Source organism: Physella acuta, unplaced genomic scaffold, assembly GCF_028476545.2.
Source record: "Physella acuta isolate Inbredline_101_S28 unplaced genomic scaffold, ASM2847654v3 ptg000243l, whole genome shotgun sequence".
In the NCBI taxonomy this organism is placed as follows: Eukaryota; Metazoa; Mollusca; class Gastropoda; family Physidae; genus Physella; species Physella acuta.
Genome location: NW_026731762.1, coordinates 995,074 through 1,060,045, shown reverse-complemented (window position 1 = coordinate 1,060,045; position 64,972 = coordinate 995,074). Strand labels below are relative to the sequence as shown.

General features: G+C 35.9%; 5 protein-coding genes across 8 annotated transcripts; 4 read left to right on the top strand and 1 right to left on the bottom strand.

The window, feature by feature from the left end:
* Window positions 1–13,999: 13,999 nt before the first annotated feature.
* Window positions 14,000–25,280, top strand: LOC131938413 (trafficking protein particle complex subunit 10). The gene is made up of 24 exons (XM_059296427.1): window positions 14,000–14,165; window positions 15,297–15,378; window positions 15,507–15,639; window positions 16,145–16,338; window positions 16,579–16,774; window positions 16,973–17,084; window positions 17,382–17,629; window positions 17,789–17,935; window positions 18,038–18,152; window positions 18,282–18,358; window positions 18,595–18,686; window positions 18,874–19,014; window positions 19,165–19,268; window positions 19,553–19,701; window positions 19,902–20,036; window positions 20,241–20,480; window positions 20,857–20,998; window positions 21,481–21,716; window positions 22,046–22,146; window positions 22,450–22,576; window positions 22,685–22,849; window positions 23,119–23,305; window positions 23,637–23,753; window positions 24,038–25,280. The coding sequence occupies exons 1-24, from the start codon at window positions 14,138–14,140 to the stop codon at window positions 24,268–24,270; spliced, it is 3,501 nt and encodes a 1,166-aa protein (XP_059152410.1). The 5' UTR covers window positions 14,000–14,137; the 3' UTR covers window positions 24,271–25,280.
* Window positions 25,281–29,968: 4,688 nt separating this feature from the next.
* LOC131938388 (GSK3B-interacting protein) lies at window positions 29,969–33,084 on the bottom strand. Its single transcript, XM_059296387.1, has 2 exons — window positions 32,872–33,084; window positions 29,969–30,260 (listed from the first exon to the last, which is right to left on the bottom strand). The coding sequence occupies exons 1-2, from the start codon at window positions 33,082–33,084 to the stop codon at window positions 30,069–30,071; spliced, it is 405 nt and encodes a 134-aa protein (XP_059152370.1). The 3' UTR covers window positions 29,969–30,068.
* Window positions 33,085–41,656: 8,572 nt separating this feature from the next.
* LOC131938389 (uncharacterized) lies at window positions 41,657–42,850 on the top strand. Its single transcript, XM_059296388.1, has 2 exons — window positions 41,657–41,872; window positions 42,362–42,850. The coding sequence occupies exons 1-2, from the start codon at window positions 41,740–41,742 to the stop codon at window positions 42,781–42,783; spliced, it is 555 nt and encodes a 184-aa protein (XP_059152371.1). The 5' UTR covers window positions 41,657–41,739; the 3' UTR covers window positions 42,784–42,850.
* A 2,451-nt stretch (window positions 42,851–45,301) lies between these two features.
* Window positions 45,302–53,289, top strand: LOC131938420 (baculoviral IAP repeat-containing protein 7). Of its 4 annotated transcripts, none has more exons than XM_059296439.1 (7): window positions 45,302–45,339; window positions 48,368–49,499; window positions 50,032–50,201; window positions 50,522–50,576; window positions 51,675–51,803; window positions 52,018–52,176; window positions 52,318–53,289. In XM_059296439.1, the coding sequence occupies exons 2-7, from the start codon at window positions 48,374–48,376 to the stop codon at window positions 52,512–52,514; spliced, it is 1,836 nt and encodes a 611-aa protein (XP_059152422.1). In that variant the 5' UTR covers window positions 45,302–45,339; window positions 48,368–48,373; the 3' UTR covers window positions 52,515–53,289. The 4 variants fall into 4 exon arrangements, with proteins under 4 accessions (XP_059152422.1, XP_059152423.1, XP_059152421.1 ...); XM_059296440.1 differs by having other exon boundaries at window positions 45,317–45,327; XM_059296438.1 differs by lacking the exon at window positions 45,302–45,339 and adding an exon at window positions 45,349–45,467.
* Window positions 53,290–54,964: 1,675 nt separating this feature from the next.
* Window positions 54,965–64,415, top strand: LOC131938437 (BTB/POZ domain-containing protein 17). Its single transcript, XM_059296463.1, has 9 exons — window positions 54,965–55,053; window positions 58,582–58,717; window positions 59,424–59,670; window positions 60,139–60,240; window positions 60,779–60,937; window positions 61,419–61,602; window positions 62,354–62,525; window positions 62,716–62,918; window positions 63,321–64,415. Exons 2-9 carry the CDS (start codon window positions 58,714–58,716, stop codon window positions 63,768–63,770), a joined length of 1,521 nt encoding a protein of 506 aa, XP_059152446.1. The 5' UTR covers window positions 54,965–55,053; window positions 58,582–58,713; the 3' UTR covers window positions 63,771–64,415.
* The last annotated feature ends 557 nt before the right edge of the window (window positions 64,416–64,972 follow it).

Here is a 64,972-nt window from a genome sequence, read left to right as displayed (position 1 = left end):
TCATGTTCCACGCCTCATGTTCCACGCCTCATGTTCCACGCCTCATGTTCCACGCCTCATGTTCCACGCCTCATGTTCCACGCCTCATGTTCCACGCCTCATGTTCCACGCCTCATGTTCCACGCCTCATGTTCCACGCCTCATGTTCCACGCCTCATGTTCCACGCCTCATGTTCCACGCCTCATGTTCCACGCCTCATGTTCCACGCCTCATGTTCCACGCCTCATGTTCCACGCCTCATGTTCCACGCCTCATGTTCCACGCCTCATGTTCCACGCCTCATGTTCCACGCCTCATGTTCCACGCCTCATGTTCCACGCCTCATGTTCCACGCCTCATGTTCCACGCCTCATGTTCCACGCCTCATGTTCCACGCCTCATGTTCCACGCCTCATGTTCCACGCCTCATGTTCCACGCCTCATGTTCCACGCCTCATGTTCCACGCCTCATGTTCCACGCCTCATGTTCCACGCCTCATGTTCCACGCCTCATGTTCCACGCCTCATGTTCCACGCCTCATGTTCCACGCCTCATGTTCCACGCCTCATGTTCCACGCCTCATGTTCCACGCCTCATGTTCCACGCCTCATGTTCCACGCCTCATGTTCCACGCCTCATGTTCCACGCCTCATGTTCCACGCCTCATGTTCCACGCCTCATGTTCCACGCCTCATGTTCCACGCCTCATGTTCCACGCCTCATGTTCCACGCCTCATGTTCCACGCCTCATGTTCCACGCCTCATGTTCCACGCCTCATGTTCCACGCCTCATGTTCCACGCCTCATGTTCCACGCCTCATGTTCCACGCCTCATGTTCCACGCCTCATGTTCCACGCCTCATGTTCCACGCCTCATGTTCCACGCCTCATGTTCCACGCCTCATGTTCCACGCCTCATGTTCCACGCCTCATGTTCCACGCCTCATGTTCCACGCCTCATGTTCCACGCCTCATGTTCCACGCCTCATGTTCCACGCCTCATGTTCCACGCCTCATGTTCCACGCCTCATGTTCCACGCCTCATGTTCCACGCCTCATGTTCCACGCCTCATGTTCCACGCCTCATGTTCCACGCCTCATGTTCCACGCCTCATGTTCCACGCCTCATGTTCCACGCCTCATGTTCCACGCCTCATGTTCCACGCCTCATGTTCCACGCCTCATGTTCCACGCCTCATGTTCCACGCCTCATGTTCCACGCCTCATGTTCCACGCCTCATGTTCCACGCCTCATGTTCCACGCCTCATGTTCCACGCCTCATGTTCCACGCCTCATGTTCCACGCCTCATGTTCCACGCCTCATGTTCCACGCCTCATGTTCCACGCCTCATGTTCCACGCCTCATGTTCCACGCCTCATGTTCCACGCCTCATGTTCCACGCCTCATGTTCCACGCCTCATGTTCCACGCCTCATGTTCCACGCCTCATGTTCCACGCCTCATGTTCCACGCCTCATGTTCCACGCCTCATGTTCCACGCCTCATGTTCCACGCCTCATGTTCCACGCCTCATGTTCCACGCCTCATGTTCCACGCCTCATGTTCCACGCCTCATGTTCCACGCCTCATGTTCCACGCCTCATGTTCCACGCCTCATGTTCCACGCCTCATGTTCCACGCCTCATGTTCCACGCCTCATGTTCCACGCCTCATGTTCCACGCCTCATGTTCCACGCCTCATGTTCCACGCCTCATGTTCCACGCCTCATGTTCCACGCCTCATGTTCCACGCCTCATGTTCCACGCCTCATGTTCCACGCCTCATGTTCCACGCCTCATGTTCCACGCCTCATGTTCCACGCCTCATGTTCCACGCCTCATGTTCCACGCCTCATGTTCCACGCCTCATGTTCCACGCCTCATGTTCCACGCCTCATGTTCCACGCCTCATGTTCCACGCCTCATGTTCCACGCCTCATGTTCCACGCCTCATGTTCCACGCCTCATGTTCCACGCCTCATGTTCCACGCCTCATGTTCCACGCCTCATGTTCCACGCCTCATGTTCCACGCCTCATGTTCCACGCCTCATGTTCCACGCCTCATGTTCCACGCCTCATGTTCCACGCCTCATGTTCCACGCCTCATGTTCCACGCCTCATGTTCCACGCCTCATGTTCCACGCCTCATGTTCCACGCCTCATGTTCCACGCCTCATGTTCCACGCCTCATGTTCCACGCCTCATGTTCCACGCCTCATGTTCCACGCCTCATGTTCCACGCCTCATGTTCCACGCCTCATGTTCCACGCCTCATGTTCCACGCCTCATGTTCCACGCCTCATGTTCCACGCCTCATGTTCCACGCCTCATGTTCCACGCCTCATGTTCCACGCCTCATGTTCCACGCCTCATGTTCCACGCCTCATGTTCCACGCCTCATGTTCCACGCCTCATGTTCCACGCCTCATGTTCCACGCCTCATGTTCCACGCCTCATGTTCCACGCCTCATGTTCCACGCCTCATGTTCCACGCCTCATGTTCCACGCCTCATGTTCCACGCCTCATGTTCCACGCCTCATGTTCCACGCCTCATGTTCCACGCCTCATGTTCCACGCCTCATGTTCCACGCCTCATGTTCCACGCCTCATGTTCCACGCCTCATGTTCCACGCCTCATGTTCCACGCCTCATGTTCCACGCCTCATGTTCCACGCCTCATGTTCCACGCCTCATGTTCCACGCCTCATGTTCCACGCCTCATGTTCCACGCCTCATGTTCCACGCCTCATGTTCCACGCCTCATGTTCCACGCCTCATGTTCCACGCCTCATGTTCCACGCCTCATGTTCCACGCCTCATGTTCCACGCCTCATGTTCCACGCCTCATGTTCCACGCCTCATGTTCCACGCCTCATGTTCCACGCCTCATGTTCCACGCCTCATGTTCCACGCCTCATGTTCCACGCCTCATGTTCCACGCCTCATGTTCCACGCCTCATGTTCCACGCCTCATGTTCCACGCCTCATGTTCCACGCCTCATGTTCCACGCCTCATGTTCCACGCCTCATGTTCCACGCCTCATGTTCCACGCCTCATGTTCCACGCCTCATGTTCCACGCCTCATGTTCCACGCCTCATGTTCCACGCCTCATGTTCCACGCCTCATGTTCCACGCCTCATGTTCCACGCCTCATGTTCCACGCCTCATGTTCCACGCCTCATGTTCCACGCCTCATGTTCCACGCCTCATGTTCCACGCCTCATGTTCCACGCCTCATGTTCCACGCCTCATGTTCCACGCCTCATGTTCCACGCCTCATGTTCCACGCCTCATGTTCCACGCCTCATGTTCCACGCCTCATGTTCCACGCCTCATGTTCCACGCCTCATGTTCCACGCCTCATGTTCCACGCCTCATGTTCCACGCCTCATGTTCCACGCCTCATGTTCCACGCCTCATGTTCCACGCCTCATGTTCCACGCCTCATGTTCCACGCCTCATGTTCCACGCCTCATGTTCCACGCCTCATGTTCCACGCCTCATGTTCCACGCCTCATGTTCCACGCCTCATGTTCCACGCCTCATGTTCCACGCCTCATGTTCCACGCCTCATGTTCCACGCCTCATGTTCCACGCCTCATGTTCCACGCCTCATGTTCCACGCCTCATGTTCCACGCCTCATGTTCCACGCCTCATGTTCCACGCCTCATGTTCCACGCCTCATGTTCCACGCCTCATGTTCCACGCCTCATGTTCCACGCCTCATGTTCCACGCCTCATGTTCCACGCCTCATGTTCCACGCCTCATGTTCCACGCCTCATGTTCCACGCCTCATGTTCCACGCCTCATGTTCCACGCCTCATGTTCCACGCCTCATGTTCCACGCCTCATGTTCCACGCCTCATGTTCCACGCCTCATGTTCCACGCCTCATGTTCCACGCCTCATGTTCCACGCCTCATGTTCCACGCCTCATGTTCCACGCCTCATGTTCCACGCCTCATGTTCCACGCCTCATGTTCCACGCCTCATGTTCCACGCCTCATGTTCCACGCCTCATGTTCCACGCCTCATGTTCCACGCCTCATGTTCCACGCCTCATGTTCCACGCCTCATGTTCCACGCCTCATGTTCCACGCCTCATGTTCCACGCCTCATGTTCCACGCCTCATGTTCCACGCCTCATGTTCCACGCCTCATGTTCCACGCCTCATGTTCCACGCCTCATGTTCCACGCCTCATGTTCCACGCCTCATGTTCCACGCCTCATGTTCCACGCCTCATGTTCCACGCCTCATGTTCCACGCCTCATGTTCCACGCCTCATGTTCCACGCCTCATGTTCCACGCCTCATGTTCCACGCCTCATGTTCCACGCCTCATGTTCCACGCCTCATGTTCCACGCCTCATGTTCCACGCCTCATGTTCCACGCCTCATGTTCCACGCCTCATGTTCCACGCCTCATGTTCCACGCCTCATGTTCCACGCCTCATGTTCCACGCCTCATGTTCCACGCCTCATGTTCCACGCCTCATGTTCCACGCCTCATGTTCCACGCCTCATGTTCCACGCCTCATGTTCCACGCCCTCATGTTCCACGCCTCATGTTCCACGCCTCATGTTCCACGCCTCATGTTCCACGCCTCATGTTCCACGCCTCATGTTCCACGCCTCATGTTCCACGCCTCATGTTCCACGCCTCATGTTCCACGCCTCATGTTCCACGCCTCATGTTCCACGCCTCATGTTCCACGCCTCATGTTCCACGCCTCATGTTCCACGCCTCATGTTCCACGCCTCATGTTCCACGCCTCATGTTCCACGCCTCATGTTCCACGCCTCATGTTCCACGCCTCATGTTCCACGCCTCATGTTCCACGCCTCATGTTCCACGCCTCATGTTCCACGCCTCATGTTCCACGCCTCATGTTCCACGCCTCATGTTCCACGCCTCATGTTCCACGCCTCATGTTCCACGCCTCATGTTCCACGCCTCATGTTCCACGCCTCATGTTCCACGCCTCATGTTCCACGCCTCATGTTCCACGCCTCATGTTCCACGCCTCATGTTCCACGCCTCATGTTCCACGCCTCATGTTCCACGCCTCATGTTCCACGCCTCATGTTCCACGCCTCATGTTCCACGCCTCATGTTCCACGCCTCATGTTCCACGCCTCATGTTCCACGCCTCATGTTCCACGCCTCATGTTCCACGCCTCATGTTCCACGCCTCATGTTCCACGCCTCATGTTCCACGCCTCATGTTCCACGCCTCATGTTCCACGCCTCATGTTCCACGCCTCATGTTCCACGCCTCATGTTCCACGCCTCATGTTCCACGCCTCATGTTCCACGCCTCATGTTCCACGCCTCATGTTCCACGCCTCATGTTCCACGCCTCATGTTCCACGCCTCATGTTCCACGCCTCATGTTCCACGCCTCATGTTCCACGCCTCATGTTCCACGCCTCATGTTCCACGCCTCATGTTCCACGCCTCATGTTCCACGCCTCATGTTCCACGCCTCATGTTCCACGCCTCATGTTCCACGCCTCATGTTCCACGCCTCATGTTCCACGCCTCATGTTCCACGCCTCATGTTCCACGCCTCATGTTCCACGCCTCATGTTCCACGCCTCATGTTCCACGCCTCATGTTCCACGCCTCATGTTCCACGCCTCATGTTCCACGCCTCATGTTCCACGCCTCATGTTCCACGCCTCATGTTCCACGCCTCATGTTCCACGCCTCATGTTCCACGCCTCATGTTCCACGCCTCATGTTCCACGCCTCATGTTCCACGCCTCATGTTCCACGCCTCATGTTCCACGCCTCATGTTCCACGCCTCATGTTCCACGCCTCATGTTCCACGCCTCATGTTCCACGCCTCATGTTCCACGCCTCATGTTCCACGCCTCATGTTCCACGCCTCATGTTCCACGCCTCATGTTCCACGCCTCATGTTCCACGCCTCATGTTCCACGCCTCATGTTCCACGCCTCATGTTCCACGCCTCATGTTCCACGCCTCATGTTCCACGCCTCATGTTCCACGCCTCATGTTCCACGCCTCATGTTCCACGCCTCATGTTCCACGCCTCATGTTCCACGCCTCATGTTCCACGCCTCATGTTCCACGCCTCATGTTCCACGCCTCATGTTCCACGCCTCATGTTCCACGCCTCATGTTCCACGCCTCATGTTCCACGCCTCATGTTCCACGCCTCATGTTCCACGCCTCATGTTCCACGCCTCATGTTCCACGCCTCATGTTCCACGCCTCATGTTCCACGCCTCATGTTCCACGCCTCATGTTCCACGCCTCATGTTCCACGCCTCATGTTCCACGCCTCATGTTCCACGCCTCATGTTCCACGCCTCATGTTCCACGCCTCATGTTCCACGCCTCATGTTCCACGCCTCATGTTCCACGCCTCATGTTCCACGCCTCATGTTCCACGCCTCATGTTCCACGCCTCATGTTCCACGCCTCATGTTCCACGCCTCATGTTCCACGCAGAAGCGAAGAATGGCATTACAATAGGTGGACGGAAAGCTGGAAGCCTTACACAAGTTAGTACCCTTTTCAAATATTGTCAGAATTTTCAATTTTATGTTCCTTGCTACAGTGACAATTTATTTTGTAAACATATTTTAATTTTTAAAAATATTCCTCAATTTTCAGGCAAAGATGAACCTTCTCCAGAGGTATTATAAGAAGGCAGTTGCCAGTAAATGTGCAGATGTAGAAGAACTGAGGAAAAAATCTTCATGAGCTTCTACCATGCAGCTTCCTCTGACGAAGTGCCCAACCATGATGACTGTCCCACAGGAGTTGAGTCTTGGTGCTTTTGGAAGAAAGCCATGGCTCTCAAGCAAACACCCCCTTCACACACAGGTAAAAGCAGCTGCTTTCTGTCAGAGGTTGTGCTGGCTGAGAAGGTAAAGCCCATATATGAGAGGCTCACCTCCGACAGTTTGCTTGAACGCTGCTTATCTGGCATGACACAGAATGCTAATGAAAGCATCCACGCAAAGATTTGGGCAAGGATACCAAAACACATTTTTGTGTCGAAAAAAAGAGTGTCAATTGCTGAATTCAATTCAGGGAGTGTCGGTCTCCACCAATTCCTTGAGAACATTGCCTGCAAAGTTGGCGGTGTAACTTTGAAGAAAGGAAAAAAACGAGACATTCTTCGGGTTAGCAAAGCTGAAAAGAAGGAGGGAATAGAGGCAAAGAGAAGAAGAAAACAGATAGTAAATGCAAGGCTGATTGAATAGAAGCAGTTTTTTTAATTCTGAGGGGGGGGGGGGTAAAAGCTACAGTGCAGGAAATTTTTAGATTTTTTTTTTTTTTTTTTGGGTGTGTGGAGTGTCATTGCTGAATTTTTTTTTTTAACATTTATTTTCTAGGCTGCTTTGTTTTTTAATTATATTTTTTTTAAATTGGATTTTTTATCAATTGTTGCATTGATTTGGCTATAGATATATGTATTTAATAAAATATTTTGTCATTAAACTTTAATTTTGCCGTTTCTCTATTTTGTCAATTTTAAGGCAGTAGTGTCTTAGGAATGGATATAACTTAAGATGTGTCTGTCAGAATCACTTCAAATTTCCACAGTGTTTTCTTTATGTTTTTCTATTATGCCTTAGAACAATTTTGCTGACTTTAATATAACAAAAAAGTTATAATTTTTAAAAAGAATATCTCATCACGAAAAGCGTGAATAAACATAACATGAATTTTTTAAAATTCAATTAAAATTTATTTTTTAAGATATCACAATTTCGTTCTAACAACTAATTCATGGCAATGAGTTCTATGCATATACAAATTTGTTTTGCTTTGGCATTAGTAGGTAATGTGTTTTTTACATTCTACCGTATATGTAAAAATTGATCGTTTAGACCCTGATAACCTTCATCAAAGTACTAAAAGTCTTAAATTTGCTCCAATAAGTACATTTTTGTGATCTATTAGGTATTTGAAGTTGTTAATATATAATAAAACCATTTATTTCATCATTGAAAAAAAAATTTGATTTTAACTACTAGACCCCCCTTAATGGATTAGTTGTCGATAGTTGGTCATTTGTCGGTTAGTGGTGTTAATTGTGGTTCGTAGTTTCGTGGTCGATGGTTGGTTGGTTGTCTTTTATCGGTTAATGGTTGTAACGTATGTTTGTTGGTTTATGGTAGTTTTTTTGGTAATATGTTGTTTATGTTTACTGTGTAAATATACACGCAAGCTACGCACTTACTGATTTTTGTCGTGTCTGATCATCGTGTTGATGGGTCCTCTAGAAGAAGGGTCCTTTAGCTGATGGGTCCTCTAGCGGAAGGGTCCTTTAGCTGATGGGTCCTCTAGCTGATGGGTCCTCTAGCTGATGGGTCATCTAGCTGATGGGTCATCTAGCTGATGGGTCCTCTAGCTGATGGGTCCTCTAGCTGATGGGTCCTCTAGCTAATGGTTCCTCTAGTTGAACGGTCCTTTTATTAATGGAGCCTTGTTAATGTTTCCTCATGTTGTTGGGTTTTTTTCTTGCTGGGTCCTGGTGATTACATAAAGAAGATGTTAAGAAATAAAGTCCATGCTTATTCCAGGAACAAATCATAATCTAAAAACACAATCCACACACAGAAACCACACAATTTTACACAATTTAATTTGTGTATTAAAGAAGACTATTTATTTCTAATTAATCATTCATTTAACTGGAACAATCTATATATTTTCCAATTTTTTCCTTGGTGTCACCCCACAAAATGGTGTCACCTGGTGCGGTCAGCACCCCCATCACAACGCCCCTGCCTAGGGTATAATTCGGAAATCTTTCTCGTTACTTGTTTTAAAAATGTAATACTACATCACATAAATACAACGCGTTTCTATACGTATTCTTTTCTTTGCTATGTTTTAAAATGATGGTGACCCCCCATGCTTCTTAAACAACTCACAAAGAAAGAGATAACTAGTCTTTGAAACTTGTATTTTATTAGATAAATAAGATGCCTCTAATGAGAAAGCTTATTTTACAGTTGTTTTTTTTACCTCAGTCACCCCTCCCTCCCCCCCCCCACACACACACACCACTCGCCCCATCCATTTACCTTAGTGTGGGTGGACGATGATTAAATTATATATTTCATATTTGATTTTAATAGTGCGTTCTATATTGTCCGTGGAGGGGTGTGTGGGGGGGGGGGGGGGGGGAGGGGGGTTGCATGACACATATTCAAATATTATCCTCTATTAAGAGGAAGTAACTAAGCTTGGATGACGCTGTTGAAAGTATTAATAGAGTTGTCGCGCTTGACAAAGAAAATAAACATTTTTATTGCCCCTGTTAATTTTAAGACAGTAGGCTACGGCCCTAGCGGGATTAGCGAAAAGGGGAGGGGGTGGGGATCGAACAGTTATGAGTAGTGGTAGATGGTTCTAGTAGTGTGATGTTCCACTCTCGCATTTTAAAAAAATGTAGAATTGAATAAATAAAAATTTAACATGTTTTATTTTAAGTCGAAATAAAAGCAGATCTGTCTTACTCAATGTTGATCCTAATCAAAGACAAATTGATAGAAAGATAATTTCATTTTTAAAAAAAAATCCAATTCAAAATAAATATGAAAAGCTGTTTTGTGAGGTCTTACGGGGACATAGGGGCAGGCGGTATTAATGACGTCCTACTTGTATGCTGCAAGGTGTAATGACGTCCCATTTATATGCTGGAGTATGTAATGACATCCTAACTGTATGCTGGAATATTAATGATGTTCTTATTTTATGCTGGGATGTGTAATGACGTACTAATTGTATGCTAGAATGTTTAATGATCCGATATGTATGCGTGATTGTATAATGACGTCATATTTATATTATTAAATGTATAATGACGACCTAGTTGTATGCTGTAATGTGTGATGACGTCCTAATTGTATGCTTGAATATGTAATGGCGTTCTAATTGTATGAAGGAATATGTAATGTCGTCTTATTTATAAGCTGGGAGGTATAATGAAGTCCTAATTATATGGTAGAATGTTGATAACGTCCTAATTATATGCTGGGATGTGTAACATCTTTCTAATTGAATGCTGGAATGTTTAAAACCAAACATCTATTTGTATGCTAGGATGTGAAATGACGTCCTAATTGTATGCTGGGATGTGTAATATCTTTCTAATTGGATGCTGGAATGTTTAAAACCAAACATCTATTTGTATGCTAAGATGTACAATGACGTCCTAATTGTATGCTAAGATGTATAATGACGTCCATATTTAATGCTGGGATGTGAAACGACATCCTAATTGTATGCTGTAATGTGTGTAATGACGTGCTAATTGTATGCTGTAATGTGTAATGACGTGCTAATTGTATGCTGTAATGTGTAATGACGTGCTAATTGTATGCTGTAATGTGTAATGACGTGCTAATTGTATGCTGTAATGTGTAATGACGTGCTAATTGTATGCTGTAATGTGTAATGACGTGCTAATTGTATGCTGTAATGTGTAATGACGTGCTAATTGTATGCTGTAATGTGTAATGACGTGCTAATTGTATGCTGTAATGTGTAATGACGTGCTAAATGTATGGTGGGAGGTGCAAGGTTGACTTACATTTATGCTGGAGTGTGGAATGATGTCCTACTTGTAAGCTTGGAGGTGTAATTACGTCTTAATTGTATGCTGGGATATATAATGACGTCCTAATTATGTACTGGAATGTCTAATGACGTCCTACGTGTGTGCTGTAATGGGTGATGAGGTCCTAATTATATGCTAAAATGTGCAATGACGTCCCGATGGTTTGATGGAATGTGTAATGTCGTCCTAATAGTATGCTTGAATATGTAATGACGTCCTACATGTGTGCTGGGATTTGCAATGACGTCCTTCTTATATACTAAATGTGTAATGACGTCCTATTTGTAAGCTGGGAAGTGTAATGACGTTCTACTTGTAGGCTGGGGGTTTAATGACGTTCAAATGGTAAGCTGTGAGGTGTAATGACATCTTAATTGTATGCTGGGACGTCCTAATTATGTACTGGAATGTGTGATGACGCCCTACTTACATGCTTAATGTGTAATGATGTCCTACTTGTAGACTGGGAGGTATAATGACGTCCTAATTGTTTGTCATTTGAAAGTTAGTAATTTTGTGGTCTATGTTTGGTTGGTTGTCTGTTAATGGGTTAGTTGTTGTTCGTTGGTATGTTGTCAGTTAATGGTGGTAACTTATGTTCGTTGGTTTGTGGTAGTTTGTTTATAATATTTTGTTTTTGTTTACTGTATACATATACAAGCCCGCTACGCACTTACTGAGTTTCATTGTGTTTGATCATCTTGTTGATCTAGCTGATGGAGTCTCTAGCTGATGGGTACACTAGCTGATGGGTCCTCTAGCTTATTGTTCCTCTCGTTGATCGGGCCTTTTATTGATGGAGCCTTGTTGGTGTTTCCTCTGTTGTTGGTTTTTTTGGTGATGGGTCCTATTAATTACATAGAAGCAATGTCCAGAAATAAACAGTCCTTGCTGATCCCACGAACAAATCATAATCCCCACACAGAATCTACACACACAGAATGAACAACAGAATCCAGTCAACTTACACAATTTAATATGTCTACCAAAAACAGCAAAGCGATACAGTTAAGCTAGTTTATCTTGAGAAGTCTTTTCAATAGCCAACACACGTTAAGAAATTTCCCATATCAAAAATAAAAAGTAAAATAGCTGTTGAACACACCATGTCATAGGTTTTGACATGCGTGTTAAGTTTAATCTATTCTCCTTCACACCCCCCTCCCTCCATAGTCCGTGTCACCAGTTGTTTCCCTTTTCCCATCTCTCATTGTTCGTCCCCTGAACACTAGCTCAGCCACCCACATGTCAAAACACATGAGCACTTGTTAACCTTGCACTAGACACTGTCCTACACCCACCCATCGAACATACACGAATGTCAGACAATCTCACTACACATTGTTTACACGTAGCACTTTCACGTACACACAAAACTCCGTCATCACACAACCGATCTAACTGTAGTCACCAGACAACATACACATATATCAGTATATATTTGGTAACAAGCTTAGAACTTTTTAAAACTATGTTCTGTATCACTAAAGCATCGATCGACATTGTGAAGTACATAGGGTATAATTCTGAAATCTTTCTCGTAACTTGTTTTAAAAATGTAATACAACATCACATAACTTCCAGCGCGTTTCAATTTATGTATTATTTCTTTAATATGTTTTAAAAGGAAGGTAGAATTTTTTCCCATACGTTCAAACAATATTGAAAAAAGAGAACTAGTCTTTGAAACTTGATGTTATTTTATTAAATAAATAAGATGCCTCTAAGGAGGAAGCTTATTTTACCGATTGTTTTTACTTCATAGTCACCCCCCCCCTCCCCCCTCCACACACACCACTCACCCCATCCATTTACCTTAGTGTGGGTGGACGGTGATTAAATTATTTATTTCATATTTGATTTTAATATTGTGTTCTATATTGTCCGTGTAGGGAGAGGGGGGGGGGGGGGTGGCATGACATACCCTCACCACAAAGTCACATATTCAGATATTATAATCCTCTCTTAAGGGGAAGTAACCAAGCTTGGATGATGCTGTCGACAGTATAAAAGAGTTGTCGCGCTTAACAAAAAATAAACATACACGTTGCCCCAGTTAATTTTTATGACAGTAGGCCTACGCCTACAAGAGGAGGGAGTAAAAAAATTCATTAAAAAAACGTTTTAATAACAAGCTTTTATGTAATAATGCACTAAAAAGTAGAAAATAAATTATAGACTACTATTTAAATAACTATAAAGAAAAGCGTGGGTCACTTTAGCACTTTAGTACCTATTGGATACCTTTACTAATATTTGAGAAGAGACCCACGCTTTTCTTTATAGTAATTTAAATAGTAGTCTATAATTTATTTTCTACTTTTTAGTGCATTATTACATAAAAGCTTGTTATTAAAACGTTTTTTTATGAATTTTTTTTTCAGTACTTTACATGTTTTATTTACAATAGAGTTACATGACTAAAAACCATTGCGCGCCTACTGAACGTGATGGCGCAGCCATTGAACGTGATGGCGCAGCTATTGAACGTGATGACGCGTGTGGTGTGGTTGGATAGACATGCCTACTAATTCGGTCTAAATTTTAATTAATTCACAAAAAATTGATTAGGCATCCAATTAAGTCAAATTTAATTTCAGATTGCATTGTCTTCATGTCTTGACCCACGTGTTTCGTGTGTCATATGTGTTTCGTGTGTCATATGTGTTTCGTGTGTCATATGTGTTTCGTGTGTCATATGTGTTTCGTGTGTCATATGTGTTTCGTGTGTCATATGTGTTTCGTGTGTCATATGTGTTTTCGTGTGTCATATGTGTTTCGTGTGTCATATGTGTTTCGTGTGTCATGTGTTTTGTGTGTCATATGTGTTTCGACGATATTTGATTTTAATATTACGTTCCAGATAGATTGTCTGCGGGGGGAGGGGGGGGGGGGTTCGGCATGACGGTGGCCGGAAAGAACCGCAAAGGAAAAAAGCGCAACGGAAAAAAGCGCAAAACAAAAAGCGCAACGGAAAAAGCGCACACGGAAAAAAGCGTAAAGAGAAAAAAGCGCACACGGAAAAAAGCGCAAAGAGAAAAAAGCGCACACAGAAAAAAGCGCAAACAGAAAAAAAGCGCAAACAGAAAAAAGCGCAAACAGAAAAAAGCGCAACGGAAAAAAGCGCAAAGTGCAGCACCGAGTGACATCCGACCTAGCGACGCCGCTGTATGAGTGTATGCCAATTTTTTTTTAAAAATCATTAAAAATGTTACAAAAAAAAAGATGTATGCATTATTTTAATAAAATATAAACAAACTATTGTATTTACCAAAAGAGAAGTTAACAGTTTAATAATTTAAAAAAAAAAAACCTGTTTAAGACCATTTATTGTTTTGTACGTTTAATGTTTGTGTGGTTAATATTTTAATAGATGCAAGTAAAAAGTCGAAACTCGTTTCCGATATCTCCTCCCAAACAAAACCGAGGAGTATCCATCAATTTTTAGTATGGCCTTTGAAGTTACAAATGAACTTTATAAACTTTATGTCTTAAAGTTGTAATTAAAAGCATATCATTTACACGATACCGCAAAATGAATGAAGCGAAGCCTATCGTTACATGTCAGTAATTAATATTGTAGTAGTAGATTCTAGTAGTCCTCTTACTTAACACACAGTAACACTCACTCTTTCTTTAATTTTTCGTCTAAAAGCCCTAAGCTGCTGCTAGACCACAGGACCTAAAATAAACTTATAATAATATATAGATCTAGATCTAATATAATATTAAAAATCATATAGAATCTAGATCTAATAATTATTTAGGCTCTAGTAATATTTAGGCCCTAAGACATTTTCATTTTGCTTATAAGTCATGGTAAGCATTGGGCACTATTTTTATTCGAAGTGTCTACTCGGAAGAAGATTTTTCTCCCCAACGTCTCCACTTAGTCGGCAAAAGATAGCTCTGCGCATGCGCAGTGACCTATGGCTAGGGTTAGGGCTAGAATGAGGGTTAGGGGTAGGATTAGGGTTAGGGATAGGATTAGGGTTAGGGATAGGGTTAAGGATAGGATTAGGGTTGGTGTTAGGCGTTAGGATTCTGCGGTTGTAAACACACGCATGCGCAGTACCATCGAAAACATCGCCGCTAAGGCAAGTCGTAGTTTCTCTCCAATGCGTATCGCATGCGTATCTTATTCCGGCTAGAATCGGCCATTTATTAGATCTAGATCTAGGATTTATTTGATGTTTTTAGATCTAGTAATAGTACTTTTCTCTTTTGGTAACTAAACAACATCTTCATTTTAACAAAGTCTAGCAAAAGCATTTTTTTTTCCATTTTATCTCTGAAAATTTAAATAAACATGTCATAACTATAACTAGGTCATTTGGTTTTAAAAATATAATTTTATTTTAAAATTTGATAGCTTTTACTCGGACACTTACTTTAAGCTACTTATTATAATTACTTATTCAATTGATAAGTTTGTAGCACTATACTTACTATACTATAGTTATAAGATAAAGAATGTAAATCTAAAATCTAATCAATGAATCATCTAATCACTACAAGATTAAATTAATAAAACAACGATTTTTTTTAGGCAACGTCTAGGCTAACTAGTAGCCTAACAGCTTTACTTAGCTGATTTAGTTTTAAAAAGTCAGTATTAAAATTTACTCACTTAGTTGCAGATCATTAAGCTTTTCAGCCCTTGTAACTGTTAATATTTCATCTTCAATTTACAGGTCATGGGAATAAATCTCTTTTTACTTCCTTAAACCCCCTTGTTGCACAAGGATTACCTAAAGAACCATGTGAATGGCGTAGGCAAGTAAAATACCAAATTATAATTGAAAAATTTATATTTGTTTAATTTACAATTTAACTAAATAAGTGTTACATTTGTAACATATTTTTTAATCTAAATGTTAAATTTTTTGTTTAAACTTGTGTAGATCTTATGGCAGAGCGCCAAGGATGGTTAACCTTGAAGCAAGTCTTGTGCCTTATGATGCTGATATATTACCTGAAGAAGAGGAGAAAACGCTTGTTAGTCGCCCGTACTTTCATCTGTACTGGGCAGATGGTGTAGGTTACAGATTTGCACTCTATTTTTAAATGAAATAACCGTAATTCAGTTATTGTTAATTAAATGTAAAAATTGATATCAGGTTTAATGGAACATTTTTACAAGTAAGACATTTTATTACCTCTTAATTAATACTCAGTTTCCCCTAAAATTGTTTTTCCCTATGAGTTTAATCAGTACCCACACAATGAAAAGTCTTTTTTTCCCCTGTTTATTTAAAACCTACACCTTATGTTAATAAAGTCAATAAACGCTGTACACAATAATTTTAAGTTGAGATTTATTTTTGTAAAAAAAATTAATTAATTAAAAATATGTAGGAATGTAGGCCCTAATGAATAAGAATTTTATTTTGGAAATTAATAATTACAATACATTTTAGTAATTTTCCTATCTTTAAAAAACCCAAGCTCACATACATTATTTTACTCAGCTCATACATTAGATTAGTATTAGGATAAATACATTTTTTGTGAAAATTATTTTATGCACCGGATATTTTAGGATGTTGAAGCGTATAAACAAACAGTAAAAGATGATATAACTGAGTGGCTAAGTGCTCTTAAAGCCAGAAACATTCAGGACTGGCTTATTGTGGTTGTAAACAGTGAAGAGAGCAAGGTCAAGGCTAAACTTTTACCTAGGTCATCTGTCATTGATAAAGTGAAAAGTGACTTTTGTAGCAAGTACCAAGAAAGGTTAGAAAACCATTTACTACTCTAAACCATTTTTTCATTGATCCCTTTGACTCTATAACCCAAGGACCTGTATTTTCTCCTAAGTCTCTCTCCACTTCAGCTAAATGTGTATAACCAAAACCCCAAAGAGAAAGGACCAAAAAGCAGATTTAAACTATAGTTTACTGAAATGTTACATGATAAACTCTTAAATTTAAAATTCCATTTTGCTTCTTTAAGGTTATTTATTCAATTTTTCAGGTGCATTGTGTTAACTGAGCCAAATAAATTGGACTCAAAATCATCAGAATCCTGGTCACAACTCTTTCAAAAGTTGCGCAGTTTGCTGTTACAGGCCTTTAATAGGCACCTGACCAAGTATGAAGAAAATATGCGAAGTCGGAGAGAGAAACGCAATGAGCCAGGCTGGAACTATTTCTCATACTTCATAATTCAGGTAACAAATGGCAAAAACTTTTTTTTTTTTTACTTTTGATGTAAATTCAGATTATTTTGAACACTTATTTTAAAAAATTAAGCTTCATATTTCTGAACATCACTTTTTTTTTTAAGTACTAAAATTAGTTGCTAAATCCAATGTGTAGGGGTTATTTAAATCATATTCCTGTAACTAGACAGAACTGTTTATTTACAGGAAGAACTAGCTTTTATGTTGGAAATGTTGGGGCTAAAGGAGGATGCTCTAATACAGTATGATGAGCTGGATGCTATGTTTGATCAGTTTGTAGAGAACTTTGCCAATGGAGGTAAACATTATTTTCACATTTTGATTTAACAAAGGACCAAGGTTTTTTTTTTAACTCAAACAGAAATGTTTTAAATATTTTGTGTAAATTTTTTTTTTTTTTGTTTCATTCTTACCTGAAAGCGACGTTCGCTGTTCATTAAATTTTTATTTATGTATCTATTTATTTCTTACGGATGATTTACAATGAATGCAGTTTAAATATTGCATACCGTGTATATCTAAATCTTGTTTCAATTACTGTTTACGATATATTTTAATGTGCCTTGTAATTGATTGTACCGGGTATGTTTTACAGATACTGTCAAATGGCTGACACATGTCATAAAGCCCTGTACTAGCTGGGCTGGTGTATCTCTGGCAAAGTCTCTAGATCTTGAACTTAGAGAAGAGGTGAAGCAGAATAATGCCAGCTTGCTTGAGTTTAGAAACTATCTGTTCTGTAGGCAAGCAGCCTTGCTGTTTCAAATGGGCAGGGCATGGGAAGTAGCCATGAGAGCTATGGACTACTTGTATAATACTGTTGTGGAAATGAAAGCTTTAGAGGTAATATTCTAGCTTTATTCATAGTTAGTTAACAGATTAAATGGGGATGTAGCAAAGTGACTGAGCACCATCAGTGTTGGTATACACCACATTATTTAGTACGTATTTAGAAATTTTAAATGCTGTATAATTTATGACATTGTTGTCTCTAAATGACAGGTTGAGGCTCCATCAGGGGCTGTTTGTTGTTGGGGTTTCCTGGGCTGTCTAGAAGTGTTACATGCTTGTACTGTACACAATGCCTCACAGTTAGATGAAAAATTTGCTTTATACACAGCCAATTTATGGGACTTTGCTCACAAAAAGGTAACAATTCAAAAGTCTTATTCTCACATTATGTATTCATGGTTATTTAGTTTCTATTCTAAATAAAAATATCCTTTTATACCTATGACATTATGGTTTCAGTTAAGAGAGCTTGGCCATCTGTGTAGTCTAATGCCAGGATTGGTGCCCACATCAGCGCAGCTTAGTTTAGTCGTGGATCTCGTATCTGGGATGGGGCTCTCTGCAGAAACTATATGTAATTTATATCAATTTAAATTTTATGTTATGTAATTTTTTGGATATATTTTATGTTGCTATATGTTCAGTTACTATTGCTGTTGATTTGATGCTTTATAGTAATAAAAGTATATTTATTTAATTGTAGCCAACTCAGAACAGAAGCCAGTTGATAAACTTAGAGAGTCATTGTCTTCCCCTGAGTCTTTCAAAAAACATTATTTGGTAATTGCTTTTTCCTTACACTAATTTATTGGTACTGTAAATATTAATAACTATCTATTACTTTTTACATTGATTAACTAGTTATAATTAATTTTTTGATGTTTCCTTTTTTTGCAACTACACACCAAGTAATTAATTTTAGTATCTAATTTTTAGCCAATGTATAATTTATCATTTACCTGCAGTAGCACCAAATGTTTTAAATTCCTGCAATTTAGTATTGTTTTATTTTCCAGGATATGTGTGAACAAGCCATGGGTACATACAAATATATAGGAAGGTATCGCTCAGCCAGAATGATAGGCTTAGAGCTAGCTGACTTTTACATGTAAGCTAATCTGTTGTTAGAGTCTGTGTTGATTAACTTACCTGTATATGTTAAGTAATAAAACTCACGACCCCAGCATCTACTTCTTTGACCCCCACTATCTTATCTACAAATACATTGTTACATTTTTTAAAGATACATTTTTACCTAGGCAAAATAGTTTTACTAGCATGTAAATTTCTTTCAGGAAAATCAAGGAACCCTACAAAGCAGAAAATTTTCTTCTAGACTCTATTAGAATGTACCAGCAGGAAGGCTGGCACCGTTTGGCTGATGGCACCTTGTTGCAACTGGCAGCCTGCCAGAGGTTGTTGAAAGATCCAGACAAGTAAGAACTGTCTTTATTTGTAGCTCTTAAGAACTGTCTTTATTTGTAGCCCCAATCTGGCAAATAATTTATAACTGGAGTAATTTGAATATTGCCAGGTAAAAAAATCTTCTATCAAGAATTTCATAGCATGAATGTTTTATTCCCCAGGTATCTCAAGACATCTTGCCATATTGCTTGTAGTCCACACTTGGCACAGAGTGACAGATCTAATTATTTTAATGAACTTATTGAAACCTTAGAAAAATATACAGGTATTTTCATTTGAGTTTTTAACAAAAATAAAATCTAATCGGCTCTTTTAAAAGATGGGTTTATGGTGGGGTAGAGTTGGTTCCACTAAGTTATATATAGTTGAAATAATGGTCTAACTATGAGTTGGCAGCCTAAGTCCTTGGAGGAATGACAGGCTAAACTAACCTTACTATAAGTATAGGTGAGGTCTCTTTGTACCAGAAAATGTCCAACACTAATAGGCATAAAAAAAAGTTAGATAATTTTAAAATTGAAAAAGAAATGTGATGTTATTTTTTTTTAGAATGCAAGACAGAGATGAGAGCTTCCCATGCTGTTTTCATTGAGAACATCACACTGAGTAGTGATTCCATTTGTCTGAATGAAGAACTGAAGTTAACAGTAGATTTGTTTAGTAATTTTCCTAATTCTATCACATTTGATGAAGTAAAGGTAGGTAATTCAAATTGTAACTTAAAATTTAAAAGTACCTTGTTCATTTGTTTTGTTAATACAGTTTTAAGATTTTAAGTGGTTTGTGTAAAAAAAGAAAAATTATTTAAATAAACTATTTGGCAGAATAAAAACTGCGTCAACTTTTATAAATTCTACATGTTATGGATTATTTTAATGATTAACAATTTTTCCCCCAGATATCTTTGCACAGTTGTAAAGATTCAGAACTGACTGAACATGATGACCAGTCACAAAATCAGCAAAGAAACAAAACCCACAATAGACAACCAAGTGGAACACTCATTTCTTTTGAGAAAATGGCAAATTTTCAAGTAAGCTCTGTTTTCTTACAAAATATTTTTTTGTAATAGCTATTTTAGATAAGTCAAGAAATAAATAACATTTGACTATTATTACAAAATGTACATAGAAAACAATCTATGTCACAAAAACTGCATCTGTTTTTCAGTAGTAGTGTTATATATTTTTAAAAATTTAGTTTTTTATTATTAATCATACCAGTTATCTATCTTCAGCCTGTGACCAAAAACCTTCCCAGTCAAATAGACTTTAGTACATCTGTTGAAAGGTCAAAGGGCAGATTAGTCTCTTGTGCAATAGAATGTGCCAGCGCCCACCAGCTTTTGAAGAGATCTGACAGCGCACCCTCAACCAACAACTCAACTGCCATACACAAGGATGATTTCACCAATTGTTTCAGCCATCCCACTGTTACCTTGACCTCAGGCTACAACAGTCTGACTTTTACAAAAAAGGTGATCATTGTAGAAATTTTTTATTTATAATGAAAATAATAAATCTAATACAACTACATTAATAAGTACACATTTTTCAAACATGTCCATTTTTGGATGAAGTTCTGTAATAATCCACTTCATAATCATTGCATTCAAACTGGGTTTTTTTATTTTATGAAATGAAAAGGTTTATAATTGAAGATGTCAATAGGCTAAATTGCAAAGTATTTTATCACTTTGCTTATTAGAAATTTAGGTTATGTTGATTTTACTATTTCCATAACTCTAGTTCGATACTTCAACTCTTTAATACTTGCAGCAGATTAACATGTAGTATGGAATAACTCCATCTAGTGCTACTGGTAACATATTTTCTTAATTTTTTTCTTTAAAGATGAATCAAAAAGGAGTATTTCAACTTGGTCAGATTTGTCTCAGGATTAAGTCCTTGGACCTTTTAAAGTCAGTGTCCAGTAAAGTTATCTTTAAAGTTGTCAGCGTTGAACCAACATTTACATTAACACCTAAAGAAACCAGTAAGCTATTGTTACTTAACATATAAATCTTTCTTTTTTTTTTTCTTGAACTTTAATTTATATATGAATTAAAAAAGATATGTTACCCTTTGAGACCTAATGTCACTAGGTCAAATGAAGGCAAGTTCATCTAATTCTGTGATCTCAGCAAATGGGGTCACTTTCATGCCTAGGGGTCGTAGCTTTCCTAACTTGAGTTAGGGGCCCATCAGAGTTAAGTGTATGGACTGAGTGACTGAACTCAAGGCTTTTGGATTGCATTGTACAACCTGACCACACAGACTATTCTACTTGCAATTTAGACACAAAAAAAACCAGGGACTTAAGTTTTTACAGTTTTGAGAAAAATAAGACTTGAAGTCTGAATACTCTTTGACCTTCCCTTGTAAGCCTTTCCTTACTATGCTGTAGAGAATGTTTCAAAGTACTTGAAATGTTTTGGTAATCTGGAACATATTTTTTATTTGATTTACTTCTTACAGATCACTTTGTGTGTGGTATCAACCAAGAGGGAGTACTGTCCTGTTCATCTGGGAGTTACTCTTTGAAAGATTCATCCACACTATCATTCACGACAGAGCCATTATTTAACCTGACTAATACCAACAACACAGAAGATGTCTTGTTGAATGCTATGGATCCTCACACTGTGCAGGACATACCTGTAAACGTTTATATGAAATTAGATAAAGACAGTGCCTCTATGGTTAAAAGCAAGGTAAGTTTTCAGAAAAAAAGGGTAGCATTTATGTTTTCCATTAGACTTGCTTTATTTGTTTATTGTTTCACATCCACTTGTTTTTTTATATTGTTCATATTGTTACAGTATTGTAGGGTAGCATTTATGTTTTCCATTAGACTTGCTTTATTTGTTTATTGTTTCACATTCACTTGTTTTTTTATATTGTTGTATTGTTACAGTATTGTAGGGTAGCATTTATGTTTTCCATTAGACTTGCTTTATTTCTTTATTGTTTCACATTCACTTGTTTTTTTTATATTGTTGTATTGTTCATATTGTTACAGTATTGTTACTAATCATTGCAGATTAACCTAACAGTGAATGAATGGAAAAAGTCACTTTCTAGTCAAATTGAGTTTGTTCATCCCTTCCGAGCTGATCACAGAGTTTACACATCTGGCAAACAGTGAGTACATCTGGCAAGCAGTGAGTCTTGTTTTACTCACCTGGCGTGTAGTATGGCGATCTTTGAACCCAACTGTTTGTATAACCAATTAGTTAGGTTATCAGTTATTGTAGCTAAACCCTATTTATATCTTGGGTTGCTTTAGTACATTATGGCAAAAGGTTCTTTTCTTCTGTATAGGCCTTATCTAGATAATCCTTATAGTTGTTGAGAAGTCTATTTATTATTTTGTTAGTTATATCTATTACAGCTATTTTTCTGAGATTTTGAAACTATTTTTCTTTGTTTACCTTTTATCTCCAGGAAGTACTTTCAAATTGTCATTCATGGAACAACCAAAGCAAATTTTGTTTTGTCAAGTCCATGCCTAGAAACTCCAAGCTGTAAAGATGTTGAGTTTATACTGCTCAACAGACCCGACCAGATATTGGTACATAACAACTTAAGTAGTTTAAAAAATGTAATACATGTTAGAGATAGTCACTGACAATATATGTAGTCTATTTTGGTTACAAATTGTTATTTTAAAAATTTCCAGCCAGTAAATGAACATCAAAGTTTGTCGTTGTTATGGCAACTCAACAGCAACATTCCAGTCGTACCTTCTTTAGACATTGTGTTTTCATGCACCTACTCTAGTGTGTTGCACAAAAGCAACGAACTCCATCAATATGAGTACAGCTGTTGTATTCAAGATTTCCAAGTATGTTGTTTATGAAATATCACTTCACATAAGAAAATTATTAGAAAACATAATTAAATTTCTCCAATTATATTTATCTTTTAATATTTAACTTATAAAAGGAACTAAACATATCATTGTATTAGAATAACTAATTAGCTTAATTAAAAAATGTAAGCCTTAATTAAAAAAGAATGTTATTTTTCCTGGGGTTTTTTTTCTGTATGCTTTGCTACTTATGTTGTACTTGTGAGTTATAAAATTGTAACAAGTGTTTCATTTTATCCCAGACACTGTATATTCTGTCTTACACTGTGTCCAGCATCGAAGAAGACAAATCCTGTACAACAGGAGAAACAGCAATCTTAGACATCAAAATAAAACAAGTTAAAGAAACCAATCAGTTAGAAGGGGTTAAACTTGCTTACTCAGTACACGCCAATGGAAATGTCTGGGCCATTGGTGGGAAATCAACTGGCAAGTTATTCTTCTCTGCTAAGCTTTATACTATAAATTAAATTAAATTAACTTTAGCAGTCTAAAACTAACAGTAGCTACAGTAATGGTAGTTGGGCATAATGCTGACCAAACTATCCCTTTACTTACCTAGGAAAAGAAACATACCTTATACTCCACCTGACAAAGGGACCATTATATCTTAACAATTACTTTATAATGCTTTGACATGCCCTCTTTTTTTAATTTAATTTTTTTAAAGGGATCTAAAAAAAAATATAGTTAGCCCCATAGGTCAGCTAGAACACATTTCAAAATGTTGAAATGTTTTTTGTTTGTTTTTTACATACAGGTGTATTTACAATGAAGGAAAGTAAATATAGTATTGCACTGGATGTGGTACCAATGCAGCCTGGATTTCTTCACTTTCCTTTGGTTAGCTTGCACAAGTATATGGACTTAATAGAAGGTAACTTCAAATCTTGAATATTTCTCATTTGAAGGAGTGTGTTCAACTGTGCATGCAAGTGTTAATATAATAGAAATGAAAATAAATTAAGAAATGTAATATTAAATGTAAAATTCTATTTATTTTTCATTTGTTTTTAATTGATTTAATAAGAAATTGCCAAAATATTTCTTATTCTACAGTTTAAAATTTTAAAAAAGTACACTTGTGTAAAATGAAGAGAAAATTGTGTTCTATGATATTATGTCAATTTAAACAAAAAGTTAATTCTTTAATGTCCTCAGATCATGGGAGTGATGAGCATACAGAGTCAGATAAGGAATCCTCCCAAATACATACAACCTCAAGGGCTAAAAGGACTGTTTCCCAAATTTCTACCTCATCCACCTCATCACAGTTTACCTCTCATCTTGTGGACTTTAACCCTGGTCAGGTGTACAATGAGAGCAGAAGTAGGCAAATTCATGTGAACCCTTGTCAGACTACAAGTGATATTGATGTGTCTTTGGTTCATTAATAATGTATACATACAAGGTTTTTAATGTTTAAAAATATATTGAAATTTCATATTTAGCTTTCTAAATAGCTAATTATCATTTTAGAAACAATTATTAACATTGTGATATTTTAAATATATTTATGCATGCATGAAAAAAAATATTCCAAATTATTTTTGTCACAAATATTCATTAATTATTATGTGAAAAGTCTTTGAAAATTGTAGTGCAATCAAATTATATAACATTGTTTTTGTTCTTTTGCTTTATTTTTGAGAAATTTGTTTCCGATATTTCCATGGTTTAAATATTTTATCCCGTAAAAAAAATTCAATACATAATTTAGAACCAATATTTAAAAAAATATAAAATTGTAACTTGCATTTGTACATGTGTGTCAAAGATAAGTATATGTATTGTTTTTAATTATGGAAAAATCACCTAAATTTAAAGTTTAATTTTTAAAATGTAGTTTATGGAGTGTGTTAAACTCATAATATAACAGTAATGCATTCCATTGGTTTAATTTTAAAAGAATCTGTACAACGTACATTTTGATTATTACATTATTTTCTGTAATAACCTATCCAGTTGTATGATTTTAGTATTCTATCAAATCAGCGCGCATTAATGCACATAAAGGTGTACTTGAAATTTTTCTGCGAATGTATTTTGTGTCAGCATTGTCTTTTGCTATGTTCTGATACTGTTGTTTAGCTGTTTAAGAAAAACATATTTAAAAAGTTAAATGTTTACAAATTAGTGAATATAGAATCTAGTTGCAACTATAGATATGTACATGTACATTCATAGTATAATTTAACTGTATGAATAACAACCCACTTTCATTTCTAGGCCATTAAAAATTGTCTCTATAGTAAAAAATATTACACATATTCATTTTTGTATTGTAAGTTCATGAATATGAATGAATATACAACTCAGCAAGGTATGGGCATGATAATTTTTTACTTTTTATTTCCAATAGCTCATTAAGAAGTTATGAAAATAAATTCTGAACTTTAAAATGTACCATGGCTTTCCTTTTCCTTGAAAGACAATTAAATGCTGAAAATAAAAATCACAAGTAAACTCACCAAATCAGGATAAAAGGATCATTTATTCAGTAGCACATTTTAACATTCTCATAGCAGTTCACGATATAAATTCTGTGTTCCATTTAAATAAGTCATTGAATAGACAAAGTAATTAAAATATTAGGTCATATTAAATTTTTTAAATCCTTTACTTAAATTCACTCTTTTCTTTTTACTCTGCTTAATAAAAAAGCTGTCTAAATATATTTTAAGTTTATTAATCAAATAATTTTAAAGGATATTACAAAACAATTACATAACCTCAACACAAAAATTTGTTTCTGAGCTTATTGAAAAGCAGCACAAAGCAACAAATTGTATTTTTGAATTGTGTTCACTTCAGAAATGTATACTTCCAATTTAATTATTATTTACAAGAACTATTCATACACTAAGTGTAACTAGTTCTAATCTCGTGATTCCACAATTTCAATTCAGACTATTTTATTTATGACTGTTAAAGTCTGTTCATAAAGGACACAATGACTGCTATAATTTCCTTTTTTATTGCACAATCATAGAAAATAAATTTAGGCAATGTCTTCAATAATACATACAAGACAAATGTTTTTTGGTCCACCTGGTTACATACCTTTAAATTCACCTAACCAATGCAAATGTTCTTGTATATATATATATGTTTAGTTAAAATAGCTTGTTAGTTTAAGAAAGTTAAGACCTTGGCTTGCCAAATTTGATATTGCAAATATTGTTAAGTGGCACCAGCAAAATATTATAAAAAAATAATTAGCAGAGAAGGCACAAGTTTACATATGGTAATGTTGACATGAGTCAGTGTACCAGAAACTTTCAATCATTAAATACTGCAGTTACAACATTGCATACAAATGAAAATTTAGCTCATGCACTAAGTAAAGGATAATACTACTGGCAATTAAAGAATTTTAAATGTGAGACAATGATACTGTATCATTACAAAACCAAGAGAATTTTCAAAGGAGAAATCCAATATACAAAACTAATATAATCTACATTTGTTAAGATACTCCAAGCATATAGCTATACCTGTCATAGAAAAAACAGGTAACTTATTGGAAGCACAATTTACACAGGTCTGATCCATTCAGAATATTATAAATGCAAAGATGTCACTGAATAACAAAATTGCAGCTAATGGAAAACTCAACTACTTATAACAATTTTAAAAGATGTTATTTTTATTACTGACAGCATAGGTTCTTTAAATTTCTTAAATGAAACATCTCACAACAGAAGAATCTACAAAAAAAAACACAACAGATTGGAAGTTTAGAAATTAATTATGAAAATCAACCCCTTTGTTTTTTGTGATATGAGAAGTTGTAAAACAAAGTTCAAAGAATTATATTTATATGTAAATCTCAAAGTTTTGTTTAATTGAGGTGGACTAAATTCTTCTCTTAAAAAAATCAGCTAATTAAATTACCATTACATTTAACTCACTGTGTTGAAATGAAAAAAATACATTCAAGAGAGGCACTGTGGTTAGTTTGAAACTTTTTATGTAAAGAATATCAAGAGCTAGATTTGTTTGTGATCCTTTCTTGTGAAACCCCAGATTACAACAGTACTTTACTTACATACAAGATTTTAAAATAAGTGGATTGCAGTACGATTAAAAACAAGATGAATCAAATTTAAAAAGAACCAATTCATTGCACTTGTTACAGCAGAAAACAATATAAAATTCGTAAATCGTCAATAGGAATAAAAACAAACACAATTGATAAAGAAACTAATCTTAGTACGTTTGATATTAACATACTAATAAAAAGAAAAAGTAAATAATTTTTTTTTAAACTTACTCTAAAATAAACTACTGTATTCTATTGTACTATTTTGAATTTTATCACATTTATCAAGCTGTAAAATGCATATTTTAAAATAAATAAGTCAAATAATTATATACACACATACAATTAATATATTACACTGATCTACAGAGAAGGTACTTAGGAAAAAAACCAACACATATATTATTAACACATACAGTTGCTTCACTCTTTAAAATGGTGACCTTTAGTAAATTAAATTCTTATTGTAATAAAACTGAAAGAAGGGAAGTTTAGCTGATTAAAATATGTAAACACAATAAAAGGAAACATTAGATCTAATTCAACAATATACATTGCGTTGGTCCATAAAACAGGAAACATGTGCGACAGACACCTTATAACCTGCATTAGTAAAATATTTTTTCATTTAAATTTTTTACATAAACTTCATGCTTAATACTATTATTGTCAAGTTAAGTTATATCATGATGTATCATTATATAAGCTTAAAATGGATGTATTTTATTTGTACTAACTGTAGCATTATGTAAAAATAAATTAATTTTAAGATATGAAATTTTTTTTCACATTTGTATAAACCTCTAGATCAGAGAACATATATATCTCTCAAGTATCAAAATTAATATTACTTCTTTGTAAGGCTAATACTTGCAGTAACAGTATGTATGCAACATCACAAAATGTTTATTTTTTAAAAAAGCTTTAGGGACCTAATAAACCAACATATATATATATGTGTGTGTGTATATATATATATATATATATATATATATATATATATATATATATATATATATATATATATATATATATATATATATATATATATATATATATATATTGGAAAGAAAATGTAAGTTAATGGAGTGAAACAAACCCCTAGATAACTGCATATTTTGTAATTATTGATTTCTATCCTTGTAACACACACTAAGCACATTTTAAAGAAGTTAAAAATATCAGCTCCACCATTTGCAATAGTAGCATAAATATAGAAATCAATAAAGGCTGTATATTCTTACCACAAAAAGGCAGAGAATATACTACAGAAAACAGAGGCAATGATGTAATCGCTGTAGATTGTTTTCTTTATTGTATGGCAATACCTCTTGGCATGACCATTTTTGGAAGAATAATATACAGACTCAGAATAGCAGTTTTTTAAAAATGTGGATCATTTTAAGAAAAATAATGCCAGTATGCTGATAAATATATATCAATATACCAGTTTAAATTTGCATATACATCTTTGATTTAAAAAAATATGCACAAGGCAAATTTCTTTTAGAAGCCTAAACTGTATGCTTAACATAGTTTAAAGTTAAGCCATTAACTTAAAATAAGAGAATGTATTTATGATGGTAAAATTCAAAGAGTAAAAGTTAAAGATAAAATTAATCTGCCTCGTTCATTGCTGTGACATGTAATTTTAAAAAAAAATACAAAACCAATCAATAAATATGCATACCAAAAATATTGGATTAGAATCTTCATTAAATGCGATGTCTACATTGCAATAAAAGAAAAGCTAAATAGTGTAATTTGCATAGAAATGTTTTTGAAACAGAAATGTTGCTAGCTCTTAAAGTCAACAGCAGAAATAAAAAGCAGTAACTCCAAAGTTTCATTTATTTCTTTCACTATAAAATAATTATTACTTTAATAGAATAATAAATATAGTAGTTTTTTTAAGTTTCAGGTTACTAAATATTTCAAAGTATAAGTTTTATTGCTTTCAAATATGAATTATACTTTGAGCTTGGTTTTAAAGAGTAAACTAAAACCTAATAAATATATTTTAAAATTACAAAAATTACATTGTTTAGAAAGTGATTGACCAGTTCTATAAATTTAAGCATTAGTTGGATTAAGAAAAAGCTTACAACTGAATAAAAACCCTGTTATATGCCATCTAAAAAATTTTTTTAAATCAATATGAAAACAGCTTTTAAAAACTTAAATATATTCTTGTGCTTTATAAAATTTGTCATTAATTTATAAAGATTTGGTACCAGGAAAATAATATTTCGTTATATAACAAAGAAATGCATATCGTTTATTAAAACAAATTATTTAATGATCAAAGCAGGTAGGCCTATTTACTCACACTTACTTAATATATATATGTTTGTTAAAATATATTCTGGTATTTAGCTCACATTTACTATATTATTATTTTAATGCACAATACAACAATATCAAATCAAGCAAGTTATAAGTAATATTGTAACATCTTTGTAGTCAGCCACACAGAGAGAAAAAAATCACAGATCGTTTTTGATCTACTAAATAAAATTGACATTTCTAGAAGAGAATATTTTCCATGCAGTTTGTACAGTGTATGAAGAACATATCTAGAATCATGTTATTGTTGCTGGATTTTTTATCCAGTTTTAACCCAAAAACCTGTAATATGATTTTATCTTAAAAACTGAATACAAATTACTGGTATACCTTGCTTGCATGGAATGTTTTACAAAATCATGCATATATCTAGCTCACAAAAATCTATTAATTCTAACTAATTTTACTTAGATGTTTAAGCACTTAGCAATATATATTACAGTTAATAGCAGTTGGTTAAATATTAAAATTTATATTCTAATTTCCAGTACTACAGATATTACAAACAATCTTACAATTTAGCTGATTGTTGGCTGGCATAGTCATGGAAATTTATACAGCAATATGACAACACAGTCACCAAAACTTTATTATCAATATAGAGTTTTTGCAAACAGTGAACAACAGTTAACAATCATTCATGCAACATTTATATATTTGTATATAACATACTTTTTTTTAAAAAAAAGGCCATAACATATGACTAAGGTAAAATTAAAAGAGGCATAATTAATTAATAATACACGGATAGCACTACCATATCACAACCAGCTACATAGTGACACTACTAAAATCACAAAGTCATTTTGTGTCCATCTGATCATCTGATGTATCCTCATCACTATGCCTTCGTAAATTTAACAATTTATTAGATAGAGTTTCAAAAAAGGTACTTCGGTATTCCATACTTTGACTATCCAGAAGACTGTATATAGTTTCATAATATTGTGAGAAACACTGTTGATTTACTTCATTGTACTGAGCACCAACAACCTAAGGACAAAATGAAAAAGAACATTTTTATAAACTTTTAAACTTATTCAGTAAGTAATTGTAAATTTGACAAAAACAATGTTTTACAACAATAAGGTATTTAAGAAAACTTAATAGAAAAGTTACATGTCAGCCTAGTGCATACTGAAACTGTCTAGTTGTATATTATTGCACCTGAATGCTAACCCTACAGTCTTGAATCTGGTTCCTTAGCTCAAGTCTGAAATGTTCTTGAGTCCACCCAGCTCTAATGGGTATGTGATTAAAATTCAAAACTCCAACCGGTTGGGAAAAAAATAATTTACAAAAGTAAACCTTTTATGAGTAACGGGGAAAAAATTTAATTTTGATAATAGGGGGCTACAACTAGTGTCAAGGGATGAATGCATCTGATGAGTTCAAATCCGCACCTTCTGACACGACAGCCACCCACATGTCCACTCGACCACACACACTATGCATTTATGGGTGTTTTTAACATTAAATGTATCAAAAAACAGTCACGACTGTGAATAACCTTAATACGGCTATTCCCAGTCAACTGGGAATAGACACTTCATTTTCTTTATGGATTTGTCCACCCAAGAACAATCTGCAGGGAAGCAGTTGATTTAATTTCTCTCACTCCTAGATAGGTCACTATCCCCAGCTAAAGTGCTTCATCAGCACGTGGGTCCGAACTCAGGGCTTTAGGAGCTAACTCTCCTGCCTGACTAACCCATCATTAAAGTTCAATTAAGTTTAGGGATTAATTTAAGAGTTTGGGATGTAGCATTGACTTTTGACAAGAGTTTGATATTATGTATAAGTGACTAAACAGTTTAAAAGTTTAAATTTAACACTAGTTTAACAGTAATAACACTCAGTCTAGCAAGTGAAGTTCCTCTACCTCTGCCTATTATACTCCACCTATGCCAGCAAATTCCATTTATTTAGACTAGAGACTGATTTCCAGTTAGACATATCTATTATCTACTCAAGCAGTCAAGGGCCTAGAACTCTAACAGTCTAGTCTAGGGCAGTCTAGGCCATGATACTGGCTATACACTAGTATTTCTCGCTAACTTGGAGGCGTGGTCGGTTGCTAACAACAATATGGCGCCCGGACCGGAAGTTTGATTTCCGGTGATTTTTCGGCCAAATTCCAGAGACCTTCAACTAATTACATTTAAAAATGTTTACCACGCGCAAAATGGCGGGATTTCCATGTCATAACAACAAACCATAAGTGGCAGGGTTAGATATGCCAGAAAAGCATTTTAAAATTTGGTTTGGAGAACGGAGGCTAAATTCAAAAGTTGGTTTCATTAAAATTAATAGAATTTAAAAAATATCAACAGTGTAGGTACAGAAATGAGCGAGAACGTAAAGCATTATTAGTTTTATCAGTCTATGAAAAAAGAAATCAAATATTGTGAGCTGTTTTTTTATAAGACCGGCATCCATATCACAACCAACTTATTTTTATTTTTTAAAAACCACGTGACCGCTATTTGGTGATCACTAGTGAGGAACTCTTGTGCATGGAGTCTAACCTGATTTGTGGTTTTCTTTAGCTTCAAGCTTAAGAAGAGTTGTCATGGAGAGATGTGTTGGACATGGCAATGATTGACAATAAATATTAAATTAACTAATTTAGTTCAAAACGAACTAAAAACTCCAAAGTTAGTGCCTAATGGATTAAACAGGCATGTCTATTATTTAGTGGTCATGTTTAAATTGATAATTGCGTAAATTCTAGATTTAGTGAGAAAAACTACTATACACTATACTTAACTATACTATACTTAACTATACTATTTATTTCTTTGCTTTCTCTTTACTACACACTTTTTTACTCTTTACTTTAGTGCCGTTAGTCCTTTCTATAGTTAAATTTGGTAATCTATCGTTTTGGGTACGTAAAATCGCCCGCGATTTGTAATGTGAAAAACAGGTGACTCCTTAAATTTTAATAATTATTTCACATTTTGAGTAGGATTTATTTTTTAAAAAATTCAAAAATGTTTCCTTGATTCATTTATGTACCTGTTTTTAAACAATTGAATTAAAACTTTTCCGTAATAAATGAAGACTAGCGATGTTTCCAACAGATGCAACCATGCTCATTTACTATAGCAGCCATCTTGTCTAAGTTTTATTTTTAAAAGCTTTTAGCGCCAGATTCAGGGGGAAGCCACTCTATTTTACAAATGGCTGCTGTTTATATAGCAAATCTTGCTCTCAGACACTGCTGTTTAAAGTTAATTTCTGGCCTATATCGATATATTAATATATTTAGTATTATATTGATTTAGGTTTATTATTCATTTATCTATAATATTTGACACAAAAGTATGACAATAAACTTCTATTAAAGCCTTGACAATGAGGTAACGTTTTCGTACATAAATAGCCGCGGGCGATTTTTTACGTACCCAAAACGATAGATTACCTTAAATTTCAATTTATATCTAGGCCACTAGGCCTAATGAATGACAAATGTTTGTCATTTAATCATTTATAGGCCTAAATACAATTTTCTCATTACAAAATAAAAATATGTAGATCTAGGCCTACTTAATACAAGAACAAGCCTCAACAAAGCTAAAAAAAAGTTTTTAAAAATTACTCTGAATCCTTGAAGAGAAAGTTCTATACACATATTACGATTTTCTTTTGTTGTAATATTTATATAAATTAAATTTCTATCAGCCGGAAGAACTGTTGATATCTGTACATATTTAACTGCATACGCAATTTCTTTAACAACTTCAGTTGCTTCTATATTCAATGCTTTATCATCGTCAATGAGCATGTTCCCATCATCAACGGCGTCCGCCATTGTTGATGTTCGATGAGAGTGGCCTCCCATTATAAACCAACCGTTTCAAACTTTCGAGTACTAGGAAATAGAAGAGTTAATTCAATAATATTGTTAGCAACTCATTATAAAACATTTTTAACATCATTGAAGAAGTAAATCTCCAAAAACTAACTTTGGCTAATCAATGATAGATCTATATAGCTTGTGCTCCGACCCTTCATCTTTTTATGATTATTACAATAACTGAAGATCTGAACTAGATACTTGTTAGGATTCTGTGCTCGCGTTTAATCAACTGACAACACTCAGGTCTTCACGCGAGTAGTTTCTTCCAGGCATCTCTTCTGAGGGGGGGGGGCAGCCACGGGAGCCCCCCCCCCCCCCCCTCCCCCTGAAGAAAGTCTACTGCCCCCCCCCCCCCCCCGAACGAAATGGAATGTATATAGAAAATATATACTTTTACCAGTGTCCGCCCCGCCCGGGTCCGCCACCCGCCGGAAAATTTAGACCGCCTCCCCCTCCCCCCACCCGCAAAAAATATCAAGTGCCCCCCCCCCCTCCCCCGGAAAAAAAATCTGGGAGAAACATTGCACGCGAGTTATAATAAATAGGCTGTCAACATTTCTTAATTAGTGGTATTTTGCTTTTATTTAAGAGCTCGATTTGCTTTGAACTGCATTGTTTCATGAAGTTTTTCATTAAGACATATAAAGGAGATTATGGCGGTAGTCAGTAAAATGGTTACGTTTTGTACCAAGAGGCGTCATAGGATTTATTTGTCGGGAGCCAATATATTGGGAGTCCATTTGTCGGGAGCCCATTTATCCGGAGCGTTTATGTCTGATTTCAATATGCTGGAGCCAATTTGACGGGATCAGACATGTCAATGCCCTTTTGTCTTGACTAATTGACTGGATCCTTTTGTCGGGGGCCGATTTGTCGTGCACCAATATAAATCTTAAATGATCTGGAGTACAAGCCACGGCCACAGTTTTCCATTGGGCTTGCGAATGCAAAAATTGCGGTGGGCGGACACTGTTAAAAGTATATATTGTCTGTATAAATTCCATTTCGAGCGCCCCCCCCCCCCCCCCATCCATGAGATGCCTGGAAGAAACTCTGACACTATAGCCAATCTACAGACCTAACTTCAAATTTGAAAAGCGCTTATCAAACTTAAACATCGCCAGTGTATTAGTTGTAGGCCTACTTAAGCAACGAGCTAACCTATTGATCGGTTATCAGTCTTTCAGGCATCTCTTCGAGGGGCTGTGCAACCCCCCCCCCCCCCCCACACACACACACACACCCAAACACACAAGGAAGCACGTCTATTGCCTCCTTCGACGAACGAAGTACAATTAATATAGGAAATTTATACTTGTACTAGTTTCTGCCCGCCCCCCTCCTGAACGAAAAAAGTCACACAAAAACACTTTTTATAATCAACCAGTCCAAACTTCCTTTACCTGCAGACCTCTGACAAACCTGTGCAACAGCTTAGTGCATGCACACTGAGGGTGGTCTGTGAGTGGAGTGGGGCTCTAAAGTTATATTTGAAATACTAAGTAAGGTATTTTTAAAATGTTGACGACTTTCCAGGAAGTTGATGTTATCATGTGACAACAAGATCGGTTTTTTTTTAAAGTAAGCTTGTAGGTCAAGGTCATGACACAATATAGGTCTTTAATTTAATAAAAGGTCAATAAAACTTTTAAAATATAACTAAGTATAGTGTTAATAATAAACACAAAAAAACAAAGGCAGTTCATTATCTTTTAAGAAGTTTATCAAAGCTATAAGAACTTCTTCTTTGTTCTTAATTTTGATAAGGTGGGTGGGTTTCCTGAAACACAATTTTAAGTGTCAGCATGGTATGTGCTGTTTGATCCGCTGACGTCGACTTTTCAGCCTGCTTTTCTTTCTGTTTATATTTTGGAGTTTTCTATCCTAGACGGGTTGTATTCCTCAGCTACCTCCTTATCTGCCCGGGGTGCGAACTCGAGATTGTGAATAAGCTAGGAAATGATTTGATTAAATTTAGCATTAATGTTGTGTCTTTTTTTACTTTCTCGTATATACGAAGTATAGAGAAAGTCTTGTAATCGTGCAAAAAAAAAATCGAGATTTTTACAAATCTCGACGTTTTACACCTCACTGATACGGAAAAACATAATTTTGCAATCTTGTCCGTATGTCTGTGTGTCTGTCTGTGTGTCTGTCTGTCTGTGTGTCCGTGTGTAAACACGATAACTTGAGTACCGTTACAGCTAGGCTGATGAAATTTCATATATAAGTATTTAATCAAAATCGTAGATCCGTATCAACTTTTGAGCGATTTCCGATAACCGGAAATTTCATCAGCCTAGCTGTAACGGTACTCAAGTTATCGTGTTTATACACGGACACACAGACAGACAGACAGACACACAGACAGACATACGGACAAGATTGCAAAATTATGTTTTTCCGTATCAGTGAGGTGTAAAACGTCGAGATTTGTAAAAATCTCGATTTTTTTTTTGCACGATTACAAGACTTTCTCTATACTTCGTATATACGAGAAAGTAAAAAGCAATGTTAGAAAACGAATTTTAGACGTTATTTCGCGTTTTAGATAACTGTTTTAATAAATTGTAATAGTTTAGACAAGATTTTGGAAAAATATCGATGTTTTTTAAAAATTCAACTGCAATTTTGAGGGGGGTTGTAGGTTGAGGTGTGACGTCATTTTAGGGGGGGGGGGTCTGGCTTTTTGTGACGACGTGTGACGGAGGGGAGGGGGGAGATAAAAATCGTCAAAAAAAGCGTGACGTCATTTATGGATGACCCCTTAATGTAAGTCTAAATATTTTGTATGTAATTTTTTTTCTATTTCTATCGGGAAGTGGACGTGTACCACCCCTATTCCCCCCCCCCCGCCTGATAAAATGCCTGAAAGAAACTGCACATCACACAGACTAATTAAAATAAAGGCTTTCCAGTCTTTACCTAGAGTTTTCTATTATTTTTTTCTCACGAGGAAGTTTTTTTTCACTGGGGTGACCAGAACAATTTTGTTGAGACATTTCAAAAAGTATTTGAAAATGTAACATTTAATGATCAAACAAGAGGTCAAACTTCGTGTTCTACCGATATAATTTACAGCTACGTGCAAGCTTTTCCTCATTCTTCTTACATAGCCCTTGTTCACCCAAGAAAATGCAAAGTGTTGCATTTCTTTTAAAACCAAAAAACTTTAGTCTAAAAATATGTTGGAAAATGTAATAAAATCGAAACTTCACAGATTGTCCAAAAACGGAACAAGTTCGTTTAAAGGCGGAAAACACTGCCCCCGGGCGTCACGTCATTATGATAAAGAATGTCAACCAGCGCGAGGTGTGAGTTTTTGTTGATGGGAATAGTGCAAGAAAGATAGTCCCGCAGATGTTTTGATAGCAGCGACAGGACGTCGTGCAGGCACGCAAGGCCAGAGATACACATCTGTTTGACACGGGGCTACACGACTGGAAATCACACAAATCATTGCATCTCAGCTAATAACATCGTCTTTTGAATAATTTAGACAAAAATAGATTCATATTTTTTTTTAAAATAGATAGACAATTTAATTTTCTTTTTAAAATAAGAACAGTTTGTGTTAAGTAGGCAGATAAGGTCAAGCACATAGAAAGAGGGTTTTTAATTTTTTTTCCAGACATTTTTCTCTTGGTAGGGAGGGGGGGGGGGGGCTGTGAAACTTCCGGTTTTGGAGGGGTAGGGGTGGCGTAAAATGAGTTAAGTCGGTATTACCTATACCAAGGGTCGGCAACCTGCGGCTCTTTTGATATCAAGATGCGGCTCTCCAGCTCCTTGAACAAATACTAATAATCTTAATAAAAAAATAAAATATTTGAAATAAAAAAAAAATGTTAGTGGCTCTTTAAAACCAGGGAAATTTTGAAAATTATAACTTTTGGCTCTTCCGCTTCAAAAGGTTGCTGACCCCTGACCTATACGAATGTATTTTTTTTTATTTCGTTGGCACATTCCCCTCCCCCGCTCCGGAGATATGCATGTAAGAAACACTGTTTCGAACTCTTGGCATTCCTTTTATATTATTAACGCACTTGGTATTATTGTGTAAATGCTGAGAGTAGTCAGTTCTTTGATATTTAACTTATTACAATCATTTTATGTTAACACCCATTAGTGAAGTAGACAATGGTGCTAGAAGCCGGTGATCGTTAAAAAAAAGTCACAGGAAAAACAACAGAAAAAAGTCAGTTTTTGCTAGGAGCGTAATAAATGTGGACAGTAAAGTTGGTTGAATTTTTGCTGCGATGAGTAGAGGACAGCAACTCACATTAACTACGTCTTTATGCCATTTCACGCTAATTTAAAGTTATTATTACTTTCTCGTATATACAAATAAGCCTATAGAGAAAGTCTTGTAATCGTGCAAAAAAAATCAAGTCTTGTAATCGTGCAAAAAAAAAAAAAAAAAAAAAATCTCGACGTATTACACCTCCCTAAGTCGGAAAAACATAGTTTTGCAATCTTGTCCGTATGTCTGTGTGTCTGTGTGAGTGTAAACACGATAACTTGAGCACCGTTACAGCTAGGTTTATGAAATTTCATATATAAGTATTTTATCAAAATCGTAGTTCCGTATATATTTTGAGCGATTTCCGATAATCGGAAGTGGTACTTTTTCTACTTTGAATTTTTCAAAAGCCTATAACTTGAGTAATATTTCAGATAGATAAATTAACTTTCCCATGTAAGTAAAAGATCTAATTCTCTATCTTATGTCAAATTTTAAAATGGATTAAATATCAAAAATGTCTATATCCCGAGTTCCCATCCCCTGTTGTTTTATATAAGAATATTCGAGAAAGTTTTGGGGAGATCACTCCCGGTTTTATTTTTAAAAATGCGATGAGAACATTCTATTAAATTCTATTAAATATTATATGTATAACGGAATTAATATGTACATGCTTTATACTAAATACTTATACGAAGGTTATAAATATTACTAGAATCTATATGTATACAACCTACGCACTTATATCTTAAATGTTTACATTAAATTTAGTTAATATTAAGTTTGGTTTGCACTTTCTGAATATTTAATACATAAAACTATTAACAAATTCCATGCAGATACACATTTGTGAAAATTTTTTGTCCTGTAAATTTTTTTTCCTGTGACTTTTTTCCTGTGACTTTTTTTCCTGTAACTTTTTTCCTGTGACTTTTTTCTGTGACTTTTTCCATAAGCCTTTTTTCCCCTTTAAATTGTTAAGAGTTGAGCCTGGGTGAGCTCTACTATCCGACCACGCAGTCCCATTAATTACAAAATTAAGTATGTTTGTTTTCGCTTGTTGATCACTCCTCTCCTCCTCTCTTGGTGAAAAATCGGGACCGTCCCCCGCAAGCCCAGATTACATGTTACAGATTAAACAACGGGATCCTAACGCCATCCGGTTAAGCTGAATAAAGTTTACAAATGGTGCACTTAGAGGCAGTACCGGATCAAACAATAAGGCCCTGGGGTAATATTAATCATAATGGACCACACACATATAATTCCATGTTGTCTCACAGTCTTATGTGTGTTACTCTTAGTTTAAATATTACAAAACAAATTAACAACCTTAATTAAAATGTGTCGTGGGGCACTTATTGAGATACAAAAGTCAAAAGGGTTAAAGGGTCACACAACATTATGTACATATATTCTTATATATATATATATATATATATATATATATATATATATATATTATATATATATATATATAAACACACACACACACATATATATATATATATATATATATATATATAATGCGATTTATGAAAGTATATTTTGACCTCTGTGTACTTAATATTTCCCGTAAATGCCGTTTGAAACCGTGTCGTTTTGATTGGCAGAAAATGCTAGCTCCGTTAACACCTGGGTAATTAAGACCTACCCATCTCTCCTTCAATGGCTGTGCCATCCATTGATTACCAGCGATTCTGTTTACACGGCATGATGCAGATCTAACCTTCCCAATGTTCTTATCTCCGTCTTGATCTGACAAATTCAAATGAAAAGGATCTTAACAACTTGCTGATTGCATAAAGCCAGATGAAAAACTTCTTGTGGGTGGGTTGTGGGTGGTTTTGAGATACTACTTCAAAACATTTGAGTTGTTTTTTTTTTATTGTTAGAGCAATAGGGCCTACTGTGAGAAAAATCACCTTTGGTGACACTACATTCCTGACAAGATGTTGCTGACAAAAGAATCCATCGAATTTGCCAGACAATTCGTCCTGGCCCCTGAGAAATTTACCCCCGACTAGTATGGTTTACGACAAATTAGTTCAAGGCTCTCGTCAAAATGAACCCAGACTATTCGGCTATTCGAGGGGGGGGGGGTTGGCTGCATTCTTCTGTCTTAGGTCCTATAAACGGGATTGATTTGACACATTTCTTTTGTCTGCAACGGTTCTTCACTGATTGTTTTCACGCAGGACGGGAGACAGTCAAGTCATTCTCTGACATGAGCGGGGGTTGAATGATGGAAGAAACTCTGGTGCGTGTGTGTGGGAGTGGGGGGGGGGGGTGCTTTTATTAAAAGGGTAATAGTAAAAAAAAAATTGATCAACAGACAGGCTTGGTTTTAGTTTTTTTTTTTTTTTTTTACGGTTGAATAAACCACTATTTCATCTAAATCTTTTTTCCATGGATTGCAAACAAAACATAGAGTAACCTTCACTAAACAAAACTTTTAGGCGCGAACGCTCTATGGAGTGGGTGTGTATTTTGGACCAGTCGTATTTCGACAAGAATACGGAGCACTTCTTTACCAACACCCCCGTAGATCTACGTTCAAGGCACTCCCCTCCTACTCCAACCCCGTAGATTTACGTTCAGTCAGATATGACGGGAGCAGAAGTGACGGGAAAATTTTCTAACAATACGGATACAGTAGTCCCAGGCGTTCCTTGGTTTAAAGATCTAGTTTAGATGGAAGATGAAACGACTTTATGCTTGGGTAACCAAGGTCACGGGGCGATTACCGAGGTTTTATTACCGTTTTAATTGCCAACTTCTCTAGATCCAGACTAGGGCGTCGGCAAACTTTTTTAAATATTAATTTATTCAGTTTTTACAGACAATTTTGAACGATCGTCTAGAATTTGTTTAAAATTTTTATTGACAATAGGCTCCTCAAAACAGACCACCGCCCACTAATATTGAAATTTGTAGGCACACCAGACTTACACTTTTGTAGATGTTATAAACAGTGTTTCTTCCAGACATTTTTCTCCGGGGGGGGGGGGGGGCACTTGAAATTTTCGGTGGCACTTAAAATTTTCGGGGGGGGGGGGGTGCGGACCAAAATTTCCGGGGGGGGAGGGGGCGGGACACTGTTAAAAGTATATATTTTCTATATAAAATCCATTTCGTTCGGGGGGGGGGGGGGGTGCCTGGAAAAGATGCCTGGAAGAAACTCTGGTTATAAAATCATGTAAGGATGAAATATATAAAAAATAAAAAAAGCTATTAATTTTTATTGAATGTTAGTGTATACAAAGATAAATGAAATATCTACAATACAATTATTGCAGGCCTACCGAGATTTTAAATTTTTTTTTTACATTTAGTATAAGCCCTAATTCTAATTTACGCATTTTAATTTCAAAGGCCAAGAATTGCTCCAAAGAATAGTAACTTAACCCCATGTGATAGGTCACAATTTTATTGTTAAATACAAGCAGAGTTTTCGTTGTTATTTTTGCAAAATTATATATTTTTTAAAATAGTCTAGTTATATTTATACTAATTATACCGAGTAGGGGCTTGTTTTGATTTCAAACTTTAACTATGACATTTAGATTCTAACAATAAAAAAAAATCAAATCCTGGGAAATCCTTCATGACATCCTGTTTTAAACCAGTTCTTATTATTTTACTACATATGGCTACTCGTTTGTTTTTAAAGTTTAACAACTGAAATACTATTTCGGGCTGGTAAATCTCGCATTCGAATCTATCAGATGTTACGTTGTTTGCTAATGCTATTGACTAGGAGCAGCTATTGCATCCGTTTCACGTGACTCGTTGTCACGTGAAGCATCATCCGATCCCCTCAAAATAAATCCCATTCAACCATCCGGAAAACAGGATGTTTATTTAACTTCCAATCGTGTTTGTTTTTAATCAAGCGTCACTGCAACACCCAGGTGTGAAGGTCGGGTAAAGTGACCCCGGGGAAGCTGCACCCCGAGTCACTCCGACACCCACCAGTCACTCCGAATGAATGACATTTTAACGGCTGTTCTTCCGGACGTTTGATAACATCAAGCGAACCTACATTTACATAATTTAGTATACACGTATACAAGATAATTGATAGGTCTTTAAATAGCCCAGGTAATTTTTTTTAAAGAAACGCTAGGGTAATACACACACGGACCCCCTGGTAAAAGTGTATAAATAGCCTCGCTCAACCGTTGTGAAAGCAATAGGTTTCATCAGCGCCCCAAAAAGACAACGACGTTCAGTATTTTACGTTTAAAGTACGCTAGTTAGGTACTAAAATATTAACAAAAACTTTGCGCGTTTAAATAAAAACAAAACAGTCCAGCAAGATTTGGAAAAAAATTATTATTTGTAATTTTGACTGTTCCACCATGAAGAAAATCAGCCTCCACAGTGTGGTGTCTTTACTAGTTTTTATTGTGGGATCATCCAGCAGTCTTCCTATCTCCACACACCATGGAACACAGATTGACACTTTAAATAAATCGGAACGAATATTTACAAGTAAGTCTTAATATATACTTTATTTTATTTATTTAATTTTTGTGTATATATATATATATATATATATATATATATATATATATATATATATATATATATATATATATATATATATATATATATATTGCTTTCTCATTTTGAAATCCTCATTAGTTATTTCTGCTTGAGTAAGGGTTGCCAGTTACCGCTCTCCAGAATTCTCCAGTGCTATATATCGACCTTCCCACCATTCAGATCTAATAAACTATCATAGGGATGTCTATTTAAATTTTTTGGCAGTTCATTTCTGCTCCGTTAATTTACAACAAGCTGCTTTAATTGGGCTAATGTGTAACCTAGAAATCTGCTACAACTTAAAATAAAATCAATCAGTCTAATTAAGAAATGATAATATTGTATACCCATGCATTCAAATTGATAAACCATACTTGTATTTTTCCCCATTACTGACTCATATTAATCGGACTTTCAAAATATCTACCATTGCAGATGCTCCAATGGTAAATTTGCTGATCAGAAAACAAAGATCTACCCGCCATCATCAACAGCACCATCATAATCGTTGGAGGAAAACAATGCGGGAAATAGAACGTGCGGTCCAGGTGGCGCTGCGTCAGAGACGTGAGTTTCTAACAAACTTGAACGCTGTCGACGGAGCAAGTTCTAGAGAAATTGAACAGGCATTTCGTCACTCATCCGTTCGGGAGCCCATACGAGATTACGAAAGCAGACCTAGGTTCTACCGCTACCAAAACGATAGGGCTGAAAATGACGTGGAGGAAGCTCTTCTCAAATCCCAAAGCTTGTCTCGTGAACCGTTGACAACTCTGAATAGTCGCGACCGTGAGGAGTTAGCCATCATCGAAAGGTCTCTCCGCAGTCAACCCCGTGAGCCTTTAACAGACTATTGATAGAACATTTGGTAAAAGAAAAAAATGTGTAGATTAGTTTCGTTGCTTGATAATTTTCTTGTTATAAATTGTAGAATATTTGTTTTACATATGGGCGATAAACATGTCTTTTGAAGCGTGACGCAGAAAGAACAGCAATGTTAAACAGTTTATTTCGGCGGGGGGGGCATGAAATTTCCGAGAGGGGGGACAATGGTTATAGCTAATTTTCTAGTTTAATTTAATATTTTTCTGTTTGAAAGAAACACTTATTTAACCGATACGTTTACCAAAAAGAAAAAAAGCACCGTTTCATCACTGTCTCATCTACATTTTCTTATTACTATTCTTTCTTATTTTGCGCTTATTTAATGTCATACTTCTTGGCGCGGTTTGCTTAATCCTTTCTCTCTTCAACCTTTGTAAATAATATAGAGGTAGACCTACGTCATTTCAAGCAGCAGTTATCATGGTGTAGACCAGGGGTCTCCAAACTTTTCAGTCCGAGGGCCGCATTAACTATCAAATTTCAGTTCGGGGGCCAGTTTCTTCCAGGCATGTCTTTGATTTTTCTGCGCAAAGTTCCTCATCATCACCAACAAACGATTTTTCCTTGGACAAAAAGATCTCCGTAGTTTGGAGACCCCTGGTGTAGACCCTGATCGTATCCATAACAAAATTTATGAAAAAGCTATTTGTAAGCCTATATATTTTAAGGTCCGAACTTAAATCAATGAAAATCGATCATTCATAAAAAATTAATTAGAAGAAAAGACAAAAATGTTTCTTGTAAATTCCTGATGTACGCACTACACCCCCCCCCCCCCCCCCCCCACACACACACAGGCTACCAATGAACAATACAAACTTTTCAAAATCTCGTAAGTCTAACATGAAAACCATTTACCATGTACGTGTTAGTCAGCCTTTAACCCCAAGTAGCCAGGTGAGCCTTTAAAAAAATATGTATGCACTCATTTTAAAGTGGGCGATACAATAGAGTGTGATCTAAGTGGGGGGGGGGTGAGGCGTTTAAAGAATCCTTAATGTACAGTTATATTTATAACGTAAATGTTTATTATATGTCAGATAAATCTGTGCATAATTCCAAGCCCTTGATCTCAAATATTTTAATTCATTATGTTATGTGACACCTTTGTTATACATCTTTGTTGAATTGTAAATATTTGGTTGTGTCTAATGTATTGACTAAACTGTGCTGACTCATACCATGCGATGGATATAACATGTTTTACCTATAATTAACAATTATATGCAAACCTACAAAACAATCGAGTTTTTTAAAAAGCAATACTCCTATAGGCCTACTATGTAGGTCTATTTTTTGCTACTTTGATGAATTGTCACGATAATTAGTAGGCTACCTGTTTATTGTGCACTCATGAAAAAGGTTTTGCTAAAAAATAAATTATTGTCTTAATTTATTATGCATTAAACATTTTTATCAAGTAAAATATGACGATTTATTCATTATATTTTTAGTTATTGTTATTTATAAATGGTAAAAAAAGTTTTTTTTTATTCTCATTATACGAGGTCATGCTTATTTCAACGGTAGACGAAATAAGCAACTCAAATATTTCCGCTAATGGGCTGTTGATGAAATAAAGACAGTGTTTACCATCTAACGGTAGATGCTACAAAAGATTTAAATTTCATTAACTCAGTTAAAACTCTCAATCTTAGCTACGATAATAGTTGTTTGTATTATTTTCCTAGACTAAACCTCTAGCCTACCTCTAACCCTAATTTAAATATTAATGCTTTTAAAAATTGTAGGCTACTATTCATGCCATATGCACGTTAAAACAACAACAACAACAACAACAAAAAAAAAACTAAAAAACCCAACACCACAGCTATAAACCAATTATATCTTTATTGTAATTGAGTGATGGTAGAGCTTTCGACTACTAACCCGAAAGTCTCGGGTTCAAATCTTGAGTGCTGACCACACTATCCCCTTGTCTTTGGAACAGATGAACCCGGGAATCGGGAACTGGAAATGGTGATGATGAAAATTGTACTTAGATGATAGATATTAGAAGTCTAGGTCCATTCAAAATTTGAAAACATAAAGCAAGCTTTTGTTTTGGGGTTTCTAACTCCCCTTACCTCCAACATCCCCTTCAGTGTTTCTTCCAGACTTTTTTCTCCAGGGGGGCACTTGAAATTTTCGGGGGGGGGGGGGGCGGTAAACTTTCTTCGGGGGGGGGGGGGGGGCGGACACTGTTAAAAGTATATATTTTCTATGTAAATTATATAAATTTCATTTCGTTCGGGGGGGGGGGGCGGTAAAAAAATTTCGGGGTGGCTTCGACCCCCCCCCCCCCCCCCCCCCCCGAAGAGATGCCTGGAAGAAACTCTGATCTCCTTCATACGCGAGTATATGCGTCCAAGATTAAAGCAGAATCTACTCTAGCATTGCATGCTGAAGAACACTTTTGGCTAAATTATTATAAATATTAATTTAGCATGCATCCATTCAATTATCTGGCAATGCCGCTCTAAGGGAAATTCCCAATAAGATCTCACAGACTAGAGGTTACTAAAGTGGTAATCTAGAACCTAGTCAACCTAGATCTAGATCGCTAGATCAGCCCAGTCCTGAACTAGATCTAGATCTAGATCTAGTATAGACCCAGATCTAAAATATTCTAAATACTATTTTACACTAAACATAAGTAAACATAGAATCTAGATTTAGAATCCATTTACTAATTATTATATTATTAGTGTTATTATTTTGGCCCATTTTCTGAGGTAAAACTAGATCTAGATCTACAATTTATTTTTAGAAAATGAAAAACAAAAATTAATTTTGTCTTTTGTGTGACTTTTTATAAATATAAAGGATGATAGCATAGACTAAAGAGACCTAGTCATGTACACTCATACTCATACAATTCACAGTTTATTTGAATTTATACACACTTACAGAGACATACAGTCCTACATGCTAGTACCCTAGGGGGTCATCCATTTTAATTTAACCCTCTTAAGACGTAGCTTTTTTAGAGAGCCGGTGCTAAGAAGACGGAGCCTACTTTCAAGTTTTGCACTTGCATCACAAAAAAATTTTGAAAAAAATAAACTAATTATTTTACATGCATAAAAATATATATTATTTATTAGGAAATTGAATGAGCTAATATGATTTTTATAAATCTAATAAAAATCTCAACATATATATATGTGAGCTTTCTGATTTGCATAATTTATGCACGAAAAAAATTTGACGGCACTAAATTACAGTAAATTTGTATAAAAATACGTTTTTTCTCTCTGTAATGCTAATCTAAATAATACACAAACATCTATTCAATAATCTGAACTAATTTACTAATTATTATTTCTACATTAGAATTTCTAAGTATATTTTTAGTATATTTTGATGACTGGACTGTTGGACATAAAAAAATTTACGATAGGACTCACGGCACTAAAAAAATCGATAAAAAACAAAAACATGAGGCAAACTTTCAATGGAAGTCGCCATTGAAGTGCTAGATATGTACTATAACAGTTAGAAGCAATCTGATTGGCTGATATGATACTAGAAAGCCAATCGTGTGGCTTCTACTATCACGGCTGAGACCCGGCCGATAGATCGGCCGGTCGTCTTTTTGGCTATAAAACCGGCGGCCGATAGATCGGCCCGGGCGTCTCAAGAGGGTTAATTTATGACATCCACAAAAATTTGAGATTTTAGACCCCCCCCCCCTCCCCCCTGTCCACATGCATCCACTTTTGACGAACCCCCCCCCCCCCCCCCCCCCCCCGATTGTGGACATTCACAAAAATTTAGTACTTTAGTACACCTCTCAAAACATGCTGCAAAATTACTAATTCATTTACATGCAATGTGTACATTAACTATAATTAACTAATAATGTAAATTAGGGATTTGATATTTTCGGTAACATCTATTACTAGACTTAAATAATAATTGTGAATTAAACTTTTCCAAGGTGTTCGTAAGTCAATGGCGTGTAAATTTACCAAGTGAATGTGCTAAGACTATCTAAAATTGTTCTTTATTGAAAGAGTAATTGCACATGGACGCTGTTGATTTTATGTTTTTTTTACCCACTATTGGTTAAAAAGAGTCAGAGATTATAGGCATTCATGCATTTTTTTTTTAATTGGAGATGCTGTAGACCGAACTTTTTTCTGTCATTTGTAGCTGTCTAGCTATCAATGACTACATGGGTTTGGGTAAATTCGGCTAATCAACATAGCATCATTATATTACTTTTACTCAACTTTACGCTGCATGTGTTTCCAAACAAACAGCATCTTCCCCTTTTTTGTTGTAGCGCTGACCGTTAGCCCTACACACCTGACCAGGAGATCTCATTATACACGCGCTGATATTTAAATATCTAAATGTAGCGTGGTTATTTTGAGTTCTTGACTTGAAAAAAAAATGACTTGATCTAGATCTACTTCATTTTAGGCTATGACACAAAATAATGATGTAGGCCATCTATGATTTTTTTACAATTGTTTGAAATGTTGAAAAATAACCTTGAAATACCATAAATTGTTTTAAAAAATTGCTGTGGTCACTGCCCCATCCCCTCCCGCTTGTAAAAAAAATCCTTTTTTTCTTAGGGACGACTCAAAATATCATCCATTAATATTACTCAGAATTAGTACATTTGTCTTAGCCACTTTTAGCTATTCTATTTGTATTGCATCATTCAATAGAATTTAATAGGAATATTGATTTACAAGTAGTCTATTACAAATTGCCACAAACAATTCTGGATCATTTAAATCAGGGGTCTCCAAACTTTTCAGTCCGAGGGCCGCATTAACTATCAAATTTCAGTTCGGGGGCCAGTTTCTTCCAGGCATGTCTTTGATTTTTCTGGGCAAAGTTCCTCAGCCATCACCAACAAACGTTTTTTTTCCGTGAACAAAATGATCTCCGCGGGCCGGATGAGAGGGCCTCGCGGGCCGCATCCGGCCCGCGGGCCGTAGTTTGGAGACCCCTGATTTAAATTAATGTTTTGAAGTTTAGCCTATACAACATAAATATATAAATTAACACAAAAATAAAAATAGAGAGCAAGACCTACTTATGTGGAAATACAAAAAAAAAGTCACAACATCATAAAAGAATAAAGAATACATTTTAAATTAATATTTTGTAACTAAATTAACAAATTTGATGCCAGTTCTGAATAGCGTTCCTGGCTACAAGTCATGATATTTTCTTTGAAGGCTGGCAAACACAAAAGTACCAAAAATACTACTTATCTATATAGTTTATCTGCTTATTTTTAACAGCATACTATACCAGCCATCATCATTTAAAAAAATACTTATGTTGAGTTTTTTAGTGTAAAGCTATGATAATTATTGTTATAGGCCTAAAGATTTCTATGTTTTGCAAGTAACTAAAAAATAATTAGTGTCTATTAGGTGTTTGACAAAAGATTTTTTTTATCAACTGTAAATTCAATTTGTTATATCCTTTCTTTTAATAAAAAGTACAATACTGTATTGTGACAATTAAATGCATGTTTTATACTATTTGAGTTAAATATTTAATTGAGGTCTTTTATAATTTCAGTGTCTAATGGATCTTTTAGAATCATCACTTTATTCAAAAGAAATAGTTAGGATTGGAACATATCTAGGCTGGCCTGGTCAAGACATACAATGTAAACCAACAAAACCTAGTGTGTTAGACTTGGCGAAAGCTGGATTTTTATACACTGGCCAGAGAGATGAGGTACGATGCTTTGTATGTAATCTTAAAGTTGAAGACTGGGAACGGTATCAAGATCCACGTATTGTCCATACCACCAGAAGTCCTCACTGTCCATTTATGTTGAATGCTGAAAGTAATAATGCACCTGTTCTCATACCAAGTGACAAAGAATATAAAATGATTAAATTAATGTTAAGAGAAGCTGGAAGGCGTGTATCATCGTCGGCAAACGGATCTCCTTATCCATCTTCTTCACTAATTTTGGACACGCTTAAAGCCATGTATGGTGATACCTTAACCTCTGCCTCCCACCCAAACAGCAGTCGCCAAAGCTCTACTAGCAGATCTTTATCCAATTCTCCAAGAGTTAATCACAAGCAAACTAAAAAAGATATGACAGCATCTTCAGGAAATAAAACCAGCTTTGTCCCCAGATCTTCACATTCATCTAATTCCCCACCACCCAGAAGAAGCAGCACTTCAGAGGCTCCACCCCAAGATAGTCCAGGCAGACCTAATTTCCAAAGGGCTAAGTCATGTGCCTATGATCCTCGATCTCAGAGAAATTCAGAAACTATCGCCAATCGTCAGACATCTACATCAAACCCTGGGATAGATTTCATGGAGTATCAAGATTCTGAGGAGGCTAGACTTAGAACTTTTTCAGGCTGGACTGGCATACGAGGTGCCCCACTACAGGAGTTTGCTCAAGCTGGCTTTATTTACATTGGATCTGCTGACAGAGTTCAGTGTGTGTTTTGTAAGGGAATTTTGCGCAACTGGAATGATAACGATAACCCTTTAGAAGAGCACCGTAAACATTTCCCTCAGTGTACATTTATTAAAGATATTTACAAAGCTATTGTTACTGGAAAACCCAAACACCCTAAATATGCTATGGATCAAGCTCGGCTGAGCTCATTTTCTAATTGGGATGTGAATCAAAATCCAAAGCCTGCTGACCTTGCTAAAGCTGGATTTTTTTATGTGGGTATGTACAGGTATATGAAATACTTAACTAATTGTTGATTGAGATTTAGTGTAGTTTAGGTTAAAGTAAAAAGAATTCTAATTGTATAATGAGATTGATGTTACCTGATTTATCACTTGTGAAATACTTAACTAATTATTGATTGAGATTTAGTGTAGTTTAAGTTAAAGTAAAAAGAACTCTAATTGTATAATGAGATTGATGTTACCTGATTTATCACTTGTGATACAAACTATTGCAATAGTGTAAATATTATACTTGTTGATGTGGTTTCCTTTTCATTTACTTTAAAGATAACTAAAAAAAATTATATTTTAATTATTTTATTTTTAAACTCAATGTATCATGACTCAACTAATTTTTTTACAAACTGTGTTCCCCTTTAAAACCTACATACTAGCAAGTATAATTCGTTAAAAAATTTTCAGTTGAAAGCTTTTAAAATATACGTTAAGTAAATAGTAAAGTAATGCACATTTAAAAATTATTTTTATTCTCTGAGTATACTGTATTATCATTTTTGTCAAACCAGGCCATGGTGATAGTGTTAAATGTTTCTATTGTGATGGTGGCCTGCGAAATTGGGAACCTAATGATGATCCTTGGAGGGAACATGCCCGCTGGTTTCCCAGATGCTCTTATGTAAAGCAGTCTAAAGGCCAAGCCTTCATTGAGAATGTACTGAAAGATATTAACCTTACTGTAAGTATCCATTTGCATGCGTGTAAAATATTAAAGGTTGGGAATTTCATTACTCCATCAAGTTAATAGATATTCTTGTGTTGCCATAGTTGCTGTGTGATGGAGAACATTTATACTAACCTAAAGATATAGAGACATGTTAATGCAAATCTAATTAGTCCTAATAATTTGTGGCTGAGTAAAAACATGTGGGGGGTGGTGTTGGCCATCTTATTTTTAGAAACAAGGTAACCTGTTTGAACTGCATAAATACGTAAAACAGTAGTTAATGATTCTGTTTTTTGTTTCCATTTCTAAGAGTTATTCTTTACTATTTATAGGACTATCAGACAGCCTCAGTAGATGAGACAGAATTAAAAATAGCCAGAGCTACAGGTATATAAATTTTTTTTAAATGTAAGTTTTATGAGTTATACATATGGGGGGGGGGGGGGGGAAATCCCATGACTGGTGTTCACTGAAGGGTTTTGTTTAGTTTTGGAACAGTCTATTTCTGACATGAGCTCTTCTCACATGTTCATTAAATGACCTAGTACCAAACTGTGCAGTCCTGGGTACTGGTTATTTGGTGAAGTCAGTCATCATTCATAGTCAGGAGGACAGTCTAGTCTACTGTAGAAAAAAAAATGGCTTACAATTCAACTCACTCCTGTGACTGTTGTAACAACATGCATTCCTATGTGAAACGGTCTTGTTGCTGTAGTGATTCCCTAGATGCTGAGTTAGCTTTACTTGGTTATCATGATAGTGATTTTTTCTATGATTCTTTGTTTGAAGCGTGTAAAAAAAGTAAGTTGCTTTTTATAAGCTTTTATTTAGTTCACAATGTGAGATTTTGTTCAAACTTTCCAGATGTGCCCATCTCTGATAACACAGGCATACCTCTTTTTAAATCTCTAATTAGTTATTAAAATTAAAAGAAGACTAAATTTAAAATAAAAGTGGAGATAACAAGATTAAATATTAGCGATTGCTTAATTAGTTGGCTGTCAATTTAAACTGTTTTTTCATGGGTGATTTTGTGCCTGAGTGTCAACCAGACTGAGAAAGGGCAAATAGTTGTCTTTTAGAGATTGCAAATATATTAGTCGTATCCTACGTGTCAACTTTATTTCAAACAAATGACTAAAAATTTGAAAATGAAACAAGTAGGGGGGGGGCATATAAAGACCTTTATAATAGGCTTTTATTTAAATGCACTGAAAATAAAGAAATAAAACTAATTTGCTTTCTTTAATTAGAGCATATGGAGGCTAAAATATGTAAGCATTCTCATGAGTGACCAATCTTATTTTCTTTCCAGTGCATTTTAAAGCTGGTTACTAAAAATGTTTTTACTTTTAAAATAAAATTGTATTGCTTAAATTCAACTAGCAGGCCTTGGTAGAGTAACAAGAAATACATTTAAATGTTTTAAAATGATCTTGCTTGATTATTGAATAATTTTAAAAAGTGTAAACAATTTTATTCCAGGTCAGCGTGATATTGATCCAAGGGAGGTAACAGCCAGAATGGACAGTCCAATAGTGAAAGCTGTACTGCGCATGGACATTCCCAAAGAGAGGGTTAAAAAAGCTATAAGGAATAGACTAGCAGAAAATGGTAATTTATCAATGACTTCAAATACATATAGATGTTAGTGAAGTAAGAGTTGAGCTCTAGTTACATCGCACCCTCTTTTTCTGAAGTCTATAATAAATCACTGATTTAAAAGTTAACATTTTATTTTTATTTTAAAAACCTGTTCTGTATTGTTTTTTAAATGTTAACACAACTTAGCTCACCATAAAAAATTGTGCTGTTAATACATTGACAGGTGAGGATTTCAATAGTGCAGAAGCTCTCCTTGAGGCTGTATTTAGCCATAGTTCTAGTCCAGACCATCTGAATGAAAGTCCCACTACTGAAGTTAAAAGTGGTAAAGACTTGGAGCCAGAAAATGGAAGTTTACATTCAGGTGGATCTGAGAATCAAGGTACATCAATACTTTTCTTTTGCAGTGTATATAAGTACTACTTTTCACACAAAAATAAGTTATATACACCTGATTGAGCTAATTTGTTTTAGAAAATAAATTTTTTGCTACTGTTTAATCAATGTGTTTAATCCACTTCAGATTCTATGAGGTTGATGGAGGAGAACAGACTTCTGAAGGAACAGCGCCAGTGTAAAATCTGTATGGACGAGGAAGTTTGTGTTGTGTTTCTACCCTGTGGCCATCTAGTTTGCTGTTCTACATGTGCACCTGCCCTGACATCATGCCCGATTTGCCGTGCTAAAATCAGAGGGACTGTACGCACCTATATATCTTAAGAAACAAATGACATGAAACAGATGTTTGAGAAAATTACATTTTAACAACTATCAGGAAGACATATCTCGAATAAATTTTCAAACAGCAATATGTTAATGACCTTTTTGTAACTTTTGTTAAGAAATTTGCATTAAATTTTATTTGTTGTGCACATTTTTTAATTTTATTAAAAGCGAAATTTGAAGACTTAAAATTTTTATACATTTAGTATAAAATGTTTTCTCAGTTGCAGTGTTAAGTTAGATTTTACAACTGTTGTTCAAAGCTTTTGAATTGCAGGAATTAGATTTTGTTTATCATTAACTCCATTAGTGTAATTTTTAATTTTTTTGTTTGGTATTTACTTTTTTCTTTACTTAAAATTGTTTGATGTCCATTGTTCATTTTACCTATATACATATGGTGTTTACTGAAGCTTGAATACAGGTTGAACTTTTTTCCATTCAAATAAACCCACATACACTTTGTTCTGAAACTTTGTAGATGTCTTCAACAGATTTTTTGTGACAGCTGTATTCAAATTTTGAATTTAAAAATACTGTTTTCAAATCCCTTTAGTAATGTTTACTGCTATTTTTTCTTTTAAAGCTTTTGTCGTAGTGTTCACAAGTTAGATTATTCCATAAATTAGTTGTGTTCAGAAGTTAGATACTTTATACAACTTAACATTGCAATTGTCTTTTTTTGCCATGTGATAGAAAGCTTTTAAACATGATTTTTCTATGTATTTTACATAAATTTTTATTGTTGCAAAGAATAAAGTTATTAAACTAATGCTCTTTTTTTTTTTACTTTCTCACATACGAAATTTAAAGTATTGTAATTTGTGCAAAAAAAAAAGATTTTTGCAAATCCAGATGTTTTACACCTCCCTGAGTAGGAAAAACATCGTTTTGCAATCTTGTGTGTGTGTCTGTCAACATAACTTGAGATAATCAGAAGTGGAACTTATTCTACTTTCAATTTTTCAAAAGCCTATAGCTTGAGTATTATTAGCTTTAAACATATTGTACCATATTTACATAACTTCTTGTGACTTTTTATTTACCCTTCTCCCATACATAATATACAGCGACCCATGCTCTATTTATATTACAAATAGTTGGTTTATACAGAGTGGTGCATTATGTTTAAAGATAATCATTTTTATTTTATTCGGCCTACATGTATAAAAGCTTCATCTGATACTATAGGGACGGTTGTTACATTTTTTATTAGTATTATTCAACAAATTTAATTTGTATCCGTCTCATTCTGTTGCAACTGGGCACGCCAAAACATTTCAAAATGCAATCTTTAACTTTAAATGTTTTTCATGTTTTCTTATTCTAATAATTCTAATCTAAATTTAGATGGGTTAGCTGAGCCTAAGTTTGAAGTCTTGAGTAGCCTATATGTTAAATGGCCAGGTTATTTAGCGCCCTAGGCAAAACTTATTAAAACGCCCCCCCCCCCCCCTTTCACATAGATTAATTAATGAAACCTATGTATAAGAAAACAATTAAAAGTGGCATATTAATTTACTATCAATTGCATACACGTTATAAGTAGACATCAAAATCAAATTTTACTTGCCTCCTTCGTCGCAAAAGTTTGTACTTATTCCTTCAATTCCAGTTTGCAAGTGTAATCACATTCTATTGAAATTGTTGCTAAGTCCACAAGACTACTTTGTACTTAAAGACATAGCCCCCCCCCCCCCTCCCCTTAGAAAATTTCAAATGAACGTACTAATAATAAGTATGTACATGATTATCATATATGTTATACAAAATTTTAAAGGATAAACAGTAAAAGGGGTTAAGGTAAATGTTGGAATCCGGATGGGGGGGGGGGGGGTGTACAAAAATTCGTTTAAGAGGTGTGTAGATCGTGTCCTAATTGAAGAGTTGTCCTTTTAATTTTTCTTTTTTAAAATTTGAGATTGTCTCCTATTGTGTTGTTTTTGCTTGGCAATTTCTAATGGGACTTCTATGATGCTTTTCACTAATGCTGTGTTTTCTTGGGGAAAACTTCCTGTTCGATCAAGTCTCTGACGCTTACAACTAGCTTCATGCCGACGAAAGAACTCCATATCTTTTTTTATTTGTTCCTAATGATTTGTCTCAAAATGCCGTTTTAGCTCTGAAAGCTTCATAGACTAGACTCATGACTAAGAGCAACGTTGCACAATACGCGTTGTTTATTTTTTTATTCCATTTCCATTGTGATGTTAGTAAAGCCGAATTTCAGATATTCTTCTAAATATTTTTTTTTCATGGCTAGGGTTTAGTCTACCAGTTTGGGAACCCATGGTCTAAAAAAAGAATGATTATGGCTGCTGAGACCACGAATTGCTTCCCTTCAGAGTCAGTATATTTATAAGTTATCGTTCTTGACTCTAAAAATAGAAACCCGGACGTAAACATCTTTTTTTTTGGATATTTTTTTTTTGGTAAACAAAAATACTAAAATACAAATAGAAATCTACTAATAGACTGGGAAAGAGCAACATTCCTTAGCTGAAGTAACTAAGTACTAGATTCTAGATCTAGTCTAGTAAGTAGGCAATGCTAGAGTCTTTTTATTTACAAAAAAATCCGTGACAGTTATTAGAACTCTAGATTCTAGACTAGACACCAGTCGTTTGTTCTAAAATCTAAACTAAAATAAATTTAATCAATCCGGCCGGGCCTGGCCAAGTTTTTAATTTCTTTTTTATTTTGGAGCAACACCAACCTGAACTCACTGTGAGTGTACAGTGTACTGGAGTGAGTAGAGTTGCGAACTTGGGATAAATATTAATTATTACACTTATACCTAGATCTAGAACTAGTGAAGTCTAGCATCTAGAGATTCTAGATAATACTAGATTATACTTATAGATATTAGGGAGGCTCACTAACTTAAAAGCGTCCTTGGTTGCTAACCAGAACATGGCGTAAGGATCGGACCATGACTTCCGGCGAGTTTTTCGACTTAGTTCCAGAGACCTTCTTAGAATTACTTTTAAAAATGTTTATCACGAGTAAAATGGCGGGTTTTCACGTTATAAAAACATGCTATAGGTGGCAAGGCTAAATATGCCAGAAAAGCATTTTCAGAAATTGCTTTGGGGAATGTAGGCTAAATTTAAAGTCGGTGTCATTCAAAATAATTTAACTTTTTAAATATAGATCTCCCTCTCACAAAATTGATTTCCAAAGTAAAGCATTATTAGTTTTATCATTCTATGAAAAAATAAATCAAATATCTTCAACACTTTTTTTTATAAGATGTGTCCAAAAAATGACAACCAAATTTTTTTATTTTTTTTGACCACGTGACCGCTATTTGAATGGATACGTTTACCTGGCATGGTTTTTTATTTTGCTCTTTTGTTCAATAAAAAATGTTATAAAATTAAAGAAATAAAAGAATTCAAACATCACTTCTGTCTTGTCTTTTTTAAAATTCTTTTCTGATGACATTCTCTTAAATTTTTTCCCTCTATAAATATATCCCGACGATAGACGGGCCAATTCTACTTTTAGGAACTCTCTTGTAAAAAAAAATTAGATCTATTTCACGGTCAATTAAAAAGTTAAACCCTTCAGCTTTTAAGCAGGTTGTCATGGATGGATCCCTCATACCATAGCTGTGAGTGACCAAAAAATTTAAAATTCAATAATTTAGTCTAAAACTTGCAACAACTCCCAAAATTAGTGCCTAGTGGATAAAGTATGGACGTTTTTTATTTAGTTGTCATGTTTAAGTTGAAAATTGAGTACATTTCAAATTTACTAAGAAAATCTAATAGATATTAGTAAAGTAGATAGATATCTATGTAATCTAGACTATGTAGTATGTCTCTAGTCTAGACTGTGACTCACAGCCTAGGCCCTGCCCTAGGGGCAAGTGCCAAGTAGGGGCAGCCTGGAGCTGACAACTACAACGACTACAGTGGTACTTGACTCTAGAGATCTATCTATTATTGTCATAGTCAGTAGACTAGAAGATAGATCTAGATGTGTATGAAGACATTGTACTTGTACTGAATAACTTATAGTATAGTCCTGTAGATTTATGGTTGATAGATCTGATATATATTATATATAGATCTATCTAGATCTAGAACTATTTTAGATTAGTAAGTAGTAAGTAAGTAGGCCTAATAATTTTACTAATAAATAATTATTCTTTGACAATAGATATAATTTTAGGTATTCTATCGCTTTAGGTGTGTAAAATCGCCCGCGACTAGTAATGTGAAAAACAGGTAACTCCTTAAATTTTAATAATTATTTCACATTTTTAGGAGGATTTATATTTTGAAATTTACAAAAAAGTTTCAAAATTTCATTTATGTACCTGTTTTTAAACAATTGTATTAAAACTTTTCAGTAATTAATGAAGACGAGCGACGTTTTCATCAGATGCAACCATGCTCATTTACTATAGCAGCCAACTTGTTTAAGTTTTTTTTGGTAAACCTATAGCTGGAGATTCAGGGGAAGCCACTCTATTTTACAAATGACTGCTGTTTATATAGCAAATCTTGCTCGCAAATACTGCTGTTTAATTAATACTAATAGTTTCGCTGTCTGTCTATCTATCTGTCTATGTAACTGACAAGAACGCTCTAGAGAAAACACAAGCAATTTAAAAACTTTCACAGTGAAACGAAAACGAAAACGAAATATGACGTCGTATTGAGCATAGAGTAGAAAATAATATCAAAGCATAGAGTAGAAAATAATATCAAGCCGGAGAATGCCCACAGTAATATGACGTCATTGATTCTCGAGTAAACATTGAATAAAAAGGAAATTTTGTCTAATCTAAGTGGTTTGCATGAAGAGTTTCTTTCATTCAATTCTTCGGGTAGGGGCGAAGCCCCACCCCCGCGTAAGAACGTCTGAGCCCCTCCCCCCTTCCCAACTCAAAAGAAATTTCTTCATCGATACTCTATAATAAAATTACCGCCTAATTAATGTGTCTAATCTAAAAAGTGGTTTTCTTGCAATTTCTTTAATGCAATTCTTCGGGTAGTGGCTAAGCGCGACACCAGTGTTTCTTTCAGACTTTTTCCTCCCCGGAGGGGGGAACTTTTTCTAATCTTAAAAGTGTTTAGCGTGCAGTTTTTTTTTTCAAGCATCTCTTCCGGTAGGGGCGAAGCCACGCCCAGATTCTTCCTTTAGTTTGTATGATCTACAAATGCGACCAGTGTTTCTTTCAGACTTTTTCCTCCCCGGAGAGGGGTGGGGGTACTTGAAATTTTCGGGGGCGGGGGTAGAATTTTCTGGGAGGGGGCGGACACTGGAAAAAGTATATAATTATATTTCGTTGAATGGGACGGTAGACATGTTTTGGGGTGTGTGGGAGGGGGGGGGGGCGGAGCCCCCTCCTCCCAAGTAGAGTTGCCTGAAAGAAACTCTAAATGCAACTTTTGTCATGAATGAGATTAGGTGCATGGTTTAGGGATATGCCTATGACTATATTTTGTATAAATTAAAGTACCGAGAAAATAGACAGCACTATCAACCTAGAGCCGGTTGTATCCTTCCTCAACGGGCCATTTATCTCGTGTTAATATATTGATATATTTAGCCATTGATTTTGGTTTATTATTTAGTTAATTATAATATTTGACACAAATATATCATAATATACCTCTATTAAAGCCTTGACAATGAGGTAACTGTTTCGTACATTACTAGCCGCCGATTTTACGCACCTAAAACAATAGATTACCTAATTTTAAAACTTGGTCTACGATTAGTAAATCATTATAGTCATTAGATATCTAAAATCTAGATTCTAGATCTACCTGATGACTCAGTGAGCATTATATTAAATTTTTTTAAAAGACCTCAACATTTATGAGATAGTACACAGGAAAAGCACATTTAATATGTTCAGTATTTATATTAAGATGTATAGGATTATATTTGATTATAATTATATGTTCTCCAAATTTATTACATTGTGTTTATCCAATAAAAGGTTATGAACATTAAATTATTGATTATCGGTACAGTACATAAGCATTACAAAATTAACCTGTTTTTAGTCATGAAAGCAAAACTGTTTTCTTTATTTTTATAGGCAGTGACTCTTTCAAACAAGAATTTAAAAATTCAGGTAGCCAAGTAAAGGTCTTTTTCTGTCAATCACTCACCACAATGCCCTTTTATAAAAGGGCAAGGGAGACTGAATTAACAATCATGATCAGAATTTATGGGTAAGCTAGTTTTAGAATAAAAAATATTTGTCTTATTGCTTTCTCGTATATACGAAGTATAGAGAAAGTCTTGTAATCGTGCAAAAAAAAAATCAAGAATTTAGCAAATCTTGACGTTTTATATTAACTATGGTATAATCTTAATTGGTATGTAGGCTTATATGGGCAACTGTACAAAGAAACTCTTTTAAAGACCACTAAAAAAAAAAAGATGAAAGAGATCACCATTGTGAGGTTAAAAAAACATAAAGATGAGGATTTTTTCCATCTGTATAATGAGGGCTAATGCATTTGTGAAAAGAACACAACTACATAAAAATAATAGTTATGTTTTTAGACCTCCTGGTCCATGGGACAGATGAAGTAGAGTTCACCATTTCTTTGATGACTCTGTCTACATGGTAGCTTAGTGAACATTCACATATTAAATTTCTTGGGTTTAAAATTTGATGTACTTAATAATGCAGACTGAATACTTATGTGTTAGTGTAAATAATAATTATAAATTCATCTAATACAAATATTTTATTTAAATGTATACTGCTCATTTTAAGAACAAACATTCCATATTTGACACATTAATATTTAGTATTCTTTACTATCTTTCTCATGTTAAATATGGCTTATAATTTGTGTGTTTATTAGCATATGTATGTGAACTATTTCTGTTACAATGTGCTGACAAAACCTTACATTTTGACCCCAGGAAATGTTTCATCCTATAACACTCACCACATCAGAATGGAAGACCCACCAAAAAAGAAGATGCACAAAGGGGAGTCATCCTTTCAAGCAGACACAGGAAGTGAGCTGATTGATGACTCCAAGGCCTTTGTGGAGCGCTTTGCCGTGCTCTTCAACAGTTCCAGTTTCAGTGATGTCCATCTGCGAGTTGGAGAGCAGAGCTTTTACGCTCACAGATTTATCTTGGCTTCAGCTAGCAAAGTATTCGAGTGAGCTTTTAAAATAATCATTGCCTGGGAGAAAATTTCTGAACAGCATACCAGGACACTAATCAGAGTTGTTTTGTTACTTTTTCTTTTTTCTCTTTATTTTAGAAGTAAAGTTTTAAAACTCCTTGGGGTAAATTTTTATATGCAGTAATATTTCCTTGGAAATTTTAAATTCCTACCTAAACTAATCTGGAAATACTTTGAATTGTTTGGGGAAACTATGCACCCTGTTTTAGGCAGAGTAAAAGAAGAAAAGAAGTTTGTCTTTGTTTTTGGAAGTCAAATACAGCTGACTACTCACAGTTTATTAAAATCTAGTCCAGTCTATTGTTGATACAGTGTAAATTGTAAAGCTACACTTTCTGATGTGGACATAGCCCTTGTATACATTGTGTGTATTACTAGTTATAAAAAAATAACATGGAAGTTTATGATAAAAGTTAAAAATGAATAAATTTCTGCATGCAGGGCGATGTTTGGAGACTCCTCAGCATGGGAAGAGAGCAGACAACAAGACATTCGGCTGGTGGAAGAGGAGGCATGCCAGGCTGTGTTCTATGATTTTCTAAGGTGAAAAAGTTGTTTTTTTCATAATGATACTATTATCTAGGAGTAAGTAAGTAAGTAAGTAAAGTTCCCTTTTCAGACCTGACGGCCAATAGGGCAAGTAAAGTAGAGTTCACTTGTTTCTGTGACCGTGGTATATGAAGAGATAGTGTGGTCAGCACTATGCCCAGCCGCCTTAACTTTCCCTAACATGAGTTAGGTACCCATCAGAATTGGGTGGACTCAGGGATGGTCTCTTGACTTGAACCTGGATTCGAACTCGAGACTTATGGGTTAGCAGTCCAGCTCTCTACCACTAGACCACTCTGTCCCTTTATCTAGGAGAGGACACTTAGAAATACATTAAATTTGTATTATCTGTATATTTTGAGATGATTTAACAAGATGTAAGATCTGTTGTAAACTCTAGTATTTACATTGGCGTTGTTAATTTTCAATGTAAATGGGCCAATAGTCACTTTATTAAGTTAATCTTGATGAAATAGATGGTCCTTTCTGACTTTATAATCATACGTTTTTTTATTGTGTTTATATTTCTCAGATATTTTTACTCAGCCAGTATCAACATGACCACAGATAAAGCACTTCCTCTCTTGCTGCTAGCTGATAAATACAATGTTCAGTCCCTCCGAAACGCTTGTGTGGACTACATGATGAAACATATTGAAGAGTTGCCAGATAAAAATAAAACTCTGACGTGGTTCGTACTAATTTATTTATAACGTTAGTCCCTGAATTGAAATCTGTAGGATAGCTCTGAGTACAACCCATTTCAATAGGCAGCTGGATGTAAATCTTAATCGCTTCATGCAGTGTTTAATACATGAAATCTGCAGCACTGCCTTGTGTATCAGATATGAGAGTATTTTACTTTTATCCTAATTGATCAATTTTACTGAGGAATCCAAACATGTTGTAAAGGTAGGCAATAATTTATCTAGCCATGCGAAATCTATGGTGTCCACCATAATTGTATACTAATTGTAATTAGTAATTGAACTAGACATTTTGGTAGAAATTGTGAGAAATAATATACACAGCATAACAATAGTTCACAGCATGAGTTTCCACAGGGGAGTTTACTCTCCCCACTTACACAGAAGTTTCAGTTTTAATCGACTTGACACATAAACTTAATGGTATGGTCCATGAACTTAATAACCATCCCATCATTTCCACAGGTACCATTACTCTAAACTAACAGGCCCAGAGAAGCTGAGAGACACCTGCAAAAATTTCATTGTGTCAAATTTTAGTGTTATCCTTGATGCGCCAGATTGGGTGGAGATGGAGAGGGAGGAGCTTGTTGATTTTATTGGCATGTCAGAGCTGTGTGTGGAGTCTGAGAAGAAACTTTGGGAAAAGGTGATTTACAATTATAGATGGTGTTGTTGTACATATATATTTTACTGTTGTACAAATACATGTTACTGTTGCACATATACATGTTGCTTTAGTAGATATACATTTTACTGTTGTACAAATACATGTTACTGTTGTATAAATACATGTTACTGTACAAATCTGTTGCTGTTGCACATATAGAAGTTGCTGTTGTACATATACATGTTGCTGTTGTACAAATACATGTTGCTGCTGTACAAATACATGTTGCATATGTACATATACATGTTGCTGTAATACATATACATGTTGTTGTTGTTGTACATATGTGTGATAATAATGGTTACCAGTGCATGATGCAGGTAATTTTTACCAAAGCCTGTTGCATATGAATATGCATGCAGTAGTTATACATATATATGATTTTACTATATAGGAAGATGACTTAACTGAACAAAACTGAATTTATTACATGTATAATTTGACCTGGTTATTTGCTCAAACAGAACAAGAGCCCTTTCAAAATATCCACATGGAAAAAAAATTCATTGAAATATTGTAGCATTATTTATTTTTTTAAATTATTCAGCATTGATAGACTTACATACACTAAAAAAAATTCCGGTGTTTAAATTTTATCCTCTAACGGTGGAGCATTGATAGACTTACATTCACTAAAAATAATTCAGTGTTTAAATTTTATCCACTAAAGGTGGAGCATTAATAGGCTTACACTAAAAATAATCCAGTGTTTAAATTCTATCCACTGAAGGTGGAGCAGTGGCTAATGGCAGACAACAACATGGAGTTCCGTAAGGACAATGTGGAAACCATTGTCCCCTGGCTGCGCTTCTGCAAGATGACCCCCACTGAACTGCTGACCATTGAGTCTTCTCCACTAATGCCTCAGTTTTCAGACATTCTAAAAGAGAAATTAGCCGCCGGTCAGTTCTTTCCCAAATACAAAAAAATAATCTTAATCTAAGAAATACATTTAATTGTTACTAAATTTAACTAGTTTTACATTAGGTAGTCATATTTTGTATTCCCAAAAACTGCTAGAAGTGTATAAATATAAGTTTTGTCACTGGATGAATACATGATGACTTACGTCAATACTTATTGTTCTTACAGCCTATAGGTTCCACTCACTGGCCAGTAATGGCATATTCCTACCATCTGAGCAAGTGCCATACAGGAACTACACCTCTCCTATGTATGGGATGAGGTTTTTGTTTGAACTCAAGAGCTATGCCAATATTCCAAAGATAGAGAGCAGAGTTTGTTTGTCTTGTCAAGTTCCTTATCTCCCCTGCCTAGAACCTGAGAACAAAAAGGTGAAATTAATGTCGGTCAAATTAATACACTACGTCTTTGTTGTTCTTTTGAAATTATTGCCTATATTACCACAGAGTTAAAATTCATGTCTGTAAAGTTAATACACTACATCTTATTTGTGTTTTTGAAATTATTGCCTATATTACCAATGAGGTAAAATTCATATCTGTAAAGTTAATACACTACATCTTATTTGTGCTTTTGAAATTTTTGCCTATATTACTAAAGAGGTAATATTTCTTACTGTATAACCAGATTAACCCCTCTCAAAATTTGATTCTAAAATTATTACATAAAAATAATGAACATTAGCTGTAATAATTAGATTTGCTGTCTTTTAACCTCTAAAATTAAAGTCCAAAGCTTTCTTGAGTTTTTAAATATTTTTTTATTAATCATAGGTAACCCACAATGCTCAGTTTCAAGTAAACTTCTACCCGAAAGGCCATTTTTCTACAATATCATTGTACGGTAACTTCATGGGACGGCAGAATGATAACGTGACACTGAAGATCTCTCGCCAGAACCTGCCCAGCACTTTTGGGTCAGCCACTGAGAGCAAGCCGTACCCTCCCATGCTGGTCGAAGCCACTCTACAGCTGTACAGCAAAAAGAAAGAGCTTCGTTTTGTCGGCCTGACGGTCAGCCAGAACCACGTCTTCACACACAAAACCCCAGAGCTGGTGGTGGAGAATGTGCTGGACCTGGCCAGGCTGAAGAGTGAAGATTCACCTTTCATCGTCGAAGGTTCACTCTCCGGAGCAGTGTTTATCAAGGTTCAGCAGGTAGGGGATCATCTGCTTCAAGAAGATTTTAACAAAGACTCTTCTGAAAGTCACATAGCTGCATAAATTATGGTCCAGAATTGTTTGTTCCATATTTGTAGTAGATTTGGTATCATTCTCCTTTATTCTGGAGAACATATGAACCCACTTGTGGAGAACTGAACATTTTATATTCACATTTAGCAACACAATCAAGAACTGTGTACAGTGGATTCAGTTATTGGTAAAGTAAAATAAATTGTATTCTCAAAAACATTTAAGTTATTTATCTTATAATGTTCAGGTGTTTTAAAATAAGTCTATAAAATCGTGAGTTACTGTAATACTTTCAAAAATGTGTATCTGTGTTGTGTATTCATTTAACTTGTTGCCACAAGTCTTTTTGCCTTGCAGTAGGTCTGTTGTGATACTTCTCACCTTATGGTTTTTTCTAACCCTGTACCAATTATTTTTTACTCCTTTTAAAAAGGATGTTGGCTATTTACATACTTTATTTGCTTTTTAAATAATAAATGTATCTTTACTAAAAATATTAATTAAATTATGAATTATGCTGTTATTCTTTGATCCATTTTTGATCATAAAAAATATTTTCTTTTTAATAGGCCTAGATATATATAAGAATACAAGGAATGAATCAAAAGTATATACAAGCAGTATGCTCTTCTATGATTTTTTTTTCTGCGAGCAGTACTTTTAAAAATTAAATGTATAGAAAGACTATTAGCAATCCTAAAAGAATATGGCTTAAAATGTATCTTTATCAAAATCATGTATACTCTCAAACTGAATTGTTAAATATTTAGCATTCGTACAACTAAAAGCACTGTTATTGAGCCTTTTTTTATTTTTGGACTTGCCTTTATGGGTTGTTTTTTTTTAACACTTTTATTCTGCTGTCCTTATTTTCTTTAACATGTGAATTTTTTGTTTTAAATTGCTTTTTTTTATTAAAAGTTGATGAACTTTTAAAGATCTACAAAATGTTAAACTGATCCTTCCAAAACATTTTTACTTTTAATCAACTTATAAATCTCTAATTTTATTTTGTGACATTGTATTTAAAAAAATCTTTTCTACTGGTAACATTTTACCAGCTTAAATTTTCCACGCAATGCCTTTTACATAAAAAATTCAGGAAATTCTTAAAGCATAAAGCAATATTACTTCATGCATTTATTATGGAATTTCTAACGACTTGATAAACTATTTATATTCTAGTCACAATTTTATGCCTATACTCTGCTGTTTCATTCTTGCCTGATTTA

Excerpts from the sequence above, each read along its gene's own strand:
- LOC131938389 (XM_059296388.1), top strand. The coding sequence starts at position 41,740 with ATGAAGAAAATCAGCCTCCACAGTGTGGTGTCTTTACTAGTTTTTATT. Across the intron at positions 41,873-42,361 it reads ATCGGAACGAATATTTACAA|ATGCTCCAATGGTAAATTTG; the intron begins GTAAGTCTTAAT and ends CTACCATTGCAG.
- LOC131938413 (XM_059296427.1), top strand. The coding sequence starts at position 14,138 with ATGAATGAAGCGAAGCCTATCGTTACAT. Across the intron at positions 22,577-22,684 it reads ACAGACCCGACCAGATATTG|CCAGTAAATGAACATCAAAG; the intron begins GTACATAACAAC and ends AAAAATTTCCAG. Across the intron at positions 23,306-23,636 it reads CATTGGTGGGAAATCAACTG|GTGTATTTACAATGAAGGAA; the intron begins GCAAGTTATTCT and ends TTTTACATACAG.
- LOC131938388 (XM_059296387.1), bottom strand. The coding sequence starts at position 33,084 with ATGGCGGACGCCGTTGATGATGGGAACATGCTCATTGACGATGATAAA. Across the intron at positions 30,261-32,871 it reads TTTCTCTTCAAGGATTCAGA|GTTGTTGGTGCTCAGTACAA; the intron begins GTAATTTTTAAA and ends TTTTGTCCTTAG.
- LOC131938437 (XM_059296463.1), top strand. Across the intron at positions 59,671-60,138 it reads TCAGCTAGCAAAGTATTCGA|GGCGATGTTTGGAGACTCCT; the intron begins GTGAGCTTTTAA and ends TTCTGCATGCAG. Across the intron at positions 60,241-60,778 it reads GTGTTCTATGATTTTCTAAG|ATATTTTTACTCAGCCAGTA; the intron begins GTGAAAAAGTTG and ends TATATTTCTCAG.
- LOC131938420 (XM_059296439.1), top strand. The coding sequence starts at position 48,374 with ATGGATCTTTTAGAATCATCACTTTATTCAAAAGAAATAGTTAGGATT. Across the intron at positions 49,500-50,031 it reads AGCTGGATTTTTTTATGTGG|GCCATGGTGATAGTGTTAAA; the intron begins GTATGTACAGGT and ends TTGTCAAACCAG. Across the intron at positions 50,202-50,521 it reads TGAAAGATATTAACCTTACT|GACTATCAGACAGCCTCAGT; the intron begins GTAAGTATCCAT and ends TACTATTTATAG.